Source organism: Chionomys nivalis, chromosome 13 (assembly GCF_950005125.1).
Source record: "Chionomys nivalis chromosome 13, mChiNiv1.1, whole genome shotgun sequence".
Lineage (NCBI taxonomy): Eukaryota > Metazoa > Chordata > Mammalia > Rodentia > Cricetidae > Chionomys > Chionomys nivalis.
Genome location: NC_080098.1, coordinates 69,811,451 through 69,883,539, shown reverse-complemented (window position 1 = coordinate 69,883,539; position 72,089 = coordinate 69,811,451). Strand labels below are relative to the sequence as shown.

At 48.1% G+C, this 72,089-nt stretch overlaps 1 pseudogene; it reads left to right on the top strand.

Annotated features, from left to right (window-relative positions):
• The first annotated feature begins 12,854 nt into the window (after nucleotides 1-12,854).
• On the top strand, nucleotides 12,855-62,971 carry LOC130885548 (mitochondrial fission regulator 1-like; annotated as a pseudogene).
• The last annotated feature ends 9,118 nt before the right edge of the window (nucleotides 62,972-72,089 follow it).

Sequence of the window (72,089 nt, the reverse complement as noted above, 5' to 3'; positions counted from 1 at the left end):
TTATTTTGTAAATATGATTCTAGTACACACACACACACACAAAAAAAAAAAAACCAAATAAGCTGGACACCACCAAAATGTTTAATTCAAACTTCAAAGAATATTACCAAGAAACTAAAAGGACAAACCACAGTTTCAGGAGAAACTTTACAAATCATTTTTCTGAAGAGACCTGAGTTTAGAACACACAAAGACTGTGCCAACACAATAATAAAATAGCAAATAACCCAACTTTTAAAAACAAACAAATCAAACAAATGCCTCCAGAGAGGATAGACAGATGGTGCATGTGCGCGTGTACGCGCGCGCACACACACACACAAAGACGCTTACTGCAGTCAGCTCTTGGAGAAAAAGAGCACCAAGCCACGACAACTTCTTAGTCCCGCTGGGAGGGATACAAGGAAAAAAGACAGACGTAACACATATTAAGGATACAGACAAAGATTGAAAATGGAATGGCCACTGTAAAAACAATTTGGTAGTTGCTAAGAAAGTTAGACATGAAATTATCATACGACCCCACCCCAAAATTCTATTCCTAGGCATACTTTAGGGGAAGTGAGGACATGCACTCACACAACTTGCTTATGAATATTTAGAGCGTTATTATTCAGAGTAGCAAAAAAACTGGTAGGAAACCATATAGATGTCTATAGCTGTGAAGCAGCACATCTATAACACTCAGAAGTAGGGATCCATAGAAAGAAAGAAGGAATTTTATATGCCTTTTATTCCATGATTTAAATATGGATAGATCACAAAAATAGTATACTAAGAAGTTAGAAAGACAGTGACTTATAACTCCTGAGTCTGCTTGTCTAACATGTTCAGAATAAGAATTCACAAGGGAAGGGAGCAGATTTGTTTTTTTCAGGAACTGGACAGGGGTGGGGCTGCTCATAGGTCTGAGGCTTCTTTAGAGCCAGAGGAACAGAGTTTAGAGTCAGATAGCAGCAACAGCGTTACGGCCTTGCAGATATACTAAAAGTCACTGTTTTGCACATTGTTTTGAAGGCAATAAATTTTATGGTATATGACCTATATCCTAATAATAAAATGAAAACCACAGACCTATACTTGTCATAAAAACACAATAACCATACTTTAAAACATTAGCAAGCGGAACACAATACTGTATAAAAAGCCTAATAAGGCCCTGCGAGCTTTACATGAAAATCAATATAATTAACATATAATTAATGTTATCAACAGAATAAAGACTAGCAACTGTGTAATCATCTCAATGGACTCATACTGACAAGATTCAACACTAGTTGCCATGTAAGAAAAACCATACCACACATCTGCAAAGAAAAGCGAGAAACATTGCCACAGTTTCTAGTCAGGAATCTGAGTGGCTTCCGTGGTGGCTAAGAGTTCAGTATCATGTTAGCGCTGAGTGGGAGCTGCCGCCGACAGCCTCCTCCAAAGATGAAAGGAGCAGCGAGCGCCCATCCAAGCCATCCCATGATGTCAGCCGGATTAGCTCCCTGGAAGCTACTGAACGCAGGCTCTCTGAACTCCACTGACTGTTGACAGGAACTCTCGGGGTTTTGCAATGAGGACAACTTCCCACAGAGCAAGCTAGCAAGAGAGACTGAGCCCCAAGACAGAAGCCCCAGGCTTTTCATGACTAAATTTTAGTTTGATATTGATGCCCCATCACTTTTGCTGTATCCCATTCACTGGGGAGGGACGGGAAGTGCATCCAACAGCAAAGGAAGAGAACTCACACAGCAGCAAACCAGGGAGGGAGGTCTCTGTGAGCTACCTTAGCGATTGCCTGCTGCTGTAGAGCTAATGGCACTGATGTTGCATTTCATAGCTGAGTAATCAGAGTTTCCCTCCCCCTGCGACAGAGAGCAGCAAAAAGACACCAACTCTCACCTGCTCCATTCTGGAGGGACTCCACAGTGTCCAAACAACTAAGACGTAAAGACCAGCAAGCAAACGGAGGACTGTCTCTCTTGAGGACACAGTTGCTTATATGATAAATTCTAAAGAATGCACACACACCAAACACTCACTCCCCACTCCTAGTACTAAGAAAGGAAATTTTCTATCACTGAATAAAAATCTGTTACATTGCTACATCCTGATAGCAAGAAATTAAAGATGATATTCAAAACACAATACTTTATATTATTATGCTATCTTACATATGAACATAACATACAATAAACAATGAGTAGAAAAACAGCACAATGTACAACAACATAAAGCACAAACTACCTAGAAATCTAGCAGAAGACATGAGAGGCTTCTCTATGGAAGCTCAGAATGAATGCTGACGGTGACGGACACTGGATAATGACAATGCCTTTAAACAGGCAGCGAAGTCACCACATTAATGTATTTTAAGACCCAGGAGAGCTCTATGGTCTGTTTCCTTCAAGCTGAGCCAGTGCCATCACGTTCTTCTGTGGAAATTGGCAGACCGAATACATTCTCTGAAAATTCAAAGGTGTGAATAGTGAAAAAAAAAAGAGCAAACAGACATTCAATTCATGTTCATAAGCACACATAATAAAGGCTCTATCCATGTTCAAACACATGCAACAGGCATTCCATCCTTGCTCATAAGCACACACAATAGGCATTCCATTCATGCTCCAGTTCTGGGGGATCAACAACCTCTTCTGGCCTCTCTAGGCACTGAATGCATGTGATACACAGACATACATGTAGACAAAACACCTGCACATACAACAAAATAAAAACAAATGTTTAAAAGCGATGGACTAGCTAGGTGATGGTGTGCACGCCTTTAATCCCAGCACTCAGGAGGCAGAGCCAGGCAGATCTCTGTGAGTTCGAGGCCAGCCTGGTCTATAAAAGCTAGTTCCAGGACAGGCCAGTTTCTCTGGTCAACATAGATGTAGAAAATTCCAAACAAAATACAATCAAAGCAAATGCAGTAACACATTAGAAAGATGGTTCACAACAACCAAGTAGAATGTTCCCCTGGCATGCGAGCATGCTTAACCTATGCAAATCAACAGATGTGATACATTCCATGAACGCGATGAAACACGTCACGCCTGGTCGTCTCAGTGGATGCAGAAGATGCATTTCACACTCATAACAAGAGTTTTTTTTACAACTTAGCTAGGAAGGAGATTTGCTCACCCGTGATAAAAGTCATTTGTGAAAAAGCCCAAAGCTAATGTCATAGTCAGTAGGGAAGGTGGGGAAAGTAGATGCCCACATGTGAAAGAATGAAAGTGGGTTTTGTATACCGTAAAACCCACCCCAAAGACCGAAATAAAAGGGCATTCGTCACCACTAATCATCACGGAAATGAAAACTCAAAGCCATGAGGAAATCGCATCTTATGCCTGGTAGGATGATTCTCACAGATAGACAAGCAGTAACTAATGTTGGCAGAGATGTAGAGGAAAAGGAACCCTTACCTCCTCTTGGTAGGGACAAACATTGGGCAGCCACTACAATTAGGATGTGAATGAAATAATGCTCCAATTAGCAACCCACACTCCCATGTTCACGATGGTATTACAGTAACCACGGAATGGAAAAGCCTAAATAGCCATCAGTAAATGACTGGATGAAGAGACTATGTTGGGGTGTGTGAGAGAGAGAGAGAAGGGAGGAGGAAAAGGAGGGAGAGAGAGAGGAGATCGTCTATTATTCAGTCTTTAAGGAGAGACTCCCGGGCTGGGGGATGGCCCAGTGGATAAAGTACAGGTTGTGTGATCACAATGACCTGAGCATGGCTGCACACATGTAAGAAGGCCAGGGGTGGCAGCATGTGCCTGTAATACCAGCAGTGGGAGGCAAGGACGGGAGGATCCTGGGGACACACTAGTGAGCAAGTCTGCTAAATCAGTGAGCTCAAGGTTTAATGAGAGACCCAATCTCAAAAGATAATGTTGACAGCAATACAGGACAACATAACACCAATCTCTGCTCTCCACAAGCCTGTGTTTGGGAGCATGTGCCACTCCAACGCATGCACACACGCACAAATCCCATTTGCCACAACTCGGGCCAACTCAGAGGACACTATAGGAGCTGAAAAGGACAAATCACATGCAGGACCTTGCTTCCTTTTATGCCAAAAGATGACATAATTTCATATGAAATTTTGGTATTTTTTAGACTTATATTTTATAGACCTATGGATAAATACATCAAATCATCACGTGGCACACCAAATGTATTTTTCACTGTAATAAAAATGCAGCATTGCCAAGCTAGTTAGAGAACCTCACTACCTCGTTTTAAGATTCGCTATAAAGCTCCAATAACTAGGATGGTTCAGCACTGACACAGAGATAAACACACCAGCAGACTAGGATGCAGAATCCAGAAATACACACAGAGAGAACATTTTTGGTTAAAAACCCAGACCAACTCAGCTAGTAGAACAAAGCCCATTTTAAAGACTATCTAGGCCATTTCTTATTAATAGTGCTGAAGTAACTGGGTATTGATATGGGAGATATAAAATTGAAGGTTCAAAAACAAACTGATCTATGGTGGTAAAAACAAAAAGTTGCTGATTTCAGGTGGGTAGGAAGAAGGCTCCAAGGAGCTTTCGGTGGTCATGTGCCTGCTTATGTTTGGTTCTGGGGTCCGTCCTTTGTGTCTGCTTTACTCGAGTTCATCAGGGGTTGTTAATCACCCGGTGTGCATTCCGAGCATGTACTAGTTACATCTACATCTGCATTTGTGTCTGTCTCCTGAGGTTTTTATGAGAACTCTGTATAGATGAAATATTGTTTATTCTGGTTTTAAATAGAATTCTACCTGCTGTGCTGCCGGTACTAACAAACTATCGTCTTCCTTTTTGGTCAAAAATGCCATGAAGTAAAATGTTGTGCAAAGAAGGTTGTGTGTGCAGCCTTGCCTAGCTGGGGACACCAACCGAGCTCACAAGCTTTTCGATAGTGTAAGTCTGACTTCCTCAGAACACACAAACAGCAAAGTTTCTAATGAAATTCAGGTTCGTGGATTGTCAGTTCAACTTTGTGATTTTTTTTTAAGTACTGTTAAATAAAATCTCAGGAAAAGACTTATGCAGAAGAAAAACTAATAAAAATTGATTTAAACGGTATATCGTGAAGCAAAATTATGATCTATCAAAAGCAGCAGAGGATGACTGACAGCTAGGCTCGGATCTACTGACAATATATTAGGTTTTTTCCATTGTTTTTATTGAGCTATACATTTTCTCCACTCCCTTTCTTTCCTTCCCTGTCCCCAATATATTAGGGTTTTAAGTGTGGGGAAAATGTGCGGAGCAAAGGGAGAAGGATCTTTGTCTCGAAGCACGAACCACTGTCAGGGTTCACTAAGAGGTCGGTGGGTGAGCTGCCCATCTCTAGGTCAAATGGTAGCAGACCTCTTGCCCCCAGAGACCAAGCACTAATGCTAACATCAGCACTAAACACACACACGGGGCAGAGTATTCCGTGGGACACTGGGCTGAAGGGAGCCATGGCTCTCTGGGAAGGGGGTATTGGCTCCCAGTTAGAGAGGGAGTTGAGCAAACGCGTACAAAGCTCCACTCCATCCAAAGTCACCATTCAACCGCAGTCCCCAGGGATGGAAAGAATTCAACAGCAAGAATATGAGAAGCTGGACAATTGATAACAGACAAAGCAGATCAGAAAAACCAAGTCCAAACCCAACAGTAACAAAGGGAGACCTGGTCGGGCGGTGGTGGCGCACGCCTTTAATCCCAGCACTTGGGAGGCAGAGGCAGGTGGATCTCTGAGTTCGAGGCCAGCCTGGTCTAGAAGAGCTAGTTCCAGGACGGGAACAAAAAAACTACGGAGAAACCCTGTCTCGAAAATCCAAAAAAAAAAAAAAAAAAACAAAAAAAAAAAAAACAAAGGGAGACCTGGGGGTCAGCACTGCAACATCAAGAGGCTGTTTTCGACTCTTGAAGACTGCCGAACTGTCAGACAACACCCTTGTCCCCTAAGGCCGCCACTGCAGAAGGAGACTCAAAGAATGGTTCTGGAGAATCTGAGTAGGTCTCGGGATAGCCAAGTCCAGCAGAAGACAGAAGAAACAGAGCAAACAGAAAGACTACGGGAAACAAAACATTGTGCAATTAACTATATCACTTTCCTTCCCCCAAACATACCAAAGACCTACCCCTGAATAGGATTATCTGCAGAGATAGAGCCTTCAGCAGGGTGATTAAGATGAAAGGGTGCTGTGAAGGAGAAGCCCTGCGCGATGAGATTTATCTCCTTATAGGAGAAAGTCACCACAGAAGTGGGGGCACTGTCCACGCGCGCACGGAGAAAGGTCACCTGAGGACACAGGGAGCATGTGCTGTTGTCCCCAGGGCAGGAAGAGTCCTCACCTCGGACCAATTATACTGGTGCACCATCCTCGGCTTCGAGCCGCCAGAATGTCAAGACGTAGATGGTCTGGGCCAAGATAGAGTGGAGAATGATCTCCGAAGAGCTGCGTGACAGATCGAGGAAACACCAGCCAGACTGAGACAGTCCTAGGAGGGAGGTCTTCAGGAAGACAAAGTCGATAGAACAAAGATTTCAATACAATTTCGAGATGAATTTACTTCTACTGAGAGTTTGGTGTTGAATTAGCAACACTCACATAATCCAAGCCGAGGTGAAAAAGTCTAAATCCTGGGAGGAAAGTGGGCCAGGAAAGGAACGTCATTCAATTCCACCGTGGGCAGCACTGAAGATCAACATAACGGAATCACTGACTATACTGACCTGATAGACGGACACTGGAGCTGTTGGAGAATGAGAGGGAAGGGCAGTGCTGACAGGCAGTGAGGAGGAGCAGCTAATTCTAATGCATCTTCCCTAATGAGAAGTCAGCAGCCAATGTCAGGAGGGAGAGTGCTCGTCTGTATCCTGCTGATGCTGGGGAAGTTTTTAAAAGGCTAAACTAGGAAAGTAGGGGCCTCTGGGAAGCTGGAAGGGAGAAAGGCAGAAGATGTACTGTGTGTGTGTGTGTGTGTGTGTGTGTGTGTGTGTGTGTGTGTAAGCATGTGTAGTGTGTGTATATGGTATATATATATGAGTGTATGTGTGGGGTGTGTGTGTGTGTGCCTATGTGCGTGTGTGATGTATTTGAGTGTACATGTGTAAGTGAAGTGTGTGAATGTGAGAGTGTGTGTGTGTGAGATGTGTGTGGTGAGTGTATGTGGTATCAGTGTGTGTGTGTGTATGAAAGAAAGAGAAGGAAGGGGAGAGGGAGGGAGGGAGGGAGGGAAGGAGGAAGAGAGATCACCTCTTGAACTATTAGACTCTTTAGGTATAAAGGTAACTTTTATTTTTAAAATAAAATATAGGATAAAAACACTAAAAGAAGGAGAGGAGCTGAAAATCATCAACTTTGAAGCCTCTGAAGTTCAGCTACCAGAGTTCAGGGGGTCAGCAGTAGGTGGTCAGCTGCAGGGGGGTCAGCTGCAGGGGGGGTCAGCTACAGGGGGGGTCAGCTGCAGGGGGGTCAGCTGCAGGCGGGTCAGCTACAGGGGGGTCAGCTGCAGGGGGTTCAGCTACAGGGGGGTCAGCTGCAGGCGGGTCAGCTGCAGGGGGGGTCAGCTGCAGGCGGGTCAGCTGCAGGCGGGTCAGCTGCAGGGGGTCAGCTGCAGGCAGATCAGCTGCAGGGGGGTCAGCTGCAGGCGGGTCAGCTGCAGGGGGGGTCAGCTGCAGGCGGGTCAGCTGCAGGGGGGTCAGCTGCAGGGGGTCAGCTGCAGGCGGGTCAGCTGCAGGAGGGTCAGCTGCAGGGGGGTCAGCTGCAGGGGGGTCAGCTGCAGGGGGGTCAGCTGCAGGCGGGTCAGCTGCAGGAAGGGCACATATTGGCTCACAGTTTGAGGGCAACATTCATCATGGCAGGGAGGCAGGGTCAGGGCCAAGCCAGGGTAGCTGGAGCCTGGTTACTAGCAATCAGAAAGCAGAAAATCAGGAACGCTTTAGGCCAGCTCATTTTTCTTAGATCCCAGCCCAGGGAATTGCGCTACCCATAGTAGGGGGTCTTCCCTACTTCAGTTACCCCAATCAAGATCATCTTCCATAGGCCATGCCCCAAGGCTTATCTTTCAGGGAATTCTAGATTTTATCATGTTGACATTTGAAATGAATTACCATGATTTGTATCTATACCAGAAAAATCATTTTTAAAAGGTTCAAAATTGCAGATGTTTGTTGTGTATTTAGAAGGTGGTCAAGTCAGTGTCATTGAGACTTGTACACAACCCAGTTTCAAAGCTGCTTCAGTCCAAGATTACCTCATGACGATGCTTTTTAGTTTTCCCTTTTCTTTTTCAACTTGAACAACCTATTTCTCAATTTTTGCACTACTTAAAACCTTGAGGGACTAATCTCACCTCCTGACAGCAAGCTCGACTTGTTTGTCATGTGACCAGACCACTTGCGGGAGTACTTTGAACACACGGGTCAGATCACTCAATGCAATGGCTCCCTTAGTGTAGCTCTCCTGCGGAAACACACAGGCTTGGCAGCCGCTCGGTGGTATTTCCAGCCACAATATGTGACTGGGGATGCCACCAAAGTCAAAACTCACAATGAACACAAGGGGCCTAAACCATCTCAGTCCATTGCTTTGTGCTGTGGCTGCCTCATACTCATGACACAACAGTGATGCAATCCACAGTGGCTTTGTCCTGCCACTTGGGTCCTATTGGTGACCATCTAAGGGTCAGTGTTGAGGTGCACAAAGGTCATGGAGATGTTGTCACCCAAAGCACAGATCTGCGCTCTGCTTTCATCCTTTAGTCTAAAGACTGTTTTTTTTTTCCCCGTACCAAGAATGACAGTGGTCCAGTCTCTTTGTATAACCATTCTAGACTCTGATAAAAACGCATTGCTAAATTTAAAAAATATTCCTCAACCTGCACAGCAAAACCTCTATATTCCGATGTTAACAGAAACTTTTTGAAAATACAGGTTTGAGCTGCTTCTTGTCTGTGCATAAGCTGCTTATTTTCTTGGGAAAAAAAAAAAACTTCTTTGAGATACAGACCCAGGCTCATCTGACTTTAGAGTCCCAGAAAGATGTATGACTGGCAATTAGGGTTTGAAGGCCAGGTTGATCACTCCAAATTGAATGTATCTTGGTGATATTCTGGCAACGTAAACCCACAGCCTAGCAGTCAAGCCCTGAAGGCAGCTAAATGTCCCGTTTTCCATGTCTGCTCTGCAGGTGTTCCATAAACGGTGGCTGTGTGAAGGTATGAATGAACAGACAACTCTCTCCCCACTGGCCTGAGAGCTTCCTCAAAGGCAAGGACCATACCTGGCTTGACCTTCCAGAACCAACCCTTGCTGTCAGAGGAGGACAAAGACACCGGTGCTGTGTGTCGTCTGTCGTGTGCCTTCTCCAGCCAAATTCTGCCCCACCATCTTCAGCCAAGCCAAGTGGGAGAAAGTCTACGAACCCCGGGAAATGCTCTGCTCAGTTCTTGGCACATCGCCCTGAGGAAAGCCAGCTAAAAACTACAACTCGTTCATCTGCTGCCCAAGACAGCTGTACGCCATATGCATGGTTAATGCCTCCACAGATGACGAAAGGCATGGAGGGGTTAAAAAGCCATTCAAGGACAAAGTAGCAGAGGCAGGTCTTTAACCCAAACAGGTCTCTGAACCCTTTTACTTGTTGCTGTGATAAAAAGCCAGTACCCAATCTTTCCATGGATATGGCAGAGTGGAATCCTGTCCCTCTTAGACCCTACCCTGCCCATAGGGACCTGCTTTTGCTCCTGTTCTCTTTGCCACAACAGGGATGGTACGGCCTCTTACTCAGCTACTTGACATGGAGCCTGCCTTCCAAGCTCTGTCCCCAGCACACTCTACGCACCTCAGGTCCTTCTGAGTGCAGGCAGGCCCTTCCCATGGTTCTGTACAGACATGAGCTAAAACATACTGACTGGTCTGTACAACCTTAAATCAGTTGTTTAACCTTTGCTGGCTCTAAGACAGGGAGAGTAAGGGGATCTTCCTCACATCCAAGGGCCTGGCTGAGAAGACACTTTTTCCAGAGCTGTGCTGCTGCCCGAGCATATATCCCATGAGCGCCTGCTCTCTGGGGAGCATGCTAAGGAAGCCCAGGGACCGTCTGAGTGGTTCCTCCTTGCTCGATCCTATCCATGGCAGCCCCTTCACCTCATATAAAAACCCACGAGCCTTTACCAGATGAGTGCTAGTCCCCAGCCAAGCCACAAGTTCAAGGATGATTCTAGTCAGTCGCTGCTCCCATGCCCAGTTGACCATTGAGAAGGGGAGCCACGAGAGAGGAACTGTGTGAAGGTGGCTCACCCCCTGCCCTGCACACCTCCCAAGCACCTTCCCTGCTGTCTGTCCTGCTGGTCCCCAGTGATCCTCATCTGTCACGAGTGATGACAGCGCCTCCCTCACGGCTGCTCTGGGCATCCCTCACCCATTCTCGCTCCATCCTCTTTCCAGAGCTCGACCGAGCTCGCTCCTAATTAGCCTGGCAGACCTCAGTCATCACAGGGAAGTCCTTGAAGTTGGAGATTTCCACAAAGCTAAACCACTAAATCCCAGGGCCGCCAGCCTGTCTTCACAGCTTCTCCAGTCTGCCAGAAATCCCGCCCACTCCCATACAGAAACCGCAGTCCTGGGGTTCAGTGTCACCCCATCTCAGACCACCTTATCAAGGCAGGTCCAGCCATCCTTTATCTGCCTGCCTCTCTAAGTGCTTCCATCACTCTGATAGGCCTCATAAAAGCTGCTTAAAAACACAGCTGCCTGGTTTTGACATCACTGACTTCAAAGGCCTCAAATTAGGTGGGGCCGGTCTGGCTGCTGGGGCTGAGTTCAGAGCAATGTTTGGTGCTCCTAGGACGACCCTGTTGGCCTGGGGATCAGTGCAGGAGCCCTCAAGCTTATCAATAAATACACAGAAATGGTTATGAGCATGGGCTCTGGAGCCAAGCAGCCCCGGCTCATCTCCTAGTCTGCGGCATGGTAACCGGGCCAGTTGCTCACAGCCTCGAACTTCTGGTCATCAGGGCTCAGCCTCCAAACCCCTCTTCCACAGTGGCAGGAGTCTTCCCAGAGAGTGGGTGTCTACTATTCAGTAGGGTTTACGTTGGGCAGATGAGAAGGGTCTGGAGTGGGAGATCCTGACCGTAGAGCCACGCAGATTTTCACACAAGTGTGATTAATGCCGATGAATAGTGTATTTAAAACGTTGAAAATGGTAAGTTTACCTTAGGAATAATTTATCTCCATGTTCTTTTGAAGTCGGCTTCCACCTCCACCCAAAACAAAATGTCAAGACTAAGGAAATAAGGCACTCAGGCCCTTCTCAGGCTCTGGCTGAAATAAAGCGCAAGCCAAGAGTTGGTCACCTCCTGCCAGCCCTATCTGGTCCTATGCTTAATACACTGGTTGCAGGCAGGATTGCCTCCAAAGGTGTCCGTCATACTCTCCAGATGTGCCTGACTCCCGACTGCTAGGAGCAGCTCCTCGGACCCCACTCCCCTGCCTCTAGCAGCCGTGGGCAAGGCAGTAAGAACAAAAAGGCGAACGAGGAAGGGGGCGTTAGGTCATACTTAGCTTTTCTCCTGAGTTTCACAGAATAGAATTAGGATGCCTTTTGGGCTCACTGCCCAGAGATAAAATAGGGGATGAAAATATTTGTTTCTAAGGCTCTTGCAATCCCAGATGAAAAGCCCACCTTGGTTGTAACTTACTGCGATTCGAGCTGTTCTAAGGCAGCCCCCCCCTTCCCCGCCACAGCCCCCGAACTTGCTCAAGTTTGGAGTAAGAGGTTCCACAGTCATTCTGGGGAGACAAGGGGGACCCCTGTCCCAACAGAAACTGAATACACTAAATGAGAATTATTCCTTATTGGCACCAGGGAGTCATAAATAGCCCAAATGGCCTCAGCTGAATCACCAGAGAGAGTACCATGTCAGCATCTCTATATAAACCAGTGTTTGCTAGGGGATTAGCTCACAGCCATAAAAAATTCTGCTGTAGGCTAAAGCCTGGCCTAAAGGAATCTCAGTCCAGGAACAGATACTGAAAAGAAAGCCAGGTGACACAGCCCCCAAGCCTCCCAGGACAAGAGTGCCTGTCACTAGGGTCTCTTAAGGCAGGTTCTGCGGTCCTCAGCAGAGGTTGGTGACTTAGGGCATCAAGCACAGCTGTCTAAATTCAAACTTGGTTCTTTGTTGGTCTTTTTTTTTTTTTAAGCTAAAAGATATGTGCTGCTTTGAGAACTTGGAAAAGGCCTGAGTTGAGCATGTGTGATCCAAAACCTTCCCCTTTCCTGGTGAACAGTAAGAGGAGAACTGGGCAGGGTCCAGGGCTCATGCCGCTGACACCGGGCATGTCTTAACTCCATTGAGGATGTGGAAGACAGAGCTCTCATTGACTGCTAAGGAGAGATAAGAATGTACATAGTGGCATCTAATAAAAGATAGAATCCTGGAGAAGCTGAGGAAGGTATAGGCCGCTGTGCACTGAGTGTATTATTTGAACCATGAGCTGCTGTGGATGCCTGAAGGACTTGAACTGCACATTGGGAAGACTCAAAATGCTGGACTGGATAAGGTCATCATGAGGATGGTGCTGCAGCCAGCTGGAGTTAGCACACAGTTGGTACTTTGGTCTGGAAAACCATATAGCTCATCTAGAGGTATCGTAAGGAAAATTGGTACCAGTTTATCTTTGATTCATTGTTCAAGAATTCAATTTCAGCTTACCATCCATGCAGAAGAATGGAGCCCCGTGCATAGGCTGTGGTGGCATCTTCAGCTAATGTTGAGTGGGTCATCACAGAAGGAGAATTCTCAGTAACTCAGGCCAGAGGTCAGGTCCAACCCCTGCCCCCCGCCCCCAAGGATGGCAATCCCTTGCTCTGAGAAGCCCCAAGCAAGCACACTTCCTTCCTCAAAGACGATCCTGGCCAGTGAGAAGGTCTTGCAGAAGAATGAGCTTGCTGCCCTCAGACCTCAGATTGCCAAGACTGGGACCCTGTAGGAGCAACAGAGACCCAGGGCAGGCCACATCTGCTAAGGTAGCACCCTCATCCTCCACTAGTACTCCCTCAAAGAATGTCTGCTTTAGATCTAATTAAAGAAAGAAGATAACGAAAGCCCAGTGCTGGAAAGACTTCAACCAAGAGCCTCCCGAAGAAGACTGACATACCCAATATTCTAGAGATCCAGAAAGATGGGGACAGGGTGAAGTGACGGTTGGCCACCAGGTCAGACGAAGATGTGGCTACTCTGACCCTGCTGCCCTTGGAGCAGAGGCCCCTGAAAAAGAAGTCACCTCTCAGCATCGACTCAACAGCCGAGGCAACGGGGAAAGGGGAACTCCAAAGCCAGGGTCAGAGGCTGCCTCCGAGTCAGCCCAGTTTGGCCCACATATATTGAAGTCTACAGGAAAAATGAAGGCTTTAATGTTCCCAACTCCTAATAGACAGTGTGCGCCAAAAGGAGGACATCTTCATTCGTATTTCTGCTTTTCTCACCCTAAGTCAGTTGTTTCTTTGGAAATCCCAAACTTACAGAAAAACATAAGTAAAAACAAAAAACAAAAAAACAAAGACTAACTCTGAATTTCACTGCCAAGCAGTTTCCAGTGTTAATTTTCCCCTGCAGGCTTTTATTTATATTTAAGTATAACCAAGTGAAATTCAATCTAATAAATATTTCACTATGACAATGAAAAAAAGATTAAAAAAAGATAAAGTCCCTGAATATCCCCTTTATCTCCATATACAGGAAAAGAGAAAAACACTAAAATCAAATCATATCCATTTACTTATATGTAAACTCCACTGTTCTTTGCCACTGGATATGAATTAACAGCAGTTGGGAAAGAAGAATGAATGGCAGTTTATGTTGGCTAACAAAACACCACGGTGGACTTTTCCACTTTATATTACTCCTGTATTAGATTGACTCCCCTTTGATATGTCCTGCTGGACATTAGTCCTTTATATCATAATATTTCAGCAGCATTGCTGCAGGTCATAAGGTTGGAATTTGCCCACATCCCCAGTCGGGGTTTTCTTTAGAAACACTCGTACTCATCTTATCCTATCAGGGTTAAAGAGCAATGTCAAGACAGAAAGATGTGTTTGAGTGCAGCATCAAAAGAAGAGAAGGGAGGGGCAGGGGAGAGGGGAGGGGAAGGGAAAAGGAGGGTGGAGGAGAGAGAAGAGAGAAGAGAGAAGAGAGAGGAGAGAGGAGATGGGAGAAGAGAGTAGGGGAAGGAGGAGAGGGGAGGGGAGGGGAAGAGGAGAGAATGAGAGGGAGGGAGGGCGGGGATAGAAGACGGCTAGTAGGTGAAGTGCTTGCTGCACTTCAAGACTGAGGACCTGATTTGGATCTCCAGAATTCACGTACAAGCTGGGGGCATGGTGGTGCGGGCCTGGAACCTGGCTCTGGGAGGCAGAAACAGCTGGGTCAGGGGGCTTGCTGACTAGCCATTCTAGCTTCAAAGAGTAAACTCCAAGTTCAGTGAAGACCCGCCCTCAACAAATACGGTTGAAATGCAATCAAGGAAGACAACCAGTGCCAACCTCTGACCTCCACATGTACCCACATGGGCAAAACCTTGACACACACACGCACATTTTTAAATTTGCTCATGACTTCCTGAAGAAAGCTATAGGTGGAATAACCTTATATTAACCGATTCTGATAGTCTTGGAGACGGGAAGGGAAGTGGACAGAGGGATTCTCTTACAAACTATTCCTTCCTCCCTTCTTTCCTTCCTGTTTTCTTTCTTAAGACAGGGTCTCTTATGTAGCTATGACTGACCTAGAACTAACTCTCTGTGCAAACCAGGCTGTCCTCCTGTCTCTACCTCTAAAATAGTGGGATTAAAGGCATGTGCCACCATGCTTGTGACATTTTCTTTATAGACTTCGATGCTACTTTGTTTTTAAAATATAAAACATATCACTTTATAATATCCTAAGTAGAAAAAATCTTTATCCCAAAATATAAAGTTCACTGGAAGAAGGGAAAAGGTTATAGATACTCAGAACAAGCTTAATCAATATGCAGACTAATCAACGGCCACTGTGAAGTGGTTCAAGAACAGCATTGCCGGGCAGTGGTGGCGCACACCTTTAATCCCAGCACGTGGGAGGCAGAGGCAGGTGGATCTCTGCGAGTTCTAGGCCAGTCTGGTCTACAGAGCATGTGTCAAGACAGGCTCCAGAACTACACACAGAAACCCTGTCTCGAAAAACAAACAAAAAACAAGAAAGGAAGGAAGGAAGGAAGGAAGGAAGGAAGGAAGGAAGGAAGGAAGGAAGGAAAGAAAAAAGAAAGAAAGTAGGAAAGAAAGGAAGAAGGAAAGAAAAAAGAAAGAAAAAAGACAAAAAAAAGACACAGTCCTTTACCCAGGACTAGTAGAGGGTAGGTGGGTGCAAAATACCTAACATCCTTAGAGACCAGTTAGGAAATCCACACAAGTGTAGAGGTAGATCAAATCTGAACTTTCGGGGGCAGGGCTTCCTGATGGGGGCATTCCAAGCAGGACCAGAGCAACGCAAGAGGAGACCGCAACATCAACGAAGGGTACTAGATGTGAAGTTACCTGGTAAGGAGCGATGGAGACTTGAGAAAAGGCAGCAGCAGGAAGTTCTCAGCAATGCTTCAGCCTGTGGAACCTTCTAGTCTTCAGAGGGTGTGGAGGCGAAAGGGGAGTTAGCTCATCAATACCGAGCCACATCTGAAGAAGACCAGCTTCCTTTCCCTTCAGGGTGGCCTTGGTCTCTCAGGGGACTTCACAACCAAGCTGCTCTCAGTTCCAGGACTTGAAGTCCTAGGTGCAGGCCTGTGAGGCTCATCTCTAGGTCACACTGCAGCTCTTAAGACCGTGCCCGCCTCTCAGTCTTTCCAACTGTCCTGGAAGGCAACGGCCACGTCATTGAGGTGAAGCAAGTTCTCTGTTCATTCAGAGTTGGTTTTTGTGGCAGTGTCTCTCATTCTCTACTTTGACTCCGGGGTGAAGTAGCAGGCAGGACGCATTGCCAAGTCTTGGGAAGCAAAGCTTGGACTATGAGCATTACCAGACTGATAAACAGTGGTTTGCCTTGAGATTCCAGGAGAATACAGCAACCATATTATCTTCCTCAGGCAGCATTTGGGCAAAGAGGGCATTGAGCGTGTCCATTTCTACAGGGAAGAAAACAACCAGCTTGTAAATTACTGTTATCAAAGGCACAGAGAGCAATCAGTTTCACCTGTGGTTTCTGAGGACTGTGGTGTTCCCACAAACCCTTCCTTTGCCAAAAGGGTAACACTCCATAGGTCTAGAGCTCACACAAGTCTTGATAAAGTTTACATTCTAGACTACATGGGCACAGTAAAGCCAGCTCTGGAGAGAGACACACCCACCCTCAAAATGCTCATCCTTGTCAAAAGCGGACCGGCCTGCTTGGTGTGGCTCACAAGCACGCCCAGGAGTCTCATGTCCCTGCTCCTGGCCTTCAGTCCACACCTACAAGGATTCACTTTGCTCTGCTCACTTTACAGATACCATCCTAAAAGGATGTGGGCAGGACAGAGCTCGCAAATGCACACAAGCCCTCATTGTGGCTGTGCTCCTAACTCAGCCCTCAACCCTTCAAGCAGGTGTGACCTCTTTCATGGTCTGACAACCGCCCCCCCCCAACCTACCTTCTCCAGAAGAACCCACATATCACCCCAGCTTCTTTGGGAGCAGTTCCTAGAGCCCAAAAGGCCTGGTTCTCTTCCTCAGCACCAACATCCCTCGTTTTATGAAGTCTTTGCTTTTTGCTCACAAGAGCTAAAGACCCTTCAGGGAACACCCCTTGTAATCCAGGGTCGGGGTACAGCAGTGAGGGAAACAGAGCCCTGTCCTGGTAGGATTTAATTTTTAGCATAACTGCAAAATCAAGTTCATTCATAAATATCTAGCTTAAGACCAAGCAAGGCTGGGAGGGCCAGGATGGGTAGCCGTGGGGTTGACAGGGTGTTCTGTGAAGTTCCTTCCTGTGGGATGGTTATGGCTCTTAAATGTTGGGGGCTAGAGTGACGAGTTCATCTGTAATGGGTTTATTTCTCACCCTGTTCACTTTTATTACAGTCCTGTTCCCTCTGAACACGAGATTCTAACTTCAACAGAAGCATATTTGGGTAATCTGATATAAACGAAATTTAAACTTTGACCTTCAACAATAAAATTGCTACTTTCCCTCTGTGAAGATCCGGAATGCAGATGAAGGGCCTGATAGCTTCACTTTCTGGGTTTCTACCTGACATCTAACACGATTCTAAGCTTTGCTCGGAACCATCTGGGGACAGGTCGGGCCTGCGGTGGGCAGCTAGCCCGGAGCCCTTCTCACTTGGAGAGAACTCACACACTTCTCTCTGGTTCTTGCAGCATAGCTTCTGCTGTGTGGTACTGCTGCTCAGGGCCAAGCTGGAGCCGAAAACACAAAATCCACCCACTGCCTTCCACTGTACGAAAATCTGTGCTGACTCCCATTTTGCAAGAACCGCTTTAATCCCCACCACGGGTCAAGGTTAAGTGTGGGCTTACTCCAATCTGCCCCACGTCATGTTCTAATTCCTATAGGTTATCTGACTTGGAAACGAAGGCAGACGGTTGCAGGTCCACGTGGGGCTGACTGCAACCAAGACCACTGCCTTCCTCCGCACCTCCAACAGCTGCCTTGCCTGCCACTGTTCATCCGCCATTTCCCAGACTCTGAGCACAGCCTTCAACACTGCCCAGGTTTCTAGCGACAAAATTAAAGCCTCACTTTTACTATATTTTTTTTTCTAAAGAGAGAAATTAAATGTCACAGTCTGGACCAGAATAAGCCACCGAGCGTTCAGATGCAGGGGTGCCCTGCATTAATAACCATTCACCGAGGAAGCATTTCCTGTTTATACATGGAGCTAATGAGAATCCATCATGCCTGTCAAATACACTGAACAGCAAATTCAAATGTCAAACCAAATGTAAGAGGTCACACATTTCCTTTGCTAACTAAAAGTGTAATTCATAAATATTATTGCTACCAAACTCTCCATCTACATCATTTGTTTAGAAATATGCACATGTAATATAAATTGTGATCAAGTTAAATGGGTATATTATTTCCTGTTTTAAGGGCTAACAGCAGCATGAATTATGCTTTACTGCGAAGAAGGCTTGAGTCATCAGCAGCTCTGCCCGAGCACAGCCGCGCATTTTACACCCCCAGGTTGAGGCCTGCACATCCATTCATAAATACTTTACATTACCCGGCTCTGCGGATAACTTTCACTTCTTCAGCTGCCTTATAAAACAGCTCTTACTGCTGCAAAGGTCAGCTAAATGGACGTAAGCTTTGGACCTCACTACGCTTAAAAACAAAAGTAAAAAACAGAACAGCTTTACAAAAACGAGGGTCTTCAGTTCCGTCTGCAAGCCCAACTCCAGAATCCCAAGCAGACTGAAGTTTTGCATCTGCGCATGGGTGGTGAGACATGACAGTTGGAACAACCACACAAGCCCCGGGAAGGAACTACAGAGCTAGGGAGCACAATTTCATTCCGTTTTGTCTACCATTAACTCATCTACCGTGCTCAGTTTGAAAAGAGAAAACATGTGTACATGTCACTATTTATACTGTTTTAGAACGTAAGGCTTTCCAGGGGGCACAGGGAAAGCAGAGCAAACAGAAGTAGGCTTTCATCTAAAACCCAAGAGAGACAAATAGAACCTGCCAGACAGGGACATGGAAGGACAGCATCAAAGCTGACTGACCATTGCTGGCCATGCTCTGGCCGTTCAAGAAAGGAGTACAGACTCACTCCCCAGTCAACGAAAATTCCCACCAGTGACCTAATAAACATAAACACATGGTTAAGCCCTACTCTCCCAGACTGAGTCTGATGGAGCTGTTCCTACAGGCAGGCTGGGAACTTAGCCCCGAGTTACAGCACAGCTTTGCCAGACCCATAGCCAGGGAAGCCAGAGACCTCCTGCCACCACATCCAAGGACCTTTGAGCCAAACCAGGAGGAGGAGAGGGTGGGCAAGAGGGTCCCAAGGAAGCCTGACTTGTCATTGGTTCTGAATCTTTGCAAACCTTCCAAAAGGAGCCTTTGGGACACCGTCATGGTGGATGATTGTGCAACCAAAGTGTCTTTGATGTCACAGATCAGGGAGGAGGTTAAGCTGAGCTTCTGCGAGAGATAACCAAGACAACCTGCAGCATTTGAAGTCTGGCAATGACAATTTCAGGGACTCCAGTTTCAGAAGATGCCATTGACAGACAACAGCAGTGCTTGTTTGTGTGGGCATCACAGGGCAGGGGTGGCCTGTTTCTCTCCTGCCCAGTGACTTCCCCGAAGGACCTGAGGTCAGCTTTAGGACAGGTTGAGAGTGCACGGCTCCCACTGAATGCTTTCAGTTTGCATTCTTCTAATAGGTTTTTCATGGCCTTTTCTCTCCGTAGTAAGCTAATTTGGGGGATGGAGAGGTGGCTTAGCAGTTAAGAGCACTTGTTCTTGCAGAAAACTTGGGTTCAATTTCCAGCCCCCATGTGGCAATTCACAACCATCTGTGACTCTAGCTCCAAGGGATCTGACGCCCTCTCTGGCCGCCACAGGCACTGCATACACCTGATGCATGCATGTACACAGATGTAGGCACACACTCATGCACGTAAAATAAGCATAAGTAAGTCATTTGTTAAAAGATAACGTTATATCATTGAGTCATCTGAAATGGCAGACTATCACATTTGTTACCTATGTTTGGAAGGTCAGTAAAAGGTAATGACCTTTACATCACATTTTTTAATTATGGAAATTGACGTAAGATGGATGCCCTGGCTTTGTCTGTGTGCTTGCTTTTGCAGTGCTGGGGACAAGGCACATGGCCTTGCACGTGTTCGGCAAGGGCCCTGTCACTGGCCTATGTCACTGGCCTTGATTTGATTCCTGCCGCCACACACCAATGTCCCCCCACTCAGCCTTTTTTTTAGGTAACTTAGTTTTTAAAATCCAGCTTCACTCACTCACAAGCCTGGCAGTCATCCGTGGCATTGCCTAGCCTACATATTCTACCACGTGTGCATGCTGCTGCCTGACCAGGCCCTGATGAGCTTATATATGGACACCTGACTTTTGCTTTTTTATTCTGTCATTGATTTGGGAGGGCTTTTTAATTATCATTTTTTATTTGTTGTGCTAGAGATCAAACCCAAAGCCTTGGCCACCCCAGGGCAACTGCTCTAACATTGAATTACAACCCCAGCCCTTTGATTTTTGCAGGTAAGTCTTTTGGTGTATGGGTAGCCCAGGTTAGCCTAGAATTTACTGCGCAGCCCCAGATTGCCCTTAAACTCCCAATTCTCCTTCTTTCTGCCTCCTACATGCTAGGATGACAGGCATGTAGCACCATGCTTGACCTACTCCTAGACAGTTGTGAATATCCTTATTCAAGGATTTTTATGGAAACCTATTTTTATTTCTCTGAGGTTAATACCTAAGATTAGAATTTCTGGGTCACAGGATATATGTATTTTTAACTTTTAAGAAAATGCTGTTTTCTCTGGGTTGTCATACCACATTACACTCCAGCCAGTAGCGCACAAGCATCCGGTTCTTCCAGACACCTGCCAGTGTCAAGTTGTCTCTCCTCAACATTGTGCCAGTGTCCAGCAGAGACACTGTGACTTGACTTCCTGCTTCCCAATCTAATGATGTCAAGCACTTCTTCATGTGCTGCTATGTTTATGCTTGTTCTGAAGGGTCCGCGTAGAAGCCTAGTCGTCAGAGCGGCAGTGGGAGAGGAGGTAGAACCTGTTAGCATTAGGGCAAAGTGGGTCATAGTGAAGTCACTGGAGCCTTGTCCTCAGATGGGCCTGGTACTGGCCTCACTGAGTGAGCGAGCTGTGCTCTGGGACTGAGTTCCTCCAAAGGACCATGTCTAACTTCCTGTCTGACTGCCTTCACATATGTACTATCCCACATGTACGTGTTCCTGCCATGATGATTTTCTCATTGTCTGGTACCACCAAAGGTGCCCTCGCCAGACACTAAGCCCTCACCAGACACTTTCCAGGTGTCTTCCAGCCTCCCAAACTGTGAGCTACTGAGGCTTCCTTTCGTCAGAAGGGCCTGGCTTCATACTTTTGATTCCTAGGCATCTGTACATCATCCGTGTGCTTACTAGACATTTGTCCATCATACGTGAGCTTACTAGACATTTGTACATCATACGTGAGCTTACTAGACATTTGTCCATCATCCGTGGGCTTACTAGACATTTGTCCATCATCCGTGGGCTTCCTAGACATTTGTCCATCATCCGTGGGCTTCCTAGACATTTGTCCATCATCCGTGGGTTTACTAGACATTTGTACATCTTTTATGAAGTTTCTATTCAAATTATTTCACTCACTTTTAATTGGATGTTTGTCATTTAATTTTTAAAATCGTTCATATATTCTAAATGGAAGTCTTTTGTCAGATATACCTATTGGCAAATTTGTGACTTAGCGATAAACGTTCTTAGCAGTGCCCCTTGAGCAGGGTTGTCTAATTGTGACAGTTTATCCAGCTCTTTCAGCTGGCCAGAACTTTGCGTAACCTCTCTAGAAAGCCTTCCACCCTGTCTTTTCTAACAATTTTATTATTTCAGATCAGTGCACTGACTTACACTAAACTGACTTCATATATGGTTAGAAGTAGGAACATATATACTCTAAAAATTTCTGTGGAGACTGTATTCTTTATCTTGAATTCATCACAACTTACCTTCAAAAATATTCCATTACTACACTAGCCATTGGGAAATGTCAAAGTAAATGTTGGCATACATGTCATATGTGTTTATGTATGTTTCTAAGGTTGGAAGTCACATGTTTGTTGTTTTTCTTTAAATGACCTGTTGCCTTTAAAGAGTTTTGAGGATCCTTTCACTCACCCTTAATCATCCAATTACTTTTCTCACCTTTGCTGCCAAACGCTTGACAAGAAGAAACTTAAGGAGGGGTGGCTCTTAGTTTGAAAAGACACAGATTAGCGTGCTGGAACAATGTGGTGGAAGCAGCTCATGGAGGTAGAACACACGGCAGCCAACAGACCAGAAATAGAGATGACAGAAAGTGGCACTAGGATGTAAACCGTAAGACCCACCCCATCAACCCACTTCCCCCAGCTAGACCCCACCAAAGCCCCCACAGCTCTCAAACGCAGCGCCACTGGCTGAGGACCAAGCTCAAACCCATGAGCCTGTGGGGGATGCGTTACAATCACATGCTGATGTTGCTGATGACACTGATGGTCCTGTTTGTGCAACCACTTTCTAGTAGACCAGGTTTCCCTCTAAAATCGTTTCTGCCTGTTCCTGGAAGTCCTCTTCCCATGTCCTGACCACTGGAGACATTTCTGTGGCTTTTGTCTTCTTCGTCTCGTCACTGGCTGTCAAATATCAGCTTTTCAGGGCTGTCCATCTGTCTTTCTTGCCAGGCTAGAGCCGTTGTATCATTGTCTACTGTCTTCTGTTATATCTGATGAGACCTTGCCTTCATTTTTATAATTGTTCACCTCGGCTTTTTCTTCCTTTTCTGGCTGATTTCAAGATTTTTTTTTAATTTAAAGGAAAATAAGGACTTTCTCTCTTGGCTATGATCTTATTAGGGATTCTCTGTGTTCCTTGAGCTGAGCTTCTGTTTCTTCCTGAGTTTTACAAATTTTTTTTCCTGATCTTGTCGCTGATTTCTTCTGCCTTTTTCTCTCATCTCCTTCTGGAGCTCTGGTTGGTTGGTTTTTAGGCCAATTGCTGTTACATTTTTTGCTTGTGTCCTATTCTACTTCCTATTGCTATAACCAATGCCATGACCCAAAGGATTTAGTTTATTTTACAAACTCCTTGGTCATAATCTGTCACTGGAGGAGTTCAGAGCAAGACCTCCAGGGCAGGAATCTGGTGACAAGGACAGAATCAGAAACCATGGAGGAATGTTGCTCACTGCCTTGCTCAGATAGATAACTGGACTGATGCTCACTACCTTGCTCAGATAACTTTCCCAAACAGCCCAGGCCCACTCACCCAGGGAGCATCACCACCCATAGTAGGCGGACCTTATCTATCAATTAGCATTTAAGAAAATACCACACAGCTATGTCTACAGGCCAATCTGGAGACCCTAATCCCTCAGTCAAGGTTCTCTCTTCCCATGAGAGTATAGCTGACAACCAATATTTGCCATCACAGTTTGGTTTCACTTTTTGTTTCAATACTTGGAACCATTGAATCCCAGTCTCCCGAGTCCCAGTCCCAGTGTTCCCACTTAGCATCTTAGCCAGGTCTCACAGCTCCACTGTGAATGTGCTGCCTGTCTTTCCATTAGGTCCTTATACTTATGTCAAAGACCTAATACGTAGGGACTATATATACAGTTTGACAATGTCTGATGATTCCAACTTTCATGGGATTATTTTGCATCTTAACAATCACATCTTTCTTTGAGATGCGTGTGCTTGGTATGTCTATACTGAATGCCACACACTACATTTATAGTAGAGAGGTGACAAAATGCATACTAAAATGGAGAGCTCTATTAGCGTGTTCATGCATGAAGATAAATGAGTGTCTGGTTTCTATTGAGTGGATTGTGGACTTTGTTGTTTTAGCCACATCCAGCGGTGATCACAACCTGTACTCACTGTTAAGCCCAGTATGACAGTTTCTCTCAATGCTCCTAACCACTGTGATAGCTTGAAGGAGAAATGGCCCCTACAGGCTCAGACGTTTGAACATTTGGTCCCCAGATGATGGCACTATTAGGGACTGTTATAAAACCTTTGGGAGGTAGAGCCTTGTTGGAGGAAGTTTGTCACAAGGGGGTGGGCTTTAGAACTTTATAGTCTGGCCTTGCTTCCTGTTCTCTTTCTCCCTCCCTCCTTCCCTCCTCCTGTCCCTCCCTCTCTCCTCTTTCCTACTTCTATGTGCAGATGAAATGTGACCTCTCTGCTCCCTCCCTGCCAGGCTAACCTCCCATTCCTGCTACCCCAGCTTCCTGCCATGATGGACTCTATCCCGCCGGAACCGCTGAAATAAATAGACCTTTTAGTTTCTGAACTGATTCGCCTGGGTATTCTATTACAGCAACAGAAAAATAACTAACACGGCCACCTCGCCCCTCATGAACTACAAAATGAGAGCGGTCTCTCAGCATTACCGCCCATCTCCAGTAGCTGCTGCTGCCTGGTGACCTGTGGAAGTCCTTGCAAGCCGAATCTGTTAGGGAGCCTGACATCTGGCCTGAGAGAGGATTGTGAATTCCCACCTTCCTCCCAGCAGCAGGAGCAGTGGACTGAGGCGCCATAGCATGGGCAGGTGTCTGGGTCTCATCCAGCTGAAGAGAGCTGCCCCATACTCTGAAGGTTCTAATTGAGAGTTAGCCGCTACCCATCCTCCAGCAACACACGACTGTGGGCTGTTCCCCAGGCGTGGTTCAAGGTAGTTCCTTTTGGTTCTCCTGCCCTAGCTGCAGATGGGACCTCAATGCCCATTCAGTCTCTTGATGCTAGCAGACAACCTCACCTCTCACTCCCCAGACATCAGGAGTGAGAGGCGGTTCCATTGGTTTTCCTTACATTTAACTATAGTACGGGATGTTCCTGAAGCGTAGGTGTCCTCTAGCCCCTGTTCTGCCCTGACTCTCTTCTTTAGGTTCACAGAGGCCATGGCCTAGAGGGAGACAAGGGCACGCACCCACCTTGTGTCTGTGGCTCCCATGAATTCTATATTGTGTTGTTGCCCACACTCGGCTCTCCTAAGTCAGTATCCTTGTAACTGTTTACGACCCCTCCTCTCCTCACTTCCCTCTCCTCCCTCCTCCTACTCTTGCTTCTCTACCCAAGATAAAGCAGCCATGTTTCTTGGGAAAGCACACTATTCAGTTTTAATTCACTAGGTTATATCTTCGAGGCTGCTCTGTGATAGACTGGATATGATTTTGTAAGCTGTCTGATGTTTTTATTTTTAATGATTAGGGTAAGGGCATCATTCTGTTATGGATTTTACATCCTAGATGTAGTTCCTTACTGAGGATGAATATTAGTAAGTAATAACTTGTCTTTGAGTTTGTATTTACAGGTTTTCTAATGTTTGTCTTTCACACATTATTTCTTTGCTAATGAAACTGAAATGAAATCTCACTTCCCCTCCCCGTGAGTCTCAACCTTTTGCATATGGAGCTGTTCATATGAGGGAAGGAGTTCATGCATCATAAACAAAGGAATAAGCTCAGAATTATAACTACAAAGCAAGACATAGACACCGAGCGTTAGACACATAGCAGACTGGACACACAGCCACCATCAGGCCAGATACACAGCCACCATGGGTTAGACACACAACCACCATGGGTTAAACACACAACAGGCCAGATACACAGCCACCATGGGTTAAACACACAACCACCATGGGCTAAACACACAACAGGCCAGATACACAGCCACCGTGGGTTAGACACACAGTAGGCTGGACACGCAGTCACCAAGGGGTAGACACTCAGCAGGCAAAGCAAGTAGTGTTTTATATGTGCGCAGTTTTGTTTCTCACCACTCAATGAATGACATGCTGGTTACTAGGTGAGGAAATGCAAGCTTGGGGAAATTAAATGACATGGCTAAACCACAGGACTATTACCTGGGGAAAGTAAGACTTGATCCTAAGCAGTGTGGGTGCTGGAAACCACACTCACACAGGACCATTACCCAGGGAATGAAAAGACTTGACCCCAAGCAGTGTGGGTGTTGGAAACCACACTCAACCTACATGTCTTAGGGAGGTGAGTGGGAGTGGACGTTACAATTTCCTTAAGCTGAGCTGTCTTTCAGTGATGATCAGGCATCTGAATTTGGACCAGCTCATGTGTCTCTCTGTACATCCAAGCCCTGAGTAACACAAGCACCCCCACTCCCACATACCCCACTCCCACCCCCACATGATTCTTCCATGACGAACTTCACCTCCCATATTTTATGTCCCCAGGTGCCCTGACATCATTCTGTACTTAGGAAGAAGCCTTTCCCCAGGGCATGCACCAGACTCAGAACCAAGACCGGATAAGGGCACACAGTAAGGAAGACAAGATACATCTGTAAGCAGGACCAGGATGAAGGTAAGAAGACTGACTGCCCAGGAAAGCTCCACCAGTGCCCTGTCTGCAGCTACCAGAGCTGCAGAACAAGCCTGTGGCTTTGAGGGAAACACCACCTACTCCACCTGGAATTCAACAGCAGTTCTTCCCAGACGCGTGGTCTCAAATGGAGCTTGGCCTTCTTCAAACAACCCTGGCCGTTGAAAGCAAGATTCTCTTGAATCATTTGTAAAAGGACAAATACTGCTCATCGGGGACCAGAGATCAAACACACCTAAATCTCTTCTATCAGTGGGCAGCTACTTCCCGGAGTCTGAGAATGTGCCTGGTGCTGCTTCCTGGTCAGCCTGGCAATCCCTTCCTTAGGTACCTGGGATCCTGGAAAAGCAGAAATGTGGTTTTACTTATACAAGTCTCTGTCTCAGGCAGATGGACGGGATGATAACCAGCAGGTCAATCAGCTCCTGCTCCGATGGCCGCCACAGGCTATTTTGGAATTCGTCTCTGGGATAGCTGCGGCTGCTTTCTTTAAAGGGGGATCAAAACATTGAAATGCATCCAAGAGTTCTGCTCAGTAACCCAAGAGCAGATGCCATTCATTAATAGGAAATGCACAAGGTACTTCCCTGACGTTCTTAAGATTCCCTCAGCATTCCTCAGGGAAAAGTGAGCCCCTTGGCTGTGAGTCCTCCTCTTACAGAACTGTTTGTGTCACAGGCTAGCCCTTCTGGGATGAAATCACCTCTAGGAACAAGAAAAATTAGGCTTTTTGTTTGTTTGTTTTCATTTGGGTAACCAGCAAAGGAACAGTATATTCTGGGCTCTTCAGGCTAAGGTGGGCTTGGAGCATTTAGAGAAAGCCCATTGGGGAGTGCTGAAGATGAAAGGGGTTGGGGTCCAGGACACTTGACATGGCACAGGGTCATGTGTGCATGACCTGCTTGTGTCCCTATTTTTGTTGCTGCTAACTGGCACTCTGGCCCTGTCACTTTCTTCCCCATCATGTCATGTCCCATGGTGATCTCGGCTCCCCTAAAAGCCTCCTAGGTTAGAGACCAGAGGTTACCACACAGCACCACACACGCTTAGGGAATATTTGTTGAATGAATCAATAAATAAGTAGACAACCAAACGGGCAACCCTGGGAGTGGGAGGGGACCCCAGAGGCCAGTGCCTGCTCACCCTATCTCCATGGGGTGAAGGGATCATCCCACCCCCCTCCACTGAAGCAAGCAATGAAATTGCAATGTGCCTCCCAGGGGGAAGCCAGGATCTAGAGGATCTAACACTTTATGGGTCTGCCAGCCAGGCAGGTTCCCAAACAGAACTCCTCAGAAGGAGGCAGAAACTGCGGGGCAGCGGCCTCTCCCTCTGCCTCTGCTCCCACAGGCCTGTTCCTGCTTCCTTTCTTTTTCTGTGATAAAGCAATCTCACCGGGGCAAGAAAGAACTTATTTGGCTCATTTTAAGCCACAGTTTTTCACCGAGGGAAATCAGGACGGGAACTCAAGTAGGAACTTGAAGCAGAAACCGTGGAGGGATGCTGCTTGCTGGCTGGCTCTCTGACTTTCTCACAGGTTTATCCTCAGCTAGCTTTTACATACTTCCCTAGACCATCTGCCCAGGGAATGGTGCTGCCAAGGGTGGGCTGAGCCCTCCTATGTCAACAACCAAGACAGTCCCCCACAGACATGCCCACGGGTTTCGGTTTAAGCAGCCTTCCCCTTAAGACTCCCTTCTATGGTGACTCCAGTCTGTGGAGCTGACAGTTAGCGCTAACTGGGACAATGGCTAAACTATGGCAAGCTCACAGCGTGTCTGGAAACATCAAACGAGACACTGTCATAACGAACTCATTAACATATGCCCAGGACTCTAATGGGTGAGTGGAGGGGGTGAACAGCAATGGGAAGAAACTGCATTCCTGATGCTGGAACATTCTAGACTAAGATGCAAGGGGTGGGCATAAGGAACAGGCTAGACCAAAGGGGCCTAGAGCACTCACAATAAGGCAGCCTGCCTGCATCCCTGTGCCGTGACACCAAGGCCTCAGTCAAGAGACTTGTCCATGGAAATGAGGTTGGTAGGGAAACTGGGGGACCCTATGCAGGCTCTGTAGCTGAAGACAGGAGGACAAGGCCGCTGTTGCCGTGTTGTTACTGATAGAGCGGTGTTGACACACCTAGCATCTCACAATTGCACACCCTCTTACTAGGAGACTCAGTCTGACTTAGAGCCGTATTCCACCAGGTGCCTGGACGCAGCCTTTATCACACAGCAAGCAGGAAGGCTGGCTGCCAGACACTGTCATTCACTGCTGTGCCCACAGACCTACGGACACATGTTGATCCCTCCCCTAACAGCCAGTCCTTGACTTTGCCCTTGCCCCAGTGTTTTCTTATTTGATGTCTATCCTACTATAGTGTGTATATTTCTAATCCACTTCTGATCCTCCTTTGTGCAAATGGGGCACAAATTAAAAGCAAAAGGGGACACCGGCCATGAAGGAGCGGAGCCATGGAAGCGGCGTTCCCGCAACCTCAGTAGCAGAATGGCTCTGCTGACCTCTCCGGCCCCATCCGCCTCCGCGAAGACGCAGGTGGTGAAGTTCAGGTTTGTCCTTAGGAGGCCTTGCTACTAGGCTGCTCCCCAGATTGTGTTACCTCGGCCCCATGGAGAGGTTGCCTAGCAACACCTACCAGCTTCATGCCTCTAAATCCCTCATTTGTGTCTTACATGCAAGAAGCACACTGTTCCCTGACCCCGGTCAGCAGCCTGCCCTCCCACACCTCTCCCTAGAGCAGGGCTGAGCTTCTGCCCTGGGCAGGTGGAGGCAGGAGCCCGGACCTTGCTTTACTCCTGACCAAGATTCCAGGCTGTTGAGCATGAGTGGAGACAGACAGGCAGACACCTTCAAGCTTCGGGAGCTGCTCTGCCTGTGCTGGGGGGGAGATAGCCCAGAGAGGAAAGGAGAGGAAGGGGAGAGAAGGTAGCTGAAGCTTAAAACCCGAACAGCCATTCCAGCATATGTCTCCTTAGAGACTTTAGCTCTTGTCAGGTAATGTTTCATTCAGAAGGGTCAAAAACATACAAGCAAGTAAACAAACAACGGTGTGCTTAAGATGGTGCCTAAATGGTAGGAAAAATAATCACGGTGTTTTAAAACAAGACCGTGTTATATATCTGTGCTAGCAAAGGGACTAGAAGCTTTGTGTGTGATGAGGATGGCTTTGTGATATGAATATTTCTCCTGAGCTTCAGGAAGCTGAGGGGCTGGGAGTGGGGCTGGGGATAAGGGTAGGGGTGAGGGGCTGGGGCTGGGGATGAGGGTAGAGGTGGGGTGGAGTGGGGCTGGGGATGAGGGTAGGGGTGGGGTGGGATGGAGCTGGGGATGAGGGTAGGAGTGGGGTGGGGCTGGGGATGAGGGTGGGGGGGTGGGGTTGGGGGGTGGGGCTGGGGATGAGGGTAGGGGTGGGGGGGTGGGTCTGGGGATGAGGGTAGAGGTGGGGTGGAGTGGGGCTGGGGATGAGGGTAGGGGTGGGGTGGAGCTGGGGATGAGGGTAGGAGTGGGGTGGGGCTGGGGATGAGGGTAGGGGTGGGGTGGGGTTGGGGGGTGGGGCTGGGGATGAGGGTAGAGGTGGGGTTGGGGGTGGGGCTGGGGATGAGGGTAGAGGTGGGGTTGGGGGTGGGGCTGGGGATGAGGGTAGGGGTGGGGCAGGAGTAAGGCTGGGTACGCGGGTAGGAGTGAGGTGGGGTGGGGGTAGGGTGGTTTGGGCTGGGGTTAGGTGGGGAGAACCCCAGTCACCTAGAGCAGACCCAGGTGTAGACAGGTTCTTGCTCCTTTCTTCTGGTGTAAGGATTTGGCCAGGTTACCACCTTGCTGCCAGGACTCCAGATTCACCCTGCCCCATCTGGTGTTTTCCAGCTTAACTCAGACATTTCAGAGACGGGCATTAAAGAAAAGTGTCCCTTCTCCTGTCACATGGAGAGAAGGAGAAAGTTCTTTCTCGGGCTCAGCCTAAAGCTCGTCGACGCCATCTGGCCTGTGTCTCCAAGCCAAAAGTTACAACTCTAAACATCACACACAGAAAGCGAGAGTCATCTTAGCTCCTTATGACGAAATCTATTTTCAACAATAAAATGAAGAACAGACAAGGAGAAACGGTCAAACCAAGAAATCTGGAGCTTTGCTCTCCAGTGTAACTGCCTAGTCACTTAGGTCTAATTACATTAAAATTTAATTAAACCTAAGTAGAATTTAAAATTAAGCCCTTTAGTTCACCAGCTTTGTAGCTTCAATTTCAAAAGCTGAAGTGACATGCATGGATAGTGGTCATCAGACCAGATACTTTTAAGTTTCTGCTGGCTGGGCAATATCATTCTGGAACATTCCATGAAAGGTCTGGGGTTCTGCTCCCAAATGATAAAGTCTAGTGGCAGGTTCCCAACTGTTGTTCTAACCTGGGCCAAGTCTCCAGTCTGAAAAAACTGGACAGCCTAGGGGCAAGCTGGACTTGTCCCAGTATTAATTCTCCCGTTTTGAAGTGAGAAGGAACCTTACAATCCACGTCTTAGAAGAAAAAATATTCCCGTGATGCTCTGGGGCATAGTAAGCAGACTATCCTACTTCCCCCAATAAAAAGTGCAGTTACCCAAGGGCTTGTGAATGTGAATTTTTTTACAAATGATTCTTTACAGAAGAGTGAAAGCTCATGAGATCCACACCATGCTGATGTACACAGTTGTCCCGGGTCTTCAGAGCTAGACCATGCTGATGTATACAGTTGTCCCGGGTCATGAGATTCAGACCATGCTGATGTATACAGTTGTCCCGGGTCTTCAGAGCTAGACCATGCTGATGTACACAGTTGTCCCGGGTCTTCAGAGCTAGACCATGCTGATGTATACAGTTGTCCCTGGTCTTGAGATCCAGACCATGCTACATATACAGTCGTTCTTACATCCAATGACAAGTGTTTTCATAAGAGGGAAAGACAGAGTGCAGCTATAACATAGAGACAGAGCTGAAGCTATGCAACTAGGAGTCAAGAATGGCCAGCAGTCATAGCGAGCCTGGGGCAGATGCTTGTCCGGAGCGTCTAGAAAGCCTACCCTTGACAACACCTCAATTTTGACTTCTGAAACCCAGACAAGGGAAGAAGAAATCTTTGTTGCCCTTCTGGCAAATTCCTAGGAAACCCCTATAAGATGTTAATGGTAAAGGTGATTGAATGAGTTTCCTCTCTTGGGCAGATGTGTCAGCATCTGGCCGATCTGCAGTCTTAGGTTCCACTGGATACGCGCACAGAGGCGGCAGGTGAGTTTTGTGACCACAGCTACTGTATCTGTGTGCCAAGGGAATGTTTCTGTGAGGAGTGGCAGAATGGATAGTTCAGGCACCGTGAGGCTTCCTCTGTGCCCCTCCAGCCCTGCTCTAGAGGAGGCTGCAGTAAACCACCCATGCCCCCCAAGGCCCTTGTCTCCTCCTGACTCCCTCCTCTACGCCATCCTCACGAGCATGCACATTCCATCTCTCCTCCTCCTCCTGCTGGCCTCTTTACAATTCTTACGCCAAAATTTACCTCAAAATCTACCTCCCTTCAGAATCTCCTCAGGAGATTATCCATCCTGTGGGACAGCCACAGGCATCATGCCAGGGCAATGATCTTGCATTCTAGGCTTGTTCCAGCCACACTTTCACTGTGAGACACCCCCGGAACCTCTCCCTCTCTTAGGCCTCAGTATCCCTACCCGCAGCATGACAAATGAGGCTGCCATCCAGCTCCTGTGAATGAAGCAAGCTGACTAATCTGCACTGTCCACCCTTTTCCCTTGACACAGTAATAGTGTTAATAATAGCAATAGTAAGAACTTACAACTGCAAGGAAGTTCGGGATATGAAATGAAGTTCATGATATTCAATGTGAACAAGCATGATCACACCAAACTGATGTTGAAGGACAGGCAAGAGAAGATGCCTTCGAGCCCAGCATGCTCGAGATTCCAGAAGCCCATCCTCTTGGCCACATCTTACCATACCTCCACTGCTTGGTAAACATGCAGAAGGGACAGCAAAGAACCAACAAAAGGACTTGAGACCCTTCTAGGCCCAGAGCTTTTGAAAGGGAACAACGTTCCAAATCTCAGGGCCTCCAGCCACCAGCAGACCCAGATACGAATGCCAGTCTACCACGCCAGGACACCTGGTCAAGGCCTGGGGCTACCATGAGGCAGAAAGGACACATCCAGTGGACATTAGAGACTCAGGTGTGGACTGACCCATAGCACATTCAGTGCTGATGGCACCAGGCATTTGCACACCAGCCAGGGGAGTCCCAGCAGGGAGGCAGGGGAAGTCACACACACCTCAGCATACAGGTGTCTGGCCATGTGTTGCTCCTAGTCTTCTAGAATTCTGTAAGGGGCTCTCACCTCTGTATTTCTTCCCTAGCTGTGAAGTTTGGAGCAATTAATTTACCTAACAGGGCCTGGGGTTCCTTCTACTCTAATGCCTACTCCAGGCTACTCTAACCGTGAAGTGGGAAAGCTGCACAGAATGACATCTCTGAAGTCACTCTGTGACTGCTCCTGCTCAGAGAGTGACTGGTGATGCCCTCCCTGCCGAGCCCGAGAGCTTTCCATCAGCCCTCAACCAGACTGAAATGTGGACATCCCTGTGTTCCAGCAGAAGGCAATTTGGTCCAAGCCCCCATCCTGGGCCTCCTGCCCACCTGGACTCCCAGCCCCGGCTTCAGGTCTCCTCTTCTCTCTAAGTGTTCCAGAAGCGTTTTTCTCTAGAGTCATTCTGCTCAGGTACTTTGACTGATAGGTCCTGGATGCACTTCCAACCTCTGACTCTTCTCTCTCCAAAGAGCTCCAAAGGATTGGTAGACATAGGCTCTTTCCAGAGGCCTGGATTGCCCAGCCCCTCCTCCCGCATTTCCAGGGGATGAGGTCTTTGCATTTAAAGTTCCCAAGCCAGACTCTCCGAGTTCCCTGACAGACTTCTCTGCTGGACTCTCATCCTTCAGAGATGCCACCTGCAGAGTCAGTGCTCCGTGGAGGCAGGAAAAGGGCGCCTACGCTAGAACATACAGGCCTCTGGTTGAATTGAGCAATGGGTCGGCCGTGTGCCGGTACAGGCATCAACTCTGTATTGTCAGACATTCAGTGAACGCCAGGGCGTGTCAGGTCAATTCCTTCAATCTATGTCACAATCCTATGGGGCAAACCCCCACCTCCACCTCAGGGCAGACAGAGGTCAACACGTAGTAAAGGGACTGAGTAAGGAAACGGGGTCCCCTGCTGAGGCCTGGGAGGAACTGGGAAGATCAGAGCCCAGAGGCTGCTCCCAGAGCGGGAACCTCCCTGGAGGTCAACCTTCCCTCATTCTAAGCTTCCCTAGCCCCACTTCCCAGTCTCATCCCTGATGCCGGAAGCCCAAGTAATGAGGGCATTACTGGACCCCATATGCCAGCAGGTGACAGCAGGAATGTCCACCTGCAGGAATGTCCACCTGCAGGAATGTCCACCTGCAGGAATGTCCACCTGCAGGAATGCCCACCTGCAGGAATGCCCACCTGCAGGAATGCCCTTTCCAGGGACTCCCAGCTCAGATGGAAACTTCCACCTGGAGGAAATAGCACAAACTCACCGCAGCGAGAGTTTGGAAACTATATTCTACATAACTTATTTCCCCTCTGTTAATGGTTAACTGTGATTTAAATTTAAAATGGGACAAGATAGCAAACATCAAAAGTGGGAGAGAATTTTGTTTTGTTGTTTGTTTGTTTGTTTTTGAAGAAAGAGAAGGCAAAGGGAGAAAAGTAGGCAATAGGGAAGAGGAGGGCTAGACGGCCTTGCCAGGCTATAAGGATGCTCACTTACTTTCTCTCTCTCTCTCTCTCTCTCTCTCTCTCTCTCTCTCTCTCTCTCTCTCTCTCTCTCTTTTTTAAGACAAGGTTTCTCTGTAGCTTTGGAGCCTGTCCTGGAACTAGCTCTTGTAGACCAGGCTGGCCTTGAACTCCCAGAGATCCGCCTGCCTCTGCCTCCTGAGTGCTGGGATTAAAGGCATGCACCACCACCGCCCAGCAGGATGCTCACTTTCTCAGGGGAGTTTCTGGGCCACATTCTCCACGGAAGGGATGGTGACCTTATTGACTGGCAGAGTCTGAAGCACCTGGGGCCTCATTACCATCCAAGCCAGAGACCAGAATGGGGATAGACCCCATTAGTAAAAACTACTACCCAGAGCAAGGAAAATCTGGCCAAAAATGGACAGCAAACCTCCTGCCACCCTGCAGTGTCCCAGACCCCAGCTGGCATGCTGAGCTGAAGCTCTGGAGTCCCCGTAGGCAGCCCCTGCTTAAAGATTCCATTCTGACAACAGGCCTTCCAAACCTGACCCTCCTCCGAGAACAGAACTGCAACCTGGCCCTTCAGGGTTACTCTGATTCGGACCTTGATCACCTTTGCAACAGGGGACTTTTTCTCAGGTGACAAATCTCACGCCCTTGTCTCATGGACACTAAGGAAAGCTCCTGCCACTTGGCACCCCTGACACGCCATGCCCCTGAGCTTCACAGGCTGTGAACTGGCTCCAGACACAGACAACTAGAAAGAGGGCAGGATGGTCGATGACTTTCACAGGCAGTGATGTCTGCCCAGGCCCTCCCTTGAACGCCAGAACAAGAGGGGCCCAGGAAGTAACAAATGGGTCATGGTGGGGGCCAATTACACATGCTAAGACAAATCCGTGCTGGGCCAGCAGTCACCCAGATGGAAGAGGAGATTTATGGCCCAAACCTGATTTCTCAGAATCCGGCGAACTGAGGGACGGAGAAGCAAAACCTGACAGAACGCTCCCCAGGTCTCACGGGGAGCCCGTGTGTGTTTGAGGGCTTTGGCCCTGCCTGCTTGCTGTACTTTATTGCTGGCAGAGAGATGGGAAATTTATTGCTTTACAAATCATACCATCCACAGCATAAATGAACTGTCTGGCTGCGGCACGCTCGAACCCAGATGATTTGCAAAACGTCTAATGGTAAGCGGGGTTACGCTATCTGCTTACGGGCACCGGGACAAAGGCAAACCATGACGTGGAGTATCTGCGTAGTGTAACTGGAGGTCGGCAAATTGGCCATGACTCACAAATGCTGGTTCAGCAGCATTACATAACTCAGTACGCGCCATCAGGGACTCGGAGAATTCAGAGCTGGCCCTGACAAGGCTGCAGATGACAAGCAGGGCACCACCAGCAGGTTTGGGGGCCCGAGGTCATGGCCAGGCCGAGTTCCACCGCCTGGTTAGTCCCAGGGTCTGCTAGCCATCAGGAGGCTGGGCATACCCCAAGGACTGCCAGGAACAGCCTTTCTGCCCAAATTCCCCAAACCTGGGGTGGGGGATAAGGTGTTGAAATTCTTGACAGGAGTTAGTCAGGGGTCACAGCCTACGGGGTGGCAACCCTTTGCTGGCTGGCCCAGTTGGTGACAGGCTCAGCTCAGTGCCTGGGACTTTGGGTATCACCAGAAAAGAGGCGAAAGCACATAGTGTTTATGAAGGAAACCAAACAAGTCATTTCAGCTTCAGGCTCATGCCAGTGGTGGCACAGGACCCAAACCCAGGCTGTTCGAGCCTGGCTCTCCTGCGTCTATAACACATGGACAGTTAGCAGTCATCATGTTCACGAAGCCCTCAGAGCACCCTGGGAGATGGGGACATTCACTCCTAATTTAACATGAGCAAACAGAAGAGTCAACACCCTCAATCAAGCTCACAGAGGAGGAAGTCCCTGAGCCTAGACACAAGCTCGGAAGATTTTGTTCTGAGGCCCCCAATGTTTTCCCCTCGGTACTGCCCTTAATCCAGGTGTGATTTTAGGGCCTGTCACCACCTCTCACTGTACCGTTTGAGGCAGTAGCATCAGTGAGCGTTCTCTAAATGTTCAGCAATGGGTTAGGGAAAGGCTCCTTAGAGCTGTGCCTGGTCCCTGGGAGCTCATGGTCAATGATGCCCAAGAGGCTTGCGTGGAATCTCTCCAGGAGGTCAGGAGAGTCTGCAGGGAAGGCAGACAGGATAGGCTGTTCCTTAAGCCAGGCTTTGAAAGACACATTAGGGTCTCAAGGCAAGTTCTGCCAAGGCCCAGACATGTAGTAGAGACCTTGCTTTGAGCACATGGTGCCCATGGTAGTTCTAGAACTCAGGTGACTGTCCCGAGGCAGGGGGGAGCCAGCAGAACTGGCTATTTACAGACAGGCCACAGGACCAGCCTTGATAGAAGATTCAGGCTTAGGGTACAGCACTGGGGAAAGCTAACCCTGTATTGATTCTTAACCCAGTGAAGTCTTTAGCCAAAAAGCAAAGAAAGATTTCTGAACATTGATTTTCAACACAAGGAATGGTTTGAAAATGCTTCGATCTATAAAAATAACAAAACTGTTTTGGTGGCATTCACAATAGTGAATTTGACCTTGCCACCGACATTAGAAATTCAAGCTACTTACTGAATACCCATACACACAAACAAGTAAATAAATAAATACCAGTCTCCCTTATTTTGTGAAACACACACTTGGCCCTAGATAGCCTCCCCTCCCCTCCCCTCCCCCGTGCATGCGTTCACCCACCCACCTGCCTGTCCCACTTACTGCTCCAATATCAGTTTTGGCCCAGCAGAAAGAGTCCATGGGATTTTTCAAGCCCATGTGTCAAATGCCAGGTGCAGATTAGGCCCCGTGATCTCTGGAGAAGCTTAAATTCGGCTAATGGACTTTTTATAGCATGTAAATGTCGCCTTGGTAAGGAAGCCTATTAGACACATAAATAGCACACAGATGCCCCCATGGAGTGCAGACGGCAGGACAGAGACGGCACCCACCGTCAGCACCCGATCCACCACCAGGAGTTAGCATTCCGAGCAGGAACACCCACTGTCTGCTACCAGAGCCTTGCAGCCTCTGACACCATGAATGGCAGCTGCTCTGGGTGCATTCACAGGCAGCCTGGTCTCTAAGAGGAATTCTCAATGCCCTCGAAGCTTGGCCTTGACCTAAACGGGAACCCACAAGCAGAATACTGTGGATGCAAACCCAAGCAGCCTGGAGTCCCTATCCCAGAAAAAAGCCAAGGCACTGGGGAGATTCTTTATCTCCAAGGCATACACTGCAGGGGGCATAGGCTCCCTGACACAGTGGGGTCTCTTGTGGAATGATGGCAAGAGGAAGGGAGAACGCAGTTCGGAGTCAGGGTGCAGCGCAGCAGAAGGGAGAATGAGGGACTCAGCACACACAGGAAACACATCCCTGTTCTCGCATCCACACGTTCCATTTCCTAAAGTAACCTTACTGGGCTACAGTTACAGCAGCAGCCACCAGAGACATGATGAGGAAGGTGGACTCCTAAGAACCTCCATGCTCCTTTTTTTTTAATATTTATTTATTATATTATGTGTACAGCATTCTTTCCACGTGTGCCTGTAAGCCAGAAGGGGCGCCAGGTCTCATTATAGATGGCTGTAAGCCACCATGTGGTTGCTGGGAATTGAACTCAGGACCTCTGGCAGAGCAGTCAGGGCTCTTAACCTCTGAGCCATCTCTCCAGCCCCTCCATGCTCCTTTAATGAACAAAGCAGGCCCATCTGCTCCACATGTCTCACCATAGTTGAGGACACAAGGACCTGGTTCAAACCTAAGCTCAGTGACTGGACAGCGGGGTATCGAACAGAGGCGTGGAACCCTCTCTGCAGAAAGACTCAGAATGCAATGTCAGAGGACCCATACATACTGAAAGCCTCAAGTTTATCAAGGACTGGGGCTCCAGTCTCCTTCAGCAAGTGGAGGTGTGTGTGTGGCGGGAGATCTGCCAACAGAATTCCTCAACAGAAAACAATGGGGGCAGTCAACCATCACCCACCCGCTGGCCACAAGAAGGTGTGAGACCCCCCCCCTTCCCCCATTACTACTGGATAAGTCCAGGGTGCAGAGGTCCAGCTGTCTTACAGAGTGCCCAGGTGACTGAGTCAGGATTAGGAGCCACTAGTTTGGGCTGCTAGTTTACCTCCCCAAGTCTCCTCCACTGGAGCTTTTTAGAAGTTCTCTATCAGTGTGTAAAACAAAATAAAAAATAAAAACCTGTTCTCTCTTTCTCTCCCTCTCTCCCCCCCTCTCCCTCCCTTCCTCGTCTTTTGATACGTTATTTAACTCTATACCCTTGACTAGCCTAGAACCCACTATGTAGATCACTATATCCTATAGAACTCACTACACAAGCAATCAATCCTCCTGCCTCTGACTTCCCAGTGAGATTACAGGTGCCCGCACTCCAGCATTTCTTAGGCAAAGTCATTCTGAAGGGTAGGTTCAGGCTATCGCAGGAGTGAACAGGAGGAGGGTGGGCTTCACTGAAACTCTTCCAACCCCAGCTCCACTGCCAGCCACTACCCCAGCTCACCATGGTTCCTATCAATCTAGGGCGGCTGAGACAACACAGACAAGGAGAAGGCCCACCAGGCAAAAGGCTGAGCACGCAGGGCAACTCAAGTCCTCCTGACCCCTTGGGTTTCCGCAAAAGAGCCCTGAACTCCTCACTCAACGTCAACCTCCGGTCTGGGAAAAATTGAGTTTGTTAATTCAAGCAATCCCCCAGTGGTCAGTAGTTTATACCATATGCTTTGAAACAACGTGGCCCAAGTGAGGGAGAAGTTGCGTAGCTTCCTAAGGGAGAGCCAAGGACTATCCGTTAGCCTTGACAGGTTCTACAGCCTCCTCTGCAGGCTAGCCAGGCCCCTCCCCCTCCAGGCTGGGGGAAGGCTCTGGCTCACACAATACCCCTGGAGTAGCTACTCAGTGGACAGTGGCTCCTAGCAGCCCCACCGAGAAGGCTGGTGTCTGCTGTCATCTGTCTCTGGGGAAATCCTTGTCTCCAGCCAGGAACTGGGGTACACAGGAAGTGGGACCTCGTCACGACACAGACCCAGGGAAAGCATGCTGCACAGGCTCCCGGCTTGCAGGTTAGTCCCAGGCAGGAAGTTTGGGAAGAATCCTTTTAAGAGAAGATTAATGACTGCAGGAGGCTTCTAAGCCACCTGGTAAATTCCAGCCCTTCACCCTGCTAATATTTATTGGGCATCCATTACCTGCCAGCTTCACCATAATAACCTCACGGTACTAACCTCACATATGGCGACGTGGGGACCAGGGAGAATTTGTGGAGGAGGCCATGGCAATAACAGTCACATATGGATGGTCTCTTCCTGACCTTTCAATAAGACTCAGCCGCCTGAGAAAGACACAGCTGTCATCCCCATTGCACAGACTAGAAAAAGAACGGGCTGTTCCATGTTGCCCAGCAGTATCATGGGGATTTGGACTCAGGCAATCTGGCTGCATAGCCTTGACTCTTTGTCACCAATGCCGAATTCATCTTTATCATTATCACGAGGAAAGTTTGTGAGCTCCTATTCTTCTGTGCCACACGAGGGTGCCAGAGTATGGCACCAGGACATGGAGTTCTGTGGAGGGCCAGGGTCTACCTGAGTTCAGAACTCAAAGTCTTGGCTGCCCTGCTCCAGTGAGTCTCAAACAAGCTCTCACAACATTTCCTGCATCACTGGGTCTTCTGCTTTCTTTCCTTTCAAATGGCAATAACTGCTGTCACGGGTTTTGTCCCTCAAAGCTCGCAAGTTCAACACTTAACCCTTACAGGACCTTTGAGAGGTGACTACTCACTCTCATGCCTGTATCACAAGCCTGGATCCACGCTGGTTTGAATGAGATGTCCCTCATAAGTCTCGGGCATTTGAATACTTGGTCCCCAGTTGCTGGCTGTCTGGAGGGGATGAGAAGGTGTGGTCCTGCTTGAGGAGCCATGCCACTGAGGACAGGCTTTCAAAGCCTCCAGTCATTCTCAGCAAATTCTCTCTGCTTCCTGTTTGTAGATCAAGATGAGTACTTTTAGCTCTGCTCGAGAGCCATGCCTGCCTGTCTGACTGCTGCCATGATCCCTGCCATGGTGGCAATGCACTCTTAGCCCTCTGGAACCATAAACCACAAATGCACCCCCCCTCCTATAAGCTGTCTTGGTCATGGTGTTTTATCACTACAGTGGACATATGACTAAGAAAGGCTCTGTTGTTCTCTCAAGGTGTAGGTGTTGGGGAACCTCCTTCAGCCAATGACCTTTGAGAGGCTGGACCAGGTTGAGGTATGGCTTTGGGGTACCAAAAAGCCATGGTCTACCCACTCATCCCTCTTCTTCCTACACTCCACATCTGGATGTTGGACCCCCATTCCTGTTCTGCGAGTTTTCCCTTTTAATAAAGAAAAAACCTTAGTATACCCTACTTGGAGCTAGTGTGACATTATTTAATTCATGCTCCCCCTACCTGACACATTCTGCTTCATCTGGCACCCAATGTGGGGCCAAATCCACACTTATTGCGACCACACTCCCAGTTTGCTAGCCCGGTTCTGGTGATCTCTGCAGAGTTTCTTCTGCTAGCATGGTTCATGACTGATAGAAAGCCTCTGCCTCCTTCAGCAAATTCTACCAGCATGGCTCTTGAAGAGGCAGCAAACATGCCTCCACCATGTTGGACTGGGTGGAGCCAACAGGCAGGATCACGGAGTTGGTCCTAACCATGCCCGCTTAGCATTTTTCAAAAAGCACTTCTGGTCAGAAAATAATTACAGATAGGCAATAAAGACAGATTCAGACAGATATAGACCTCTAAATGGGTCACAGTGCTGGATAAATATACTTAGGCTGGGAGAGAGAAGGAAAAGAATATAGACAGTTATAAAAGAAAGTAAATGGTTTTAAAAAATAAAGTCTTTAAAGAGACATAATCATAGATTAAAGGAATAAAGAAAAATAAGTCACATAAAGATGTAAAATACAGAGAGAGTCTGGATTATGTATATTATTTTGTTTTCTTTGAATTTTTTGACTATGAATGAGCTAAGTACAGAGAGTCATTCATTGTATGGGCTGCTAAGCTAAGCCATCATATATACTCTAAAGGTATCTTGACTTCAAAATTTGGATCTAAGGATATGTTGCTTTGGAAAAGAGGTTCTTCTTATGTTTCTATAGAAGATGAGAACATGTGGTTTCCTTCCAGACTAATGTGGTTTGATGGACCAAATCCCCCTGAAAGGTCACTGTGAACATCCCCAAAAATTACTTCACCCAACAAAAAGCAAGAAGTAGTTTGGAGAGAACTACACCCAAGTTCTTTAAATGTTTGTTTATAAATGTTTGTTTACATTTAAAGGAGGATATTATAGAGATGAATACTTTGCATTTGTATGGATCTTGGGTAACTGATACAAATTTAAGTCAATTTTGATATATATATATATATTTCTGCTGTTAAGCTCTTAATTAAGGTATTGTGTTTGTGCAGCTCATTTAAAATGTAATGCATGATTAAGAAATACAGGTTAATAGATAATCATTTATAATAGTCAAGCTTGTAGTCATGTTTTCTGGACATATAAAGAAATGTTTCAATTAGATAGATAATCTTTAAATCTTTCAAAGACTTATAGAATATGGCATTTAAATGTTTTAAGAACTTAGGACTTTCATGACAATGAGAATCATCTGTTCCTGGCAGCACGAATGTACTTCAAGAGGAAGATGAGTATCAAAGAAGCTCCTTATGGAGTTTGTTAGCCATTTGGGCAAGAAACTGCTGTTACCTGGACTTCTTGATGTTATGCTGTATGAACTGGACATGTAGGACCCACAGAGAAATGATTGCTGAACTTGCTTAAAGGTGAGACAGTCCTTCAGGGTTCCTGCTTCATGAAAGAGTCTGCCAGACATTCTGCAGGATACAGAAGAAGGTGACTGACAAATTGCCAATATAGGTGTAACTGTCTTTGAAATTTCCTGCTTCGTTGGAAAGTCTGTTGGATACTATGGGCCTGTAGGCTGAAGACTGGATGCCCCAATGATACAGAAGAACTTTGGGTGACTGTCCAGGCAGCGAGATATCTCTGTCAATTCTTGAGTTTTAGAAGTTGCTTATAATTTACTTCCTGTTAACTTAGGTAATATATCCTTCTGGAGTCTTTGATGGAGCTGAAGAATAGTTACAATTATAGTTTTCCTAAGTTATGATAAAAATAGACTATATATAAAACTTTAAACTCACAAAAATTTGATAGATGATAGAGTATTTTCCTTAATTTACCAGATGTAAATAAACTAAATATTGTAACTATAATTCTTGCTTGATAACTGTTTTGTTGTATGTAATCTTGCTATTTTAAAGTTAAAACCTTTTTTATTTAGATAGAAAAGAGGAGATGATGTGGGATGTCCTTCTGTATATGTGTTGCTTTTATTGGTTAATGAATAAAGAAGCTGCTTTGGCCTGTGATAGGGCTAGGTGGGAAAACTAAAATGAATCCTGGGAGAAAGTAGGTGGAGTCAGTGAGAAACCATGTAGCTGCCACAGGAGACAGATGTCTCTGCCAGAGCCCACCAAAACTTTGCCAGTGGGCCATGACCTCGTGGTGATGCACAGATAAAAGGAGATGGGTTAGTTTAGGATATAAGAGCTAACTAGGAATATGCTTAAGCTATTGTTTAAACAGTATTACAAATAATATAGTTTTTGTGTGATTATTTTAGGTCTGAGCAGCCAGGAATGAACAAGCAGCCTCCCTCAACATGTGATGACTTTTGCCACATTGGATCATGGATCATGGCATGAAGGCCCTCAACAGATATAACATCTTGAGCTTGGACTTGCCAACCTTCAGAACTGACTAGCAATAAATCACTATCCAACAATTACCCAATCTGTCCCCCCATAAACAAATGAAGTAAGGTATGTCCAAATGCTAAGCACGTTCTCTGCAAATGAGAATCAGTTCAGTTACCTGCTCTTTAACAATTTTACCTTTTTGCAGTGTTATGACAGGGACAGATTCTGTATGAGACTCTAGTATATACAAGTCCTGGATATCGTGGCCCATAACAATCATCATCGTCATTCCCAATGTGACACCTAAAGAGAGAATCTTTCCTTTGCATCTCGGTAAACTGTCCAATGCTCCCCTTCTCTTCCATCTTCCTCTCTTCCCCATATCCCCACTGTAACCTCCAGCTCAGGTCCCTGGGTCCTAGGAATGAGCAACTGATTCCGCCACTACAAACAAGATGAGGAAATGCTTCATACTTTTGGCAGGGTGTTCTCTTATTGACTTACTTATTCCAGTAAGTCAGGCAGATGGAAACGTTCAAGGGATACAAGGCAATTCTGCTCAGGAAAGAGCCCCAGTAGACCATGTCAGCAGGTACCGTCAGGAAAGGTGACCCCTTACAAGCTCCAAACCTCCACACCGTGGCTGTCCCATGGTGTCCCAGACTCCTTCTGAGTCAATTCCTACCCCTGCAGACAGGCACTTCAAGCAGGTCTCCCTGGGTCTTCTTCAAGCAGGTCTCCCTGGGTCTTCAGGGCAGGCCAGCAAGGAATTAAGGAGCCGAGTGCTGACCAGAGAGAGGTAAAAGGCATACTTCAGCAGCTTGTACATAGAGCAGAGTGGACCAAGGGTAGGGAAGGCTGTAGCAATCCCACACTGCACCTCTCCACAGGCTACACTTCTCCCCATACATGGTTGGGCTGCAACGTCCCCTAGGTAAGATTTCTGTTAATCATCTGAAAGGCAACAGGGACTTGGGAACTGTTGCTGTGTGACTCCCTTCCTAGTTGCAGGCATCTTAGTTGCCTAAAGTCCATTTTACATATGTTGGGAGAAGATGTTAAAGAGCTCTAGCCTAGATCCCAGATGAGACCTGGTCAATGCCCCAGGGCATGGCTATGCTTGCCCATCTATCTGACTGTGGCCTTTCTATTTGTCAATACTAGCACCTGCTGAGAGATTAGACAGAGAGGCTGAGCTCCCAAAGGCCCCAGCCTTGCCTCTGCTGTGTCCCAGATCCCAAGACCCACAGCTGCATCTCTGAACGGATGTCTTCATCCAAGCTCTGCTGCCACCTCTCCTGACAATTCTGAAGGCTCCAAAGACCAGTGCCAGGAAAACAGCAGCTGAACACTAATGGTAAGCAGAGGCAGATGGAACTCTGTCCCTTCCTTCTAGTATGAAGAGGGTGGGGGCAAGAAGGCGTGATAGCCCCAGGCTGCTCTGCCCTTGAGAATTACCCAGTGAACACAGGGTATAGAGATGAGGGTGGATGGGTACTAGTTTCACCCCCACCTAACCCTTTAGGATTTAAATTTTAGAATTTTTTTTTTAATTTAATTTTCTGCAGCTTCTCCGTGGGCCAGGATCCAAATTTTGAGTACGCAGAAGCATTGGTTTAGCTTCCTGCATGCGTCCAGCCCATTTCTCCCTAAATCCACGTCCAATAGTGGTACCACCAGGAAGGGTATAGGGCCCGCAGTGAGGAAGATCAGACTAAACAACAGGAGAACGTCTTTAATGACATCTCGTCTATCTAGAATACTAAGTCATTTGGCTAAAAACCCTCACCTGTATCCCTGAAAGATGCAAAGCTAACCGTGGGGTCAGAGGATGAGAAAGGAGGGGACAGAAGACCTACTGAAGCCTGGATTCTCCGGGTACAGATGTGAACCTTTAGGTTGTGGTATCAAGGCCACTACTCACCAGGATCAATCTACACACATTGAACTCTAACTGCCCAGGGCTATGTGTCAGGGCTGCGTCCCGATCCACAGCCCATAATGAGCTGTGGGGTCCTCCTGACCTTGAGACTTTTGAAACCTGTGACCGCAGTCACTGGCATGGACTCACAGACACATAAACAACACCCATCACACGCATTTGGTATTCAGTAACAGACACTGTTCCTTGAAGCCTCCAGCTCATAGCTGTAACTCTCCAGACAGACACCTTCGGGTGACCTGAGGTCCTCCAGCCAATCCCCTGCCTCATCATCTCTGCAGTCCCTATAGACAGATCCTCATGTTCTGTGTGCCGTTTGCTCCGTAGCAGTGGTTTTCAAGGTGTGGCCCTGGACCAGCACCATGGGCATCACCTGGGAACTTCGAGGAGCTTCGTTCTCAGGCCCCACCCACCTCCTGAATCAGAACCCCTGGGAGTGGAACTGGGTGGGGTGCACTTTCACCTCCCTGTCGATTGTAAGGTAGTCACGTTGACACCAACTTCTCCAAAGTCTCATTGGGGAGACAAGACTTTAGGGTGGGGTGGGGGTCCCACACAGTTTTTCTGCTACCCCTGAGCCCTGGTCCTGCCTAGTAAGCTTCAGGGACCTTCCTCCCCCAGGTGTGTCAGGGGCTGCTGCGGGGTCTGCTTTATGCTGCCAGTCCCCCAGTCACAAGTGGAGAATACCAAATTTTATTTACCGCATAATTTAAATATTCGACCAGACACGGAGAACATATCCCTATCTCAGACTTGGTTGTTTCCAAATGCAGGACTTTTCACCCAAACAACATGTTTTGCTGCCTTGCATCCTAGACTCTCTGAGCAAATGTTATCCTCAGACAGGCCTGCCTGGACCATCCTACTTAAATCAACCTCATCATCCTCTCACTCAGCTGCCTGCTCTTTCTTTTCTACCCGATTCTGTGCTATAGATTACTTGGGTGAGCAGGTGAGTGTGTATGAGCATGTATGTATGTATGTGTGTGTATGTGTGTGTGCATGTGTATGGGGTTGTTGTTGTTTTGGTGGGAGTTTAAAGGGACTCAGTCTACTCTTGTGTATAGATTATAAACTCTGCAAAGGATGACAGTTTTCACCTTGTTTATTTGTGCTTTATCTACCAGTCATATGGCAAGAATGCAATAAAGATACCAGGCAAAAAAATATGTGTAAACAAAGAAAAATTAGAGCTAGCTTAATATAGCTCCTTGTATTTATTACCCTGGAATATTTTTCAAAAAAGTAAAATTGGAAATTAAATACAAATAAAAACTAACAACAAAATCAGATGCTCTGTTTTGCTAAAACCAAATTGCCAAGAATGGGTTTAATAAGACAAAGATCTGCCTCAGGTCACTTCTCTTTCTGTATTTTAATTTAATTAATAGTAACACAGGGAGCAGATGTATGCAAACACACAGAGTGCTATTAATAACTTGAAGGCTTGGTTTTCAAGTTGAGGATAACCATCCTTGGTACAAAACCAAAACCCTGCACAAAATAACCCGGAGGCACCCATGTTAGCGAGGGATTATTTTACAACTGTAAAGCTGCCTTTTTCCCCTCATGGTGGCACTAAAATCTGCCTTCCGTAGACAGTCCGTTCCTTCCTAACCCCGATGTCAGCAACCCGTTCCTCTAGCACACTGCCATAGGCAGCTCCGGGACCTATTTGCTATATGCACGTAACCCAGGATACTGAATCAGTGCCTTGGCTCCTGCATCGCACACGCTCGTATACTTGGTCCCACCTTTGCTTCTCTATCAGAAGTGATGCAAGCTAATTGCAACTCCTTTGTTCAGTAGATCGGGGTCACCTTGGGGCAAGCAAGGCAACAGGATGCACAAAGACTGTCATGACAACCTGGAAGGTGTTTGTCTACAATTCGAATTACAGGGTGGATACCCGGGTCATCTTGAGATTACACACATTTTTCAAAGATAGTTATCAAGATGGAAGTGCAAAGCGGGGCCACCAGTCTCGCTGCCTGTCCTGGGCCTGGGCACTTGTTACCAAAGCAAAGCAGGGACATGCCAAAACTATTGCATGGACCAGGCACAGCCCTACCAGCCAAACACAACTGTTGAGCCACCACAGAGTCATTAATGTTCCAGTGGCCTCCATGCCCACATGGTTTGTGGATCATCGCGCTAGATTCACACGTTTCAAATGGTCCTGTGATTCTGCCATCTCCCCTGGCTTTCCAGGCAGAATGGGTGCCAAAGGTTTAATTAAAAATTTATGGGTGAAAAACTCACACTTAAGAACATTATATCCACTCTCTTCGGTTTGGGGTTTACTTCCTTGCAAATATGGACAAGAGTACCATGATTTGTGTTTTATGGGGAACTTCTAAATCTTAGGCCACTCCGCTGGGTGGCTGCCAGAGGGTAGAGAGCTCTGCAGCCTGACTGGCCTGGGCATCCTGCCCAGACACCCGGTCTGCCATGGCCCCATGCTAAGGGTGATGGCAAAATTATCCCCTGTGAGACCAATGCCTCATTTTGACTGGCAGAGGTTTTGGTTGGTCATCTTCTCCAATCACCTACCTACAAGCAGTTCCATGTATTGAGAAAGCACTGCCTGTGGTCTCTCCATGCACCACGAATGTGAAGATGTCCAGAACAAAGTGTGGGCACCTAAGCAAGCTGGGAACTGCAGACAGGTCAGCCCCTGGCATTTCCGAGGAGGGAAAAACAGCCTGGGACTAGTTCATGAGCCAGTCGCAAAGCTACCTACTTCCTGGCGGGGGGCGGGGGGGAGGGTGTTAGTAGTAAAGAGGGCTCCTTCCCACAGGCTTCCAGGACTTGGCTCAGGCATGCACGCAAGCCCCTGACCAGAGTAGGGAGTTTCCTGTGTTGCATGTACCAGTGGACCAGTAGCAGGCCTGGCTTCCAGCTCTAGGGTGAGGACAAAAGGTGTCTGGGTCCCAAGGAGAAGTGGGACTTCTCCACAGCCTCCCCAGCACCGACCCACACCTGACAGAAGAGAAGCCAGGTCAACATCCATGTACATCCTGGTTGATAGCCGTATTCTTTCCACATCTCTTTCCTCGGAGAAGCAGACTAACAATCACTGCCGTTAACGAGAAGGAATTTTAGAAGCAGCAGGTGCGAGCAGGCTGGTTAGGTGACCCACCTGTGCTTCCAGGACCCTCGGCCGGAGGGCTGAGAGAGAAGACACCTAGTTCTGGCCTGTGACCAGTGGGTGGGACCCCTGGCCTCTCAGGGAGCCCATGAGTGAAAACGCCAGGCTAGGTCCTGCCTCACCACCTCATCCCTCTCACTTCCTGCATGCACATTAAGAAGGCAGCCCCGAAAGTCACCTCTGACTCCATGGGGCCTCAGGGAGGTGATAGTTGAGGCTCTGACATGGAGGCTATAGGGAAAAGCTAGAGAGTCTGCATGTGGGGTGGAGGATCCACTGGCGAGGGAGCAAGTGACTTCAAGACCACAACTGCCATCAAGATTCTAGCAACAGCCTTCTTCATTCAGTGCCTCCTCTGACAATGCCATCAATTATAACCATTCCCAGCTGGAAGCTAGGCGGCTGTGAGGCTCAGAGGGAGGCCAAGTCACTTGCCTTCACACCATCAGCAGGGCATGCCACATTCCTGAGCCAAGCTCTCTGCAGTTCAGGCAGGCAGGTCCCTTCAGATCTGAGGGACCAATAAAGGAACACTGGTTAAGCCTAGCTGTCCTTCCTGGGGCCTCTGTACCAAACCAGCCCTCTCCAGGACTTAGAAACTACGTAGCCTACCCTACCACCCTTCCCTCTGGCTCTAGCTATACACACGTGCTCTGTCTACACTTTCTCTGCTTCCTAAGAGTACCTCAGCTAGTGTGGCACGCACAACTTCCCGCTGGCCCAGGGCCTGCCATCTTGGCCTTCCTTGGCAGCTCTTCCTGCTGAATCACACTTGGTCACGAAGTGTGGACTCACCGAAGAATAACACTGGCACAACCTCAGCCGCATAGCTCTTACACAACTTGGCACCAGGTCTGGAGTGGACTGGGGATTTTCCTGTGAGCCCCACCTAGGGCAGGTCTCCATTATGTGCCCATGTCAGGCACCCTCGAGATTGGTGCCTGTGGATAGTAGGGTGTCCCTAAAGGGACATGGGCCTGACAATAAGACAGTGCCGGCTGGACTGCCTCGGCTCTCCACTGGTCCTATCCATGGCCCTCTGTCTAGCCCATACAAAGTCATAGGGCCTGGACACACTGGCTGGGAGACCAAAGACTGAATTTCCTCTCTACTACTGACTCACTGTGACTTTGGGCAAGTTCCTGCTCCTCTCTGGCTTTGGTGTCTATACACAAGAGGAAATGGTGACTTCCTAACTTTGTTCTTGCAAACTGAGTTTTTAGATTTTTGCAGGGACCATCATAACCATGTTCCTTAGCATAAATTCGCCTGCAGTGGCTACTCAGGGCCTAGAAGCCCTATGGGGACTGGGCGAGTGTTCCCCTTCCTAAGATGGAATTCAGACCTCACCCTTTCTTCCCACTCAGGGCTTTCCAGGAAGCTTCAGAATGTAAGACCTTGCCCAAATCAGTGAGCCCTCTCCCTGGGCAGGGCAGGGTGAGGCAAACGAGGCCAGACAAGTGTGAAAGCCACCAATCAACCTGTGGGCACTGGCAGAGACTCAGGAGCAGGCCCTACCCCATGGGGAAGGAATTGCGTTATAGGTGATCTTGGGCCTTCAGTCAAGTACCAGGATGCCACAAATTAGTACTACTGGGAGGGGCAGGCAGGGACCCAGGATCTGTCTTAAAAGTCACTAAAGTCTCAGAGGCCTACGACCCAGACAGGCTGAGGCTAAACCAAAAGTCCAGAATGCATTTGGTCTGGCTTAAGAGAGGGCTGTAGCCTGCCTGGTTCTTATCCATTCCCAGCCAGGATGTAGGCAGGAAAACGGCCCAGAGCCCATGCTGTGCAAGTTAACATGGTACAGCAAGTACAAGGGCCAAAGATCTACATAGCAATGGCATGCCACAACATCAACACCATTAAAATCTGGTAAATTAATGAAAGAAGCATCCTCAGTGTGGGCCAGCTGAGCCCATGGAGCCAGACAGACAACGGTCGGAGTGCAGAGGCAAATGGACCATCCCTTCACCATGCTTCAGAGGCTTGGAAGACTTGGGGATCAAGCCCCAGGAGGCTGAGCAGGCTGATCAGGGCCATCCCTAACACATCTCTCAGGCCACTAGCCACGGCTTGCCTCTGCAGAGCAGGGCAGGAAGCCCAAACAGCTTCCCCACTGGTCCCAAGGCTGTCCCGGAAGTGCAGACCAATGCAGGCACTCTGATACGATCTGATGTGCCGCTTTGTCCTCAATTCCCAACCACACATCTTTCCAAGGAAATTCCAAGGTCATTTCTCAGGGGAATATATGTTGTTTCTAACTCTTGAACTGGACACACAAAAGGGAGCCGAGGGCCCTCATCTGAAACCAATCTTGGTCCAACTTGACCTCAGAGAGGAACGCAGGCCAGGAGCTCCAAGGTCTTCACTTCCAGAAGCTTCTCGCTGAGAAATGCACTTTTAGAGATCACAGACAGAAAGACATTCATGTCTCAGAGTACAGTGAACCCTGGCCCTAGAGTCAACTGCAGCCTCACTATTTCTGTCCTCCAGCCTTGTTTCCCAAGACTAGCGCCATGCTCTGGCAACACTGCTTCCCTCCTGCCCCCCCTCCCGTCTGTGAAGAACACATCCTGCCGTCCAGAGTCTGGGCAGCAAGGGCAGGGGCCATCTGAAGGCTGTACCACGGCTCACAACTCCTGGCAGTTACGGCCCTCTCACTCCAAGAATACTTCATGTCACCCATGGTGTGAATATTAATATCACCCATGGAAAGGAGAGCGCTTCAAATCGGGGTGCTGTCATGCTTTGCCCTCTCCCCTGTTTTTCTCTGGATGAGGTCTTTGACCCACTGGACATGGGTTGCCTGCCATCACTCCAGGTCTTCTGCCTTGCCACTTTCTGTCACCCTCCACAGATATCTCCCCCCTTCTCGGCTTCTTACCACACACCAAGTCCTCCCAGCCTCCTGCCTCAGCTCTTCCTTCCCAGGCATCGGGCTACAAGTTCCTGCCAGTTCTTCTGTTGGCTGCAGCTGTGTGACTGCGGTCAGTCACCTGCCCTCTGTTTCCTCACTAAGCCAAGCAGTAGGTCATGAAGAAGACAGAACATTCTCAGGACAGTGCTCACTTCAAAGCTGGCCTCCAATGACACCCTTTCTCCCAGGGGAAACTGCCCTACTAAGGGACACTCCTGGTCCCCTCTGCAGGTGTGCAAGAAGAGCCCTCAGAGACAAGTCACCCGGGCCCCCCATGTTCTCACTCCTAGGCCCTCCTTTCTGCTCCATCTCCAGGAGCAACAGGAACAGACTTGCCATCGGGGTAAGTGACTCGCCCCCTCACTGAACCACATTAGCCCAAACTAGAGGTCACCTGCCAAGGTCACACAGGGTAACCCTCACCGAGGAAGCGAAGTGAGCGGCCACACTCCCATATGCCTCCTGCCAGCCCGGAAATGCAAAGCCAGGTGTGCATCACGCTGGAAGGAGTAGATGACCACCGCCACCGCCAGGCTGGCTGCCTGGCAGAACCAAGAAAGATGGAGAGGTGATGAACTCCAACTCCTGTGAGTGCCTCAGCGGGTGCCAGAAATGGGCAGGCTGTGTTACTCGTCTCTAACCTGCTGTGTTGCCTCAATGAACCTCCCAAGGCCTCGGTATCCTTCGCTGAGAAACGGGGACACAATGGGACTTCATACTTAAAAGTTATGAAAAAAATAAATCAACACTTCAAGCAGTGCCTGGTGTACAATAAGCACCCACTAAGTGCTAGCTACTAGCTATTACCATTTATTGTCCTCGTTTTACACAGGAAAAACTAATTTTAAAAGGCAAACCAGACAGGCATAATTTGGAGTTTCTATCTCCCCATGTCCTTGAAAGGTCAAACCTCCAAAGGGATGTACCTGGCTGAGCACAACCTCAGGGGCTCCCCAGAGAACAGCATCCTCTCCCTCACCTGCCTCAAAGCACAAAGCGAAGACTTGCTTGTTTTCCACCAGGGGCATCTCTGTGGGGAAGGGCTACTACAGGATCTCAGGTCCGCTGACAGCGTGGCAGAAACCCCCAAAGCCTGCAGGGGCAGTCTGTGACTATGTGCAGAAATGGGGACCAGAGAGCACTGTGGGGCCTCACACACACGTGCGCACCTGAAAATGGCAGAAGGGAGAGAAACCAAGCTTCATTACACACTCTTCAGCGCCCGCAGCAGGGCCACCATCCAGCCACCTGCCCCACAGGAGAGGGCCTGTTCACTCCGGGAGACCTGGTGAAGGCAGGCTTGGCAGGGAGATGTGGAAGCCACTGAGCCACAAACCAACGGGTCCCATACCAGTAGGCATCAGGAAAGAAGAAAGTGGTGGTTGCGGGGAGATCAAAACGTCCAGATAATGAGCCAAATTCTTCTCCCAGAGACACCAGCTAATGAAGGGAGTGCAGGAAGCCCCGTGTCACAGGCCCAAACTGTTTACACAAGTGTTAAAAATACATTTCAAAAGAAAGCAAGGAAGCCCGAGGAAAACCCTCCATCGTCTTTGGAAAATGCTCTCTGAAAACCACATTAATTTGTTTTCCAAAAAGGTGTTTGAAGTCTTTCAGAGTACCCTTGGGCGACTTTAATTCCACCTCCTAATCCTCTATTAAATGTGATGTTCACTAGCACAGCCTGCCTTGGGGATGTTGATTTTAGTCTTAATTATACAGATACATATTTGGGGCCGGGTGAGCTTCTATGTAAATTAAAAGGGCACGCTGTCAGCCACACTTCTCCAAAGTGCCCAGAATAGCCTGTGCTTCATTAAGGCGCGAGGGGGATTTGAACTGAAATTTAAAGGGTCAGAGAGTATAATCTTAAAAATTAATTTCCAACGCCTTAGAACCTTACAGCCTGAGACGAAGGGTTCGTGGGAAAGCTGAGAAGCAATACAAAAAGAGGAGGGGGTGGAGGTCACTTTTGCTACACATGGCAGAGGAAGAAACACCCAGTCAGTCACAGCCTTACAGTCCCGACCATACAGGGAAGGGCTCAGCAGGGCAAAGGAGACGTCTAGCGATGATTGTCACTGTCATCACTGGCAGCAGCAGCAGCAGCAGCAGCAGCAATGTCTGTTTCTTGAACACCTACTATGTGTCGGCAGTCATATTTAACTCTTTACAATCTTCAATTCACTGAACTCTCATGGAGAGATACTGTTATTAGCCCCAAGCCTCAGTTGGGAGGCAGCAAAGCACTAGTGGGGCCCCTGGCACCTCAGTGAAGAAATGTCCCAATCCCATAACAGGGGCAAACAGCCCCACTGCCTGTCTTGGTCTACCCAACCCCTGCCACTAGCTAAGGAGTTAGGGACCAACTCCCACAGACAGGTCACCTGCAGGCTGATCCTGGACCACAGGAAAATGTCCAGCCCAGTGTGCAAGACACACAGAGTCCTCACGGTTCACCTAGCACCAAGTTATCAAGACCAGAACAACCTTCCTAAAGCTAATAGCATCCCTGCCAACCCAGCCTGCTCTGTGGTGTTTTCCCACCTGCCTACATCCCTGCTCACACCCCCTCCAGCATTTGGGCTGCCCAGGGAGGACGGCACAGCAAGCACTTTGGTTCCTGTTTATAGCTGCTGATCCTGAGACCCAGACACAAGCAAAATTTGTCCATGAACACACGTCACAGTAAGTAGGAGGCATAGAGAAAGCCAGTACCATGTCTACCAATGTCAAGTTAGCCCAAGCTCCGCGACTTTCAAGCGAACACATAGCTCCATCCCACAGCCCTGTAGGGATGCAGCTCCTCAGCAACTGTCCCCTTCCCCGACCTCAGCTCACTGGCCTGTAGCTACCATCAATGCCCTTGGCCATGAGGCTTCTGGGATCCCCTGGGAGTGAAAACACCCATCAAATAGCACAATAATCAGACCACCCTTCCTGCTTTATATAGCACACAGCCACTGATACCTCTCACCTGTGGGGCCAATAACTGCAACCCAAGGTCCTGAGGAGGGAACCTGTGACACAGAGGTTCCCATACAAATCAAACAGACACCAGCTCAGGGTTTGGGCAGATCAGCATTCTCCATTCTTCCATCTAACTGTATCTATCAGCTCCCCGCACTCATTTCTGCAGAGGGCTCTCCAGGCCCAAACTCACCCTCAGGTATGCAGCTTATCCCCTGCCCCACAACGAGGCTCACCTTGATCATTAGTCTAGGGCAAGCAGACTAGTACTTCCTTGTGACACCCAACAAGCAAACCCCAAAGCTCCAAGCAGAATGCGTGGCTAGTGATCAATGAGCCTATGGCTTAGGATACCAACACTGGCGGCATTTAAGCCTGAAGAAAGAGGATGGAATTGGAGGGTCTCAATAGAGAGAGGGTTCCCCAAGAGGACATGAACCAACATGAAGGAGTAGACAGTGCCAGATACCAAGAGTTGATAAATACCTGGGAGATGGAAGTATCTATCAGGGACAGAATCACCTTGCCTGGCAGGACCATTTCAAAAGCATCCACAAAACCTCAGTCATTATTTACGTCTTGTGTTCACGAGCATGTCTCTCCATGGACAGAGGAGAAGGTTTAGACACCGAGGCCACTCTGGCCCGTAGGGAGTGGACATGACATGTCAATCTGCTGATACCGTTCTTACAGGACTTTTCAGATTGGAGACAGTAAAGGAGACCTACATCATCCTGTGCTGGCTGTCTAGGACATGAGGGGAGTTCTTTGCATAGCCCAGAATCTTATCGAGGAAAGGAGAACCCCACAGAGCCCCAGCACCCTAAACATCCAAGCTCTTTCTTGTATAGAAAGCAAGGCTCAGAGAAACTAGAGATGGGGTGACCCTGACAGCCTGGAACAGTCAAGCATATGGCCTCACTTCTCCCCCAGCCCAGAGTAGCCCCTTGTACCGTTTCCTCTCCCAGAGCTATTGAGCCCATTGTGTGATGGCCGACAAGTGGCCTCAAGCATTGTGCCTGGAGCCCTCTGCTCCATCAATACAGTTGCCTGGCCAAGGGTCTTCACTTGTGTAAACATGGTCTCTCTAGAGTAGATTGAACAGCGCTGAGCATACACCCAGAGAAAGGACAAGAAAATGGGCATCAAATTACAAAATAATGTCTGAGGCACACGGAGAAAAACCACAAGGAACATTCTCCCAACCGTGGAGACCCACTGGGAAAAGTCAAGGCAAGATGACCAAAGGCTTGATGGGTCTTTTAAAGCTTTGTTCGGTTGTAATGTTTGCTCTGATTTCAAAACTTTCTCGGTCACAGATAAAATTGTTCTCTAATTTGGTCATACATTTGGATTTCATTATTTTCAGAATGTATTCCAGACATCTAAAATTAAACAGATGTCATCAACCCCGTTTAGACCTAACAGACTTGTAACCAAACAGTGACTTCAACCCCAATACAATAGCGACTTGGAACATCGTGTTTCAGTCATTAAAAGTTTTAAAACTGTGCCCCATTTTTCTCATTTCCTATAATGAGATCTGTCCCCCTCCTTAAAATACTCCAGTTCTTCAAGGGTCAATGGAAAGTCAAACCAGAGAGTCAAGCAAATTTAAATATGAAGACTGCAAGAGTGAAACCTGAAATCCTTATCCCCTAGCCCTCGCTGAGTTGAAGCCGGGCTTGGCGGTGAGCAGCCACAGCAGTGAGGATCGCGGCGCAAACGCAGCGAGCACAGGAAGGGGATTTGCCTTCTAAAGCCCGTGCCGCTCTGGCTTTCCTTTTCTGACAGGAATTAGATTAGTGAGAATCCTCGAGCCCAACGGTGTCCTGGGGACTCTTAAGAAGAAAAGGCAGTTGTTTCTCTTCTCTGGTCTTCACCTCTGCACTTGTCCCAAATGAATTTGTTAAATGGCATAACCAAGCTGAGGAAAGAGCCTCTCCAGATGCCGAGAATTCACAACCAGGGGCACTTGACCTCTTAGGAGAGGCTTGGGATGGGGGCCTGGGTTTGGATTTGCTCACATTTGGGGTCTGGTTCGTTTGGCTATACAATGTCTTCATTAAATTGTCTAAGCAAAATGTAAAGAAAAAAGAGAAGGGGATGGGAGAGGCACAAAGACACAAAAGGATCATCACCGACCTCACTCAACCTGACCTCATGCAAGGGACAGACCCTGCCTTCAAACCCGACCCTTGACTCCACAGAACCTGACCCGCAGCACCACCCACCCAATCCTCACACCTGAGCTCAGACACACTCCCATAGTGCACCTCATGCCCTGACCACACTCTCCTGAGACTCCCAGGGTGGCTGCCACCCCCCCACACACACACATACACACTTCTGCACACCAAAGAACTCTTTTTACCCAACCCTCTCCCAAGGCATCTTTCACCTAAAAAAGAGAGAAGCCAGCTCGACCTCAAAGTATAGTACATGCCAGACACCCATGCTCAAAGAGGATCCATCAACTCCAGGATGATCATAGATCCCTGGGGACTAGAAAACTCAAGAGGGCAGAGATTCTGTTAAAGGCTCCACCAACTTTGGAGTACATGGCTCACAGCTGTCTTTAACTCTAGTTCTAGAGATCAGATACTCTCATATAGACATACATGAGGCAAAACATCAATGCATATAAAGTAAAAATAAGTAAATTATTAAAAAAAAATAAAAGGACACCAAGTTTTAAATAAAATATCCTACATTAGGAAACCAGCCACCTGCCAACTGGTCAGTTCAGTCCTTGGGGATCTCTGGATTGAAGTCATGATACGCTTTTCTAAGCTTTTGATCCACACCCTTGGAGCCAGTCCTGTCCAGGTGTGCTGGGGAGACCAAGGCACTGACACTCCAGCTCACGCACTAGGTCAGTGACAAGGCCTGGAGAAGTGGGGAGCCTTTCCACTAGGGCTCACCCTATCAGTCCTGTTAGTATCCATACCAAGAGGCTGGAGTTGAGGGTGCCTTGAATCCCAGAGGGAAGGGGATGGAGAGGAGAGTGAGCGAGCTACCATACCAGAGAGGGAGCTGGGGACAGTGATGAGGTATTTATGGGCTCTGTCACAGGGTCGTTATCCCACTGCTGAGGCTCCGAAGGGAGAGCAGTGGGCAGTAAGACACCAGCTGCTGAGCCTGCTTGAGGGAAGATTTCTAGCCAGTCAATGTCACCTGTTCTCAGAGAAAAAGCTCTTAGTGCCTGCAATCCACAAAATGGACTAATCAGCTGCTGTTTACTGCAGACTTTTTGCTTCATGAGAAGACTGTTTTGTCCTAATACATAGCAGAAACCCTTCTGATGCTTGGGAATAATCCCATTCACAAAGACTAGAACACACCCAGCCTCTCAGAGGCGAAAAGCTGCTGGCTGTGGTGGAACCTGACAGCTCTCCTGGGTAAAGCATCCATGGGGGGTGGGGGCTCTGGTCTGAGTGCTGAGGGGCCCTGGATAAGGACCCCAGAAATGATGCCCAAGGAAAGCGGGTCTGGATTCCCAGATCATTTGGAGAGGAGAAGCCAGGAAAGCTCCCAGAGGGCCTGCTGAACCCCAGACATAAACACTCATCACGCAGGTGTGGATGGAGTGCCTACTGCATCTGGTGGTGACGCCAGGCACAGAGGTTTCCCTGGGAGTGACCAGTTGAGTTGACAGATAAAGAGTGAGTGATGGGCGAGGAAAAGATGGGCAGCAAATGGTCCAGGGAGACCAGAGCGTGCGCCAAGGCATGAAATTGGGAGGGAGAGTAGAATGTTTAAGGAATTTGGGGGGCGGGATCCAAGTGGCTAAAGAGCAGCTAGCAAGGAGCAGGTGGGCAAGCGAGGAAGGGCTTGCTGGTCAAAGGCCAAGGCTGGTCAGGGCGTTATGCGGAGGACAAGAGAAAGCCACTGGGGGTGGTGGAGAGGGTTAAGTACATGAACCACAGCCAGTCTTGGGTTTAAAGGGTGGTTCTGGGTTTTAAGAGTGTAGGGCCAAGGGGTGTAGGGATAAGCCCCGCCCATTAGGGGGCGTGTTTGCCTCGGGCTAATGTTTACTGATAAACATTTACTGCGTGATCCCAGCAGCCCCTCTTCTGCTTTCCTGTTCTCCGCGGGAACCTGTGGTCCCGTAAGTCTATTTCCCCATTAAAGCTGTATATATTTTTACAATCTGCCTGCATTCACTTACGCTGTTACAAAGGGGGGAGTGGGCACCATCTTGCTATTCAAATGAGATCTGGAGGCAACTGGACCTGGGTAAGAACAGAGAGAAGAGGCAGAGAGGAGGGAGGGAGGAGCCAGAGTGTTCAATATTGACAAACCTTGGGGTGGGCTGGAAGTGGGACTGGAGTCAGAATACCACTTAGCACCCAGCTGTGTGAGTCAAGGAGGCAGAGGGACCAGGGTGGGAGGGTTAGAGCAGAGCCTTAGACAGGACTGAGGGTGACATTCCAGGAGACAGCCTGTCGGGAGGACACTCGGGGTCCCACAAGAGATCCTGGGCTTCCTCTTTCAAGAATGGCTCACCAGAAAGGGACAAGGCACACTCTTCTCTCCACGAAACCACTATCCTCACCTCCATCCTCCTCCGGAATCTGATTTCACAGGGTGGCTGCAAGAAAGAATGACTGGCCACAGAAGTCAGACTCCTCTGCACACCGGAAATCCTCGGTGCTCTGTCCCCAAGAGAACAGCAAGGAGAAGGCACTTCACATCTGGCACCAGGGAGGAGGGTAGATACGCTGGAGAACTTCCTGTTCTGAGGGTGTAGCACCAAATGCATGAGGAGCAAGCATCTGTTTGTGCTTTCCTTGCCGAGGTCTCAGGCTGAGGGCTGTCCTTTAGAAATGCCTGGAACACAGTCCTCCCAGGGCTTTGCACAAGAGGCAAATCGGGCTCCCTGGGCCCAGGTGACTAAGTCCTAGCCACAGGAATTCTACAACTCTCAGTAATAAAAGCTCCTTTCACCAAGAGCTCCCAGTGTGTAGGCAGGACAGGACCACAGTCCTTTATCTGATCCTCTTTGGGGAGCAGCAGCCCTGTGAGAGGGTGTAGACACGGAGGCTGGAGGGAAAGGACAGGTAACTTACCTGAACCACACAGAGAGCAATGTGCTGCTGGCACCGGGCAGACAATGGACTCACTCCAATGCCCACACTCTCTCCTCTTCTCCCCATCCCTTCTCTAGGCCGACATTTAATTCTGAGAAGGGGCCGATTATTAACATGTTCTTAATATCATAGACTCCAAGCAGCAGAGAAACAACCTGTACACTGCCTCTCCTGAAAATCCCTAACATAAATACAACAAAATTAATAACAAATAAAAATAAGCTACACAAGCATCTCCTACAGAAGGAGAATCCATCTGCTCTCTCCCAAGGAAAAAGGAATGATGGATAAAGTCTATAAGGAAGCAAATTTTCCAGACATCGACTCCAAAATGAAGGGTGTGTGTGTGTGTTTAAAGTACCTCCTAGAAATACCATGAGCACTCTCACCCAGTGATATCTGAGGTTCCAACTCTCCCTAACCTCACAACAAAAAGTTCACCATGTGTGCGAGGTATTGTGTTCTTTGAATATCACGTAGTCCACGTGTAATTTCTACCTGTTCCTTATTATTCTTTATGGTCTTTTCTAGAGGCCCTGATATCCTAGCAGACGAGGTTATTTCAGTTTCCCATCTAGAGAAAAGATCAAAGGCTGCATCATCTGCGAAGACAGCTCTCCGTGGGGTCCTAACTCCATTCCCAATGGGTGAGGATGCCGCCGTGTCTGACGAACAACATGAGAGCATCCTCTAAGGGTTCACCCAGAATGGCAGCTGCTGGCTGCTAGGTATGGGCTATGGTTAAGTCAGAGAGGATCCGTGGACAGTGAGTGCCAATGCCCCAGAGTATCACCTGCTCAGGACAAGGCTGAACATTTCCATCCTGAGGCCACTCTGCAATCCAAGGCCCAGTGTTCCCAGGACACAGGACTTCTAAAGTCCCCTTTGCCTCTACAGCTTGCTGGCTCCCCTTTCCCATGTTGCCCAGTTATGCAAACAAAGGCATGTCTGAGAGAAGGGTGCTCATATTTAATAACCCTCAAATCTGGCTCCACATATGGCTATTGTTAGGCATATTTAAACAGCAATTACAGAGGGACCTCCTTCCTCCTCAGCAACAATCGAGGCCTTTAATCCAGCTAAGACCCAGAGAGTTTAGGGCTCAGCTCACGGAGATAAAGATACCAGCTTAGGCAGAGCCTACCCTGGACCGGGGGGCTGGAACACAAGATCACATCTCTCCCCAAATGTGTTCTTGCCAGCAAGGGCAGGGTGGGGGTCGGGGAGAGGCTGCCTGCTACAGATGCTACAGTAAATATGGCTTGATGCGGACTCACATGGGAAGCTTACAGTATTGGGACCAAGAAGTCAGGCACAAAGGCCATCTGGCCCCGTGAGAACCCAAAGCTCAGGCTGAGACTGGAGTGAGGCCTTCTCCTCTCAGGATACCTGGCATTCAGGACTACCCATGACCTGACCCGAGCAGAAAATACAGTTCCGTAGGGGAATGTGGTCAGAGGAAGGACTGAACTTGGAGACGAAGGTCAAATTATTTCCCTCAAGCATGTTTATCTCTACATCCCCACCTCCCCAGAGTGCCCCAACTGTCCACTTACCTGTCCCTCCCCTTCTGTCAGGTCCTGTTGGTCGTGACACATCCCTGGCGCTGGTCTCTATATGAAAAGCTTGTGTGTGTACACAGGCCTACAGGGTCGCAGGGCACAGTCTCCTCTGGGCTCTGGATCACCCATCAGGTAGGGAGAAAGCTACTGGGAGACGGAAGGGAGAGACCTCCCTCGCTGTCTCCTAGGTTTGTGCTTAACAAATAAACTCCGTATGTCTTTTTCTTATTTCTTGCTGATATAACAGTACACACTGACAGGATGCATACGTGTAAAACGCGGGACAGTTAGGCCAGGGCTACTGTCTATGTTATCATTTCTCTGTGCTGGAAACTTTAGAGAGAGGGACCATGGGGTGAAGGTGGGAAGGAGGCCTAGCTCTCTTCCCAGGGTCAGAGGTGGGGCTTGAGCTCCTGCTGCCGCTGGGTCTGGTAAGGCCCTGAGAGCCCTTGCTGAGGACATCACAGGTCACCACATGGAAGGGCCTGGGACTACCACCCCCCACCTCAGACCTGGAAGAGCCTGATGAGCCAGCACCTCTCCAGAGTCCAGCCGCTCAGCCTGGATTTCCTCATTCAAATTTTCTGAGGGTTATTTGGCTCTGTTAACTACAAAACAGTAACAGAAACAACTGGCCTCAACCATAACCTTGGGCAAAGGTCCATTTGGATCTAAAAACACACAGGGACAGCAGCCGGCATGTCTCAGACATGTTGCTTTGATCTGTTGCTCTGTCCCATTGAACTTCCCCTTGCGGGTGGAGGCTGCGTAGGCACGGAGGTTAACAGCGCAGACTCCTGGGAGACAGGCTGAGTGAAGCAAGCTCAGTTTATTTTAGGAAGGGGAAAGTCTTATATAGCCCCCACCCACCCAGGGGAGAGGAAGCAGCAGCACGGGTGTCAGGGTCTCCCGTGGCAGCTAGAGACTGGTTCAGGTCATCTTGTCTCATGGCATGGCAGCTGTTGCTGGGAGCTCCCTTGGAAGACCTAGGTTGACGCCTAGGGAAGTTACATGCTGCATGCTCAGATAGCTGGTTTAGTCTGGCTTTAGGCCAGCAAGGGCCTGTTGGCCCCCAGGCTCGTTGTGCCTGGGCAAATATCCCCCCACAAAGCACCAAGGTAGGAACCCACACAGTTGGGAAATGACAGCTCAGGATGTCCCATACCAAAGCCAGAACTGATGCTTCACCACCCTAAGCATGCGATTTGGTCCTCAAAGGCTTCATTTCCTAATTCACAAAGTGACAAGGACAATACCAATTCTATGGAGCAGCATGAGGCCAGATTACATGAGCTCACACAGCAACTATTAAAGTGAATCTCCGGGCCAGCCACATGGGCATTGCCTAGGAACTTGTGAGAGGAGAGTATTCTTCCCCTAGACTTACTGTGGGGGTCTCTGGGATAGGACTCTGAATGCTGCATCCTGTCCCGCTTCTAACCAGGGTCCTCAACAAATCCGGCAAGTGTGAAAAATCACTGAGCTGGGGTTGTAGGTGTCTAGAAACAAGGAATAAATGTCTCACAAGCAGGTCACCTGATAGGCATGTCATATGACCCTTTCTCTACTCCCTGCTGGGCCCCAAACTCAAAAGAGCCAAATCATTTAACCTAAATCCAAGAAGTGCCAGTCACGTGACATGAACCCAGCAGTACAGCCTTCCCTCTGAGCAGAACTATCTGCCTTGCAATGCAGATCCTAAGGTCAAGTGTGTATAGACCTTCCCGTGCCACTAATCTGGGGGCAGTGTGGTTAAGAGCCCTAATTGTCCTGTGCAGTATTGAGAAGGCAAAGAGCCTGGGAACAGTCATTAGCCCTCCAAATATTTAAGGTTCAGAGCCTCTGCTGCAGCAAGAGGCTCCTGAGGAACAAAGGACATCATGGAGCACACTGTCGGGAGCACCCAGATGTCCCAGCCATCTTTGAACTGGGCAGATAAAGGCATTGGTCCCGCTAAGAACTTCCCCAACCTGAGATGCTCAGCTGGTCAAGAAACTCCACTATCCTTTCTAACTGCAGCTCCTCCATCTGCAAACAAAGAGCTTGCCATAGGATTGATGGTGACATTCTGTCTGCCTGTCATCTCCAAGAGCCAGGGCTTGATGACTGCTGTGTGCAGGCTGGGGCCGAGTCCTAAGAGAGACATGCCCTCCTGTGTCTACCTGTACCCTGCCAAGGCCTGGTGCAGCTTCGTGGGTGGTGAGCAGTCGTCAGTGGCTTCAGACTGTCAGGAAGGCCCTCACCCTGGTTCCGTCTCCAGCTGGGGAGTTCCTGGAGGCAGGCGGCTGCCAGACTCACTGCATTTGCCCTTCATGGAAGCCCATGCTTCTCCCTCCCAGGCTTCTATCTGAAACAAGCTGTGATGGATGTCCGTGCTAATAGGATGGCTAACAGCTGCTCTCCGCGTCTCCTCAGGCCAGGAAGAAGCTCCGAATGCCGCTCTCCTGCTCAGAGGCGGCCGTGGCCATGTACAGGCCTGGCCATGTGGCTTTCTACTAGGACCACCACTTGTCTGCAGGCTTCTCATGCCACTCACTCATTCAGAGGAGAGGTTGTGGACAGCAGAGGCCTTTCTCAAACTCTGCCCTGCTCCCCTGCGCCTGCCTGAGAATATTTATAGAGCAGCAGGGCCAGGAGGCTGAGGCCCATTAGCAGGGTGTAAATAGTGCTTGCTCTTCAAAGGCCAGGGCCAGCCATTCTGTGAGGTCTGAGTCAGTCTGCTGGTTCTCTTGTGTTTCAGGCCTTATTCATCTTCCTGATAACTTCCATAAAGGGCCAAGACCGCCTTTCTGGTATGCAAGGCTTGCCAGCAGCACCCCAGCAAGATTTTCGCAAGAAATTGGCTTTTGCTGCTGATATGATCCCGTCCAAGCTGGGAGGAGGGAGGCAGGGGTGGGGCGGGGGGGAGGGAGTGGAGAGCAAAAAGCAGAAAATGCAAGCGTGACTCTGGAGAGAGCATAACACAGGCCAAACCACACACAGACTCCAGCGTACGAAGGCAGGGCCATCAGGCGTGGCAGGTGAGCCAAGGCCATATGACCCCGTGGCCAACACAAACCTCTGTCAAACCACAGGGCCCTGGAGAAGCAACTTAAAACGCTACAGCAGAGCTTTCTTCGGATATGGGGATAAGGCCTACACGAGTAGTGTGAGGACAACACTCGGGAGCTGTCTGGAGAGGCGAGCGTGGTAAGGAGTGGGGACATGGCCAGTTTCTATTGTGTCACTGACTGAGGACTGGTGATGCTGGCCCAGACTGCCTTCTGAGCCACAGTCAGAGAAGGAGAGACCCAAGGTCAGCCTTCAGCCATTCCCACGAGTGGAAAAGCCCACCTCCAAGAGCCCCAGGAAATGGAAATCCCACGGTGCATTAGCCTCGTGCGAAAGGCTGCTCCAAATCCCAGCCTCAGAGAGTCTTTGCTATGGGGCAACCCTGTGGCTCAGGAAAAGCGAGTGTGAGAATGGCAGTGAGTTAGGACCCAGAGGCCATTCCCAGGAAGATGGCTTGCTTCCTGTTATAGCAAGACACAGGGAGAGGTGGTGGGGTGGGAGTCGGGGAGATCATTCTCTTCTACTCTGAGGAGGACTAGTGTTAACCGCATCTGACATAAGCTGCACTTTTCCTGACCAAACAACAGTCAGAATACAGGGGAGCTTTTCCTGACACGACACCCCTGTCCCTGGCATCCTCACAGCATCTGTGGGCAGCGGCAGGCTTGTGTTTTCAGGGGAAGCGAGGCTCAGCAAGGGCAAGTGCCTTGTCCCCGGTCGCACAGCAAAATGGAGGCGAGGCTGGAACTCCAGCCCACCATACTCCTGAGCCCGTCCTCATTGCCTTTCCCACCTGGCTGTCTTCCCACCAGCGCAGGCTGCCAAAACTTAGGCTGTTTAGACATATGAGTATATATACGACTTACATAAAAGTATCCACAGCGCAGGTCTCCATGAGCGTAAAAGATACATATGTCGAGAGCCCCCAGGGTGAAGGAGGGTGTGTCAGGACAGAGGCCACTGAAGTTCTCCATTAAGGGAGAGCATTCGGGGGAGCAGGGGAAGCCCTGAGTGGGTGCGGAGTCAGTGAAGTCCTGAGTGGGTTTGAGGGGTAAGGGTTGATGCTTCGGTAACCATAGGAACTGGCAAAACCTCCCTCCAGGAGAGGATCAAAAATTGCCAAAGGCTCTCTCTGGTTCAAGTGCATAGACAGTGAGTGAGTTTGAACAACGACCAGTGTGTGGAAAAGCTAGCAACTGTAGCTTCCTCTCCCCAGCCTGAGACTGTTCAATACAGAGACCTCCTCCTAAGACTAGCTCACCGCTCCCTCCTGCTCACACTGTATATAACACATGTCGTTGCAAAGTTGGTGCCACTCCACCGGACTGCACAAGACCACCTGATCCCGGCTTTTCTGCAGCGTGTGAGTGCATCTGGACATCCTTCGTTCCCGTGTCACCCCAGTCAGGTTTCCAGACACATTGAACAGCCAGAGAAATTATAGCAAGTCCACACTGGGGACACCCCAGCTACAAGAGAACAAGTCGTATTGTGCCAGCAGAAGCAGAGCCACAGGGCATCCATGAGTGGAAAGGACAATTATGTTGGCAGGTGGAACGATCCAGAGAGGCTAAAAAGCCATCACCATGGAGACCTGTCCTCTATCGGCAATCACAGCATGGGTGGTGCTCCTGCCTCCTCGCCACAAGGAGAGCGAGCCAGCAGGTCAGAGGCGAGGTCTGGAATGGACCCACCACCTAACTCTGTCACAGGGCCCAACTCCCAACTGCAGCCAACCCTCCAGCTCGTTGTGCTTCTAGACGGCCCTGCCCACGGCTTTTCATGCTGTCTATACAGTCAAATCTCTAATTACCCTAGGGGCCGGGTCTTCTATCTCTAAGACAAACCTGAACTGAGACTAGAGTGTGACCAGGGTGGGAGTGGGGCAGTGAGGGGAGTTCAGGTGTCCGTAGTCGCTTTGGCCTATCCAGGAATGCTGGGCTTTTACTTTTCATTGCACGAAATTTCAAACACCGACTAAAATCGAGATGCAAGCATAACAAAGGACAGCTTCAGCCAGCCAGCTCATAGACCAGCTCTGCTCCCACCCGAGATCATTTAAAAGCACCCTGAGACTGTGTGTGTATGTGAGAGAGAGAGAGAGAGAGAGAGAGAGAGAGAGAGAGAGAGAGAGAGAGAGAGAGAGAGAGACTAGGTATCCCAGGCTGGCATTTAGCTGCCTAAGCCTCCTGCTACTTGAATTACGGGCATGTGCCTCCATACCTGCTCACATTTAAGTATACAAAGAAACCGTACTTTTATATTGTCCAAGTAATTAAAATTTAACAGAAAGCCAAGGAGTCCTGTCCCTCTGTTTAGTTTAGACCAGTCCATAGCTTTTCCCTGACTCCTGACCCTGACCTGTGGCCCAGTGGCTGACCAGGTAGCTTGGGCTATCCTGCAGTGAGCTGGGGTTTCTACCAGGTCGTCTGAACAGAACGGATCTTGTCACTAATGCAACACTCACAGACGTACCTGGGGGGAACAGTCACGTGAGGTTTTTCAGCCTATGACAGACCTCCCTTGAATTTGAATTTTACTTATTTACTGACACATTTATTTATGTGAGGAAGGGTGTGTGTGTGTGTGTGTTTGGGGGCATTGGTATGTGTGCATGTGTATATGTGGAGGGTAGCTGATAGCATATGTGCACATGTGTGTATATGCGGGGGAGTAGGTGTTAGCACGTGTGCATGTGTGTGCATGTGTGGTATGTGAGTGAGTAGATGGGTATTAGCATATTGCACATATGTGTATGTGTGTATGTATGTGTGGGTGTTAGCATGTGTGCACGTATGTGCATGTGTGTATGTATGTGTGGGTGTTAGCACGTGTTCACTTATGTGCATGTGTGTATGTATGTGTGGGTGTTAGCATGTGTGCACGTATGTGCATGTGTGTATGTATGTGTGGGTGTTAGCATGTTCGCATGTGTGCACGCTGGAGGATGTGTATGCAGCAGTTAGAAATAGGTAGAAAACAATCAAGGAAGATACTCAAACTTTTTTTTAAATGCTTATGCATCTCATCTACACAGATATCTATGTACCACTTGCGTGCCTGGTGCCTGAAGAGGCCAGAAAGGACGTCAGATCCCCTGAGACTGGCATCATGGATGCTTGTCAGCTGCCATGAGGGTGCTGTGAATCAACTCTGGACGATCGGGCAGTGTTATTAGAAATGGGATAATAACATCCCAAGGAAACCACGGGTGGGGACAGCAACACCGGGTGGGGACGGCAACACCGAGAAGAGACGGCTGTGTGGCAGCACAGAAGCGAAGCCATCTCCCGCCATCCAGGACACCCTTGTCAGCACCTCTTCTGAGAACCAAGGCTGCTCACCCGCAAGCGAGCGCAAACAGTGGCTCCGCCCGGGGTCATTTCCACCAAGAGAACTCAAATGACTCAGAGGATTTTTTTTTACGCTTAAAAAAATTACCAAATACTTAACAAGATGTCAATAACTGAGCCTTAAAGCCATGCAGCAAAATGCCACATCCGCATGAACAGGCTTTGGGAACTGGAGGAGCAAGGCCTTCTCTCCCAGAGAGGTGGGTTTCCCAGCCTGCAAGGGAAGTTTTCCACCAGGGGGCCCATGGGCCACTGAGAATAAAGCACAGGAATAAGATTAAAACACTGGTCTCATCAGCGCCAAATAGATTATTCCGAGTAATTTTCAAAGTATTTGTTGAAATGACAAACTTCCCTTGGAAAGCCAGTGTTTGTACTATTTAAACAGCAATCAGTCTGGAAGGTCATGGTGGCCTCTTAAATCCAAACCTCTCCTTGCATCTTAAAAGGAAGGCAAAACTGAGATCAACAAGAAAAGAATAACTGCCTATGACTCATGCCTTCAGCATCAGTAGGATTCATATATGACTCGAAACTTCAAGTACATGTAAGAACTAAGTACCGAGTCTCCACAAAGCGCCTGAACTACTACATGCCTGTGATCATGGAGAACAGGGGTTCCTGAGAAAGTTCTAGGAAAACCAGGCATGGCGGCACATCTGTAATCCCAGCGTCTGGGAGGCTGGGGCAGGGATTAGGAGGTCAAGCACCCTCTGGGCTTCACAGCAAGCCCTTGACTCAAGAAACAAACACAAGTCCATTGGGGCAGGGGTTGTGCGCTGGAGCAATAGATGAAACAGAAAGAATCATGCAGAAAGTTAAAACTCAGTACTGAATGAAACACCGAACTTGGACTTGATGTTTCCGTTCTGACTTCGGAGAACGGATCTGAACCACAGCAGGGCTGAGCCTGGCAACAGGAGAGCATCAATACTTTGGGGAGAAGGAAGAGAACTGAGAAAAGGTATTTCCCCTCAGTTTAGGGATGTAGCAGTCAGGGTGGGGGTGGGGGCACATAAACTCCCCTGCCCCACTCCACTAGCCAATGAACAAATTGTACTTCACTGCACTGACAAAAGGGGGCAGTATTGGAGCACCCTGCAAACCACCTAGGAATGGCGGGGATCTCAAGACTAACTTTATCAGAAGTTTTGACAAGAAAGAGATAAAATATGAAGCTAACTTTTCGCCCGGTGAAAACTCTGCACCCACAAGTCAAGGAAAGATGAAGTAAAAAGTGGCATAATATTCTAAACTGAGCTAAATATTATAAAACACAGATATGAAGTTTAGAAAAAGCAACAAAATCTGCTTATGGGCCTTTCAGTCAAGATCCAGTGCAGTCCCGTGCTCTCTGCAGGTACTCTGAGCTCTTGGCGGGAACTCCACGTTCTCTGCAGGTTCTCCGAGCTCTTGGCGGGAACTCCACGTTCTCTGCAGGTTCTCCGAGCTCTTGGCGGGAACTCCACGTTCTCTGCAGGTTCTCCGAGCTCTTGGCGGGAACTCCATGCTCTCTCAGCAGAAGTTGGCTCCACTTGCCCCACACAGCCACTTGGTATTGGTGTGCTGATAATCTTATATCCTGACCCCACTCTCTCAATCGCGTTTCTGCGCAACACCTCTGGAAACACCGCTATCATCTGGGGGACTTACCCAGCAACCCCTCTAAAATCAACAACTAAGACCATATACTAAAATATAAAAATGAGAAAGGAGTTTAATAATTCCCAGTAATAAGGAACAAACTACAAGATGGCCAAAAGAGATGGGTTCAGATTAAATTTTACTAAAGAACATTTCTAAAAGGTAATAAAAAGGAATAAAGAAAGCAACAGAAAGGAAGCTGCTGGAATAGACGAGGCAAAGAAGGTATAAACTAAGACTAAGTGGAGACCATAAAGCCACAAAACAAAACAGTAATAAAGGAATAATGCTTCCTTACATAAGATAGGTACTAATCAATGCATGGAGAAGACCTACTGGGTGATTTAGGAAACTAATTTGGGGTACACACACCTGAAATACACCCTAGTAAAACCAGTCAGCAATAACAGAAAAATAGTACCAGGACATGCGGAGCAAGAGTGTTGAAATTCTTATTCAGGAAAGAAACTCAGGCTGTGGAGAGAAGGCTCATCAGTTAAGAGAACTGGCTGTCTTTCCAGAGAACAAGCCATGTTCCCAGCACCCACACTGGGGGCTCACAACCCTCAAACTTCAGACCCATGGGATCTGATGCTCTCTTGTGGCTTCTTAGACACCAAGCACACATACGGTGCACACATGCATGCAGGCAAAACACCCATACAAGTAATAAAATAACAATAATAATACAATCAAGCTGTGGTCTACAGAGCAAGTTCCAGGACAGTCAAGGGTACACAGAAAAACCCTATCTCAAAACAAACAAAGACGATGAAAGAAGAGTTGATGGACAGAAAAGATGCAGATGCCAGCACCCATCAATTCTATAGGGAGTAATACAAATGGGAGGAGAGGGAATCAAAGGTGCAGGAGAGACCTCCCTGAGCTGGGAAAACAAAACACAGTCTTCAGGTTTTATGAGCCTGCCAAGTGCTAGACAGGGTAAACGAAAATAAAGCCCCATACGTAGACCATGGTAGTTTGCATGTCATTGGCCTTCTTAAGCTCCTGGGAGTGGCACTATTGGGAGGTGTGGCTTTGTTAGAGTAGGTGTGGCCTTGTTGGAGGAAGTGTGTCACTGCCGGGTGGGCTTTGAGGTTTCATATATGCTCAAGCCATGCGCAGTACTGCAGTTCACTTCCTGTTGCCTGTGGGCCAAGAAGTAGGAAAGACTCTCAGCTACTTCTCTATCTAGCACCAAGCCTGCCTGCATGCCGTCACATCCAACCATGATGATAATGGACTAAGCCTCCAAAGCTGTAAGTCACCCCATTAAATGTTTTTCCAAAAAGAAAAGAAAAAAAAAAAAAAACCAGACTGGCAGGATTTCCTAAGTACAAAAGCAGGGCAGAGCAGGAGGGAGTCGTATTCTGAAGGCGCCGAGGAGGCAAAGGAGGACTGGGACTTCAGATAGGGCCTGGTGACGACAGCTCAGTGCATCAGAGGCAGAAATGCGATTGAGAGAGTGGGGTCAGGATACAAGAAGATTATCAGCATGACATTCTGAGAGAGCAGAAAAGGAACACTAAAAATGGCAGCAGAAGGGCGAGAAAAGTAAAACATGGTTTTTATTATTAATTCTCATTGAGGGAACAGGCAAGAGCCAGACCCCATAAAACTGTCAGCCCATATGGTAAAGGTTAAGTAAGAAGTGGGAAAAGCTGATGCTACTATTAAAAAAGTGAGGGAAGTTGGAGTGATGGCTCAGTGGCTAAGAGCACTGGCTGCTCTTGCAGAGGACCAGGGTTCAGTTCCCAGCACCTCTAGGGTAGCTCCAATTTATTTATCTGTAACTCCAATTTCAAGAAATTTGATGCCTCCTCTGGCCTCTGGGCCATACATATATACACTCAAACACCCATACACATTATATGTGTGTATGTATATATATACATATGTGTATACATATGAATACAATGGCAGCAACAAGATCAAAGCCACAAACATTCCTAAATGCTAGAAGAATCTGACCATGAAAAATAAATCCACAAATAACGTCTAAAACACAGCTGTAAGCCAGCATCTTACTGGATGGGTACACTCCAGAGACAGAAGAAAAGGACCCAGCCACGCACACACACATTGTCCTGCCAACAATGGACACATCTTCAGTGCAGCAGACGAGAGGAAGCCAAGAAGAGGCGTGAGAACCAGAAAAAGTGCACAGAGACCTGCTGCAGTATTTCTAGAAGATGCTATGAGGAATTATAAAACATTAAGTCTCCAAATTTTTGATGACCAAACTCCTTTATACACTTACATTTTATGTGATTTATATCTCTTCATATTTTCTATATGAGAAATTTCAACTGAGAAAATCTTATTAATTTAAAAGTCACAATAAATAGTCAACATAAAGAGCATATTTCCAAGTAACTATAAGCAAAATTGTAGTCCATATTTTCTATTTTTGAGTGTATTTTTTGTTACTCAGAGAGCTTTCTGTATCTGCTGTAACACCCATCATATAACCTCTGGGAACCTTGACTGTACACTAGAGAAAATGAAATTTAAAGAACTCTTAGTGTCATTATGAAAATGGTTTTGGCCTTCTGACTTCACTAAAAGTTTCTCAGAGGTTTCCAGGGGTACCTAGAACCCACACTGAACTAACCCACATAAAACAGTTCAGCAAAACAGGAGGATAGCAATGCCAAAACCGTGGCCGTGTAGGCACGAGCAATACCTGATACAATATGATAGAAAAAAACTCCCATTTACAATAGCAATGAAAAATTGAATTTTTTAAAAAATAAACTAAGCAAAGAACTGCTGAAATGTTATGAGAACTGTAATATACTTCTGAAGAACAGTGAGGTCAGGGGATTCCCCCTCATTAACTTGCAAACTTAAACTTGCAAACTTACTAAGATCTTTAAGAAGTTCAAGAGGCTAGGGCTGGAGAAATGACTGAGCAGTGAACCATGTGCATCTTGCAGAGGATCCAAGTTCAGGTTCCAACACATAACAGGCTCACAAGTGCCTGTAACTTTAGCTTCGGGGAACCCAATGCTCTCTTTTGACTGCCATGAGAACTGCACTCACATTCAGACACACACGTGTGTCTGTGTGTGTGTACACATGCGTGCAATTACAAACAGAACCATTCCTTTTTTTAAAATTCAAAGTAGCTTTTCGGAACTAGACAAGCTGAGCCTGAGGCTCACATGGAAAACTAGCATGCAATCATTGGTGCAGAAAATGAAAAGAACTACTAGAAAGGAATTAGGCCTACCAGGTTATTTTTTATATAGTCTCTGTAGTTAAGAAGAGGATAGTGTTACAGAAATAAACAGAGCATTGGGACAGACTGGCATCCAGAGCCGTAGCCAGCTACCCTGGAAATCCTGTGCATGGTGGAAAAGCATCTCTTCCCATGGCCAGGCAAAGGGGACTGTGGTGATCTGAATGAGAAATGTCTTTAGCAACACCAGAGACAGAAATGCATTTCAACACTTGGTGCCCAGTTAGTGGCACTACTTTAGAAGGTGCAGCTGTGCTAGAGGAGGTAAAATCACTTGGGCGGGCTTTGAGAATCCATAACCTCATGTGTTCTCCTAACTCCCTGT